This window comes from Solanum tuberosum, unplaced genomic scaffold (assembly GCF_000226075.1).
Source record: "Solanum tuberosum cultivar DM 1-3 516 R44 unplaced genomic scaffold, SolTub_3.0 scf00173, whole genome shotgun sequence".
NCBI lineage: Eukaryota > Viridiplantae > Streptophyta > Magnoliopsida > Solanales > Solanaceae > Solanum > Solanum tuberosum.
The window spans coordinates 960424-1025735 of NW_006239104.1; the positions used below are offsets into that span (position 1 = coordinate 960424).

At 32.3% G+C, this 65312-nt stretch overlaps 9 protein-coding genes across 9 annotated transcripts; 3 read left to right on the top strand and 6 right to left on the bottom strand.

Annotated features, from left to right (window-relative positions):
* Positions 1-2831: 2831 nt before the first annotated feature.
* On the bottom strand, positions 2832-6071 carry LOC102584861 (probable purine permease 11). The gene is made up of 2 exons (XM_006354572.2): positions 5950-6071; positions 2832-4125 (listed from the first exon to the last, which is right to left on the bottom strand). Exons 1-2 carry the CDS (start codon positions 5954-5956, stop codon positions 3038-3040), a joined length of 1095 nt encoding a protein of 364 aa, XP_006354634.1. The 5' UTR covers positions 5957-6071; the 3' UTR covers positions 2832-3037.
* A 1842-nt stretch (positions 6072-7913) lies between these two features.
* LOC102585175 (ras-related protein RABH1b) lies at positions 7914-13642 on the bottom strand. Its single transcript, XM_006354573.2, has 6 exons — positions 13236-13642; positions 11977-12047; positions 11257-11345; positions 10990-11101; positions 8595-8685; positions 7914-8399 (listed from the first exon to the last, which is right to left on the bottom strand). Exons 1-6 carry the CDS (start codon positions 13350-13352, stop codon positions 8253-8255), a joined length of 627 nt encoding a protein of 208 aa, XP_006354635.1. The 5' UTR covers positions 13353-13642; the 3' UTR covers positions 7914-8252.
* Positions 13643-16511: 2869 nt separating this feature from the next.
* On the top strand, positions 16512-20120 carry LOC102585513 (acyl carrier protein 1, mitochondrial). The gene is made up of 2 exons (XM_006354574.2): positions 16512-16801; positions 19657-20120. The coding sequence occupies exons 1-2, from the start codon at positions 16610-16612 to the stop codon at positions 19831-19833; spliced, it is 369 nt and encodes a 122-aa protein (XP_006354636.1). The 5' UTR covers positions 16512-16609; the 3' UTR covers positions 19834-20120.
* Positions 20121-23424: 3304 nt separating this feature from the next.
* LOC102585845 (putative invertase inhibitor) lies at positions 23425-24016 on the bottom strand. Its single transcript, XM_006354575.2, has one exon. The coding sequence runs from the start codon at positions 23990-23992 to the stop codon at positions 23441-23443; it is 552 nt and encodes a 183-aa protein (XP_006354637.1). The 5' UTR covers positions 23993-24016; the 3' UTR covers positions 23425-23440.
* Positions 24017-26053: 2037 nt separating this feature from the next.
* LOC102600942 (putative invertase inhibitor) lies at positions 26054-26718 on the bottom strand. Its single transcript, XM_006354618.2, has one exon. The coding sequence runs from the start codon at positions 26687-26689 to the stop codon at positions 26123-26125; it is 567 nt and encodes a 188-aa protein (XP_006354680.1). The 5' UTR covers positions 26690-26718; the 3' UTR covers positions 26054-26122.
* A 6692-nt stretch (positions 26719-33410) lies between these two features.
* LOC102586180 (protein TRIGALACTOSYLDIACYLGLYCEROL 4, chloroplastic) lies at positions 33411-39884 on the top strand. Its single transcript, XM_006354576.2, has 5 exons — positions 33411-33802; positions 35739-35988; positions 37494-37875; positions 38617-38900; positions 39557-39884. Exons 1-5 carry the CDS (start codon positions 33531-33533, stop codon positions 39743-39745), a joined length of 1377 nt encoding a protein of 458 aa, XP_006354638.1. The 5' UTR covers positions 33411-33530; the 3' UTR covers positions 39746-39884.
* Positions 39885-40091: 207 nt separating this feature from the next.
* LOC102586513 (10 kDa chaperonin) lies at positions 40092-44177 on the bottom strand. Its single transcript, XM_006354577.2, has 7 exons — positions 44030-44177; positions 43886-43944; positions 43761-43811; positions 42912-42977; positions 42764-42811; positions 41540-41569; positions 40092-40383 (listed from the first exon to the last, which is right to left on the bottom strand). The coding sequence occupies exons 1-7, from the start codon at positions 44112-44114 to the stop codon at positions 40315-40317; spliced, it is 408 nt and encodes a 135-aa protein (XP_006354639.1). The 5' UTR covers positions 44115-44177; the 3' UTR covers positions 40092-40314.
* Positions 44178-45027: 850 nt separating this feature from the next.
* LOC102586844 (uncharacterized) lies at positions 45028-48268 on the top strand. Its single transcript, XM_006354578.2, has 2 exons — positions 45028-45395; positions 47575-48268. Exons 1-2 carry the CDS (start codon positions 45311-45313, stop codon positions 48180-48182), a joined length of 693 nt encoding a protein of 230 aa, XP_006354640.1. The 5' UTR covers positions 45028-45310; the 3' UTR covers positions 48183-48268.
* A 5640-nt stretch (positions 48269-53908) lies between these two features.
* LOC102587185 (E3 ubiquitin-protein ligase ATL4) lies at positions 53909-55517 on the bottom strand. The gene has a single exon (XM_006354579.2). It carries the CDS (start codon positions 55380-55382, stop codon positions 54282-54284), a length of 1101 nt encoding a protein of 366 aa, XP_006354641.1. The 5' UTR covers positions 55383-55517; the 3' UTR covers positions 53909-54281.
* Positions 55518-65312: the final 9795 nt, after the last annotated feature.

Below are 65312 nucleotides of genomic sequence, written 5' to 3' on the forward strand. Positions count from 1 at the left end.
TTTTACTAAATTTTAGTTTCTTTATTTATTCTTTTATAATTTTTTAAAATTTATTAAGATTATACTGCCTCATTCTTATATATATGTAACCATTTTAGATTTTACGTCCCTTAAGAAATTAGGTAAATTTACCATTACATCCTTATTTAGTGTTCTCTTAAAGTCAAGTTTTTAATCAATGAACATGAATTAATTTATTTTGAAATATTTAGGTAAATATTTAACTAATAAACATGAATTATTTACTTAGTTTTTCTATTTTGGTCAAATATATATTTTCAAGGCTAATAACTCTCAAGGATGAAATAGGAAGAATAATGTCATTTATGCATTGATTTTGTGAAATAACAAATATTAAAGACCACTTGAAAGATTTCTCAATATATTGGGTTTGAATAAAAGTTATTGATTCTCGTGAACCTGTGTGTTGGTGCTTCTAGAATATCCACCCCTGTGACAACAACTGGGGTGCACGTTTGATGATATTGTAAGCAAATAACAATCTCACATGATGAATCTTATTATTTTCCTAAAATAATTGAGCTACTGCTTGTCTGTACCAATTTCGATATGACAAATGAAGAGAAGCCACTAATTAATACAAAGATAATGATGATGAAACCACAAACAAATTACACTAATTTTACATGATTAAAAAATGCACTAACTAATTATGCCTCTATTTTTCTCCTTATTTAAAAAGCTACACTAACCTATAAATTTCAAGTCCTCATGAACATAGTACGTTTTACATACTCCTAAGGAACTTGGTAATTTTGAATTTGAAACTTTTCTAGTAGATTTTTTTTTTATATGTCAATTCATGTAGAATAATATAATACTATATATTATACTAGTCATGAAGTCTTGTATAGTGCTTAATGTGTTAATTTTGAGGCATTTTGACATGAATTTATACAAACTTGTAAGTTCAACTCAATGTAACAGCACATAGGGTGGTTGAAAAAGAATTAGCTTCCCAGACTTTAATTTTCCAAGAACAAGATGTAACGCTTTGTGTATATATGTATATTTATACATATCTAAGTTAATTTATCTTGCCTATATATACTGCAATACCCCTCTTATAAAAAAAATGTAATGAAGTGAAAAAAAAAATGTCTGAGAGATTACCCCTTCCATGGCTTCTTCAAATGAGCATTTACAATGTGAAAATTGGTGGTGAAAATGTCATTACTAGAGTTGCTGATCGCGAAACGACGATGAGCCATGGTATTTCTGAACTAAGGCATGATATGAAGGCTGATCCAAATCCAATTGTTGGAATTGACGTTGTCAATTCTGGTGATTTATTACTCTTCTATGTGAAAAAACGTTGTTTAATCATTCAATACAATCGTATTTTAGGTTTGAATGATAAATATCAAGTTCCAAGTTTTCTAGCCTCTTTTTTGCAAGACAAAAACATAACATTTGTTGGTCCTAGACATATTAACAACAAGTCTTTTACATGGAGTGGTGTTTATCAAAAATTCGATTTTAAAACAGTGGTGGATGTTGGGTATTTGGCTGCTCAGATACGTAAGAAGCCTAGGCTTCTTACTAGTACACTAGAAGAGTTGATGCTTGAAGTTGACGTTGAAATTATGAGACCAATTATTGGTAATGGTTCACTACGTCACAAGTGGGAATCCTCCGCTGTTTTGTCTGAGGAAGAAGTCAAAGTTGCAATGTATGAAGTTTACTCATGCTATCAAATTGCAACAAAGGTTATTGAGGTGATGCAGACTGGGGCTACTACGCGTGGATAACGGTTTCATTGAATTTGAACGAGTCAAAACGAACTCTTATTAATAAATGGGTTGATCATATAACTCAACTTGTCCAATTTTTACTAAATTTCATTTTTCTTTGTTTGTTTGAGTATGTAATAAACTTTTTTGTTGACTACATGACGTCATATGTTAAACAAAAAAGTGTCTTTTAAAAAAATATTTTTGGTATCCTATGTTATCCAGAACTTTTCTTAAATCGTAGTTCTATACAAAGTAATAATTAGACTGTCTTTGCAATAATATTCTTCTAGATATAGTAAAATAAAGCCGACACGATACTGTAGCGTCAATACGTCTTGGTCTATTTATTGTTAGGTTAAAATAGCTTATATCTACTCCCATCTAAAATAAATGGTGTTTTAAGTTTTAACTTTTTCATTTTGTTTCGGAATAAATTGTTAAGTAATAAATTGAGTTTCACATTTAATTAGGGATAAGTTAATAAAAACACTCTTTATTTTTTAAAAATAAATCATTTCTTAGAAGATATGTCCAAAATAAAAATACCGCTTATTTTGAAATCATCAAATTATCATTTACATGATGTGAAAGCTTTGGGTCAAGCTCTGACGACTTTTTGTCCGTACCAAACACGCTTTTTTTATGTTGACTATAATTATTTATTTACTATATATATACTCCCTCCGTCCCTATTTACTTGTCCATATTTCCTTTTTTGGTTGTCCCTATTTAGTTGTCCATTTTGACAAATCAAGAAAGGACAACAAATTTTTTCCTATTTATACCCTTATTTACACTTCTTGAAAATTGTAAAAGTGTATGTTGTTTCCCTCCAATTTATTTCACTTGAATTCAAATAAGTGGTTGTAATTTTGAAGTGAAAAGTTGTCATAAGGGTAAAATTGTAACTTCACTGTGCTAATCATTGTTGCCTTAATCTGTGTGCCATTTCTAAAGTGGACAACTAAAAAGGGACGGAGGGAGTAGTTGTTAACAACAATCATACAAGAATATTTATTTACCATCTGTTGAACCCTTAACCTCACATTTAAGTAATGGTAATAAAACCTCTTCTGCCACTGGAACTGATCACTGTTATCAATTAATGACATAAAATCAAGATTTTGCCACTAAATTGTCATTGTTATTAACACTTAACAGGCGTTTGTAAAATGAAAATTCTTCATATAACAAAATTTCTAACTACAAACAAGTATGAAAAGAATTTTAGTTGTATGTTCCAGAACTATAGCCTATATAATTACCAGGCAACAAAGCCTTCAGCAAGATCTTGACTCGTTTGGAGTAGCATCAACTGCGCTTGGTGCTTTCTTTGCCTTAAGATCATCGACGTAATTCTGGTATATGTAAGTACAGAATCCCCAAATCGCCATCAGCATGGCGATTGCCTTCACACCGTTCATCTTGTCATGGAGGATCATGACTGAAGCAATAGGAGTGATCGCCAAGGAAAGTGTACTAATGACATTAGAGAACAATGAGGACACCACGAAAACCAAACCAACAACCCCAACTGAGCAAATCTGCCAAGCTATAGCTGTCCAAACCAGAGTCATCACATATGCATGTTTTCCAGCAGTAAAACTACCCATTTCCCCATGCAAAGTCTTCCATTCTCCGCTAGCAAATAGCCCCACTGTAGAGACAGCGGTCGCTACAATTGCTGTGTAAATTTGCATCTCCAGAACCACGGAAAACGTTTCTTTCTTTAGAACCTTTTGGAATGAAAGCTGCATAAGGGAAAGCAATAGAGCATACATAGCAGAAGCGGCAAGAGTAACTAGAAATCCAATGACATACTTAGACTTAGTTACGCCTGAAGGCTTATCAGAATCTTCATTAACAGCAAGAAGAGAGGCAGATAACGAGAGCACAACAACAGAATTCATGATCAGTGCTGTGAATTTTTGATGGTTTAGGAAGTAAGAAAGAACTGCACTGAAAACCAATTGTGTTGCACAAATAAGGGAATACGTAGAAGCGGAGAGATACAATAGACCGATTGAATAGAGCATGTTATCTCCTGCAACCAGTACACCAATAACGAAATAGACCACACTAACTGTGATGATTGAAGGTCGATTGGAGGCTTCTGAATGAGTTTGAGGAGAAGAAATGAATAGGTAAGGAATGAAAAGAAGAGGAAAAGCAGCTGTCTGGACAACAGTGGCCATCCATTTACTATTTCCACCCTTCTCATAGTAAAATCTTCCCAAAATTACAGCAGCAGCTTGACCAACGAGAAGGAAAACAATGTTGAGCGCCACCAGAAGCCAAAAGTGCAGACGGTTTAGCTTTGCCAGCGGATGCTGTGCATCATCTTTTTGCAAAATAGGTTGCTGATTATCTGATGTTATAACAACAACCATGGACATAATGAGTATGGTATCAACACATAAAGAACACAACCAATCAAATTATCAACGACATAACACAACAGAGGTTATAGATAGATTGATTACAAGTGATCACTTGTCCTGCCTCCTCTAAATTATCTCTAGGGATGGCAAAAGGGGTGGGGCGGGGAGGGTGCAGGGAAAATCGCATAAACCCGCAAAGACTTTCCCCACCCCTTCCCCCATAGCATAATTGTTTTGTTTTTTCCCTGCCCCATCCCGCTCCGCCCCGCATGAACCCGCCCCACATGAACCTCCAATATTTTTGCTGCTTCTAATCGTATCAATTCTTCATTAGAATAAAGAATAACTTTGGCCTATATAAGTTTCAAATCATCTTGTCATTCATTATTATAAACAACAATTTAGTTTGAGGTTAATTTCTTAATTAACATATGCAACAAACGTCTGAAACTCTTCTGGACATTTTCTTGTCTCCAGTGATCTTGACTATCATAGGGTGGGTAATAAATCATTCAGTTTGTTGAATATCAGCGAGGCTGGATCACCTCCTTTTCAGGGAGATCTAATGCTTGTTGGGTATTTTGGTTTGACATTGCTTCACACCCAAAAAAAAAAAACAGTAGCTACGTCTGAGAGTTAAACTTGGAGATGGAAGTCTTCTTTCCTTTCTCGACAGTGAAGTAAGACCAAGCTCATGAGCTTATTATCCTAGGTCGGAACAAGTTGATTGGACCCCCTTTTTTACATCCCTATGTACCCGTGTGGCGACATGGGGGGGGGGGAAGGAAAGAGAGTAATGGGGTTTCTCCCGCTTTGTATTTGAAGAACCATTCCATTAGTGAATAATCAATATCAAACCCTAACTTGCTAACCCGCCCCGCCCCCGCTTTATCTCCTGCCCCGCAAATACTATAACCCGCCCCGCCCCATTACCATCCCTATATATCTCATTATCTACATGCCTCAAATTTATACTTACTTTGTGTAAAAAGATTCTTTTAACAAGCACAAACAGTTATTGATGGAAACTATTGGGAAGTAATCCAAGAACAACAACAACTACTACTACTATGCGTCGTTACCAAACAGAAACAATCCAACCTTTTCTTAATACTTCTTACAACAACAACAACCCAATATATAGTTCCAAAAGCGGGACTTGGGGAGGGTAGAGTGTATGCAGAACTTACCAATGCCTCGAGGAGGTAGAAAGTTTGTTTCTTAAAATTCCTTAGGTGTACTAAAGATGTGAGGGAGGACTCTATGGCCTAATATGGATCAATTTCATTGGCGTTAAAACACCCTAGAGCAAACTGCAATACACTCACAAAAAAAATGACTTTTACTTCAGATAAATTATGATTCTTTAAGTATATGATTCAGCAATAGCTTAGAGCTGAAAATATTTCAACTTTTAAACACATACTAAACAAAAGGTAAACAAAAAGACCTTTCCACTTTATCATTCTTCCTTCTAAATTTATTGTTTGACCAAGAAAAAATCACATTTTTTCCTCAAATTATGGAGAGCTTCACTGGAAATCAATTCTTTATTCATAATTAGAGAAACAAAAATCAAATCAAATCCAAAATGAATACAATCGATCCCCTTATCATATAACAAAACCCACAATGCGTAATAACTCAAGAACAAAGTGATCAGACAGAAAACAGAAAATGATGTCATAGAAACCCCAAGAATCCATTTTTCGAATTGAAATAACCCATTGACCATAAATAAACGAAAACCCACAAAAGAATGAATAAGAATATCACATCTAGTTATGTAAAAAGGGGGAGAAAGAGAGGACCTGCCATGGTGGAAAAGGGGAAAAGTTGGTCAAGCGGCTACAGAAGCCTCAAGTTAGAGAGAAGAACGGAACTTCAATGAAATTATTAATATAATAAACTGAATCCAAATTTAAAGGAGAGAGCTTTAGACGAAAGCAGGGAAAAAAACATACATATTAAATTAACGGAGTCTCAATATAGATATCGAACATAAAAATAAAAAATAAATAAAGGAACGTTGCAAATTGAAGGCATATTTCGAAAGGTCATGAGATGATGAGCATGAATGATAAAGAAAGTAGTAAGAGACAGTGAAATTGAGGGTGGCTGGGTATGGACCAATGGGGAGGGGACACGTGGGGGAATTATTAGAGAGACCCGTGAGGAATATAAATGAAAAGATGATAGATTTTGTACATCTACATGACATCATTTAATTAAGCATAAATTTTTAAAAAAGAAATAAAGTAAAACTTGTTTAAGTTTATGATTTAGAACAAACTTCAAATATTTGTTCGTGAAATAATCACAAAGAGAGACTCAGAAGCGTATTCAAAGGGGATATCGCGTGAACTCATGCTTCCCTCTCGAAATCATATATAGTAGTGTTATAATTTTAAAAAATTATTGAAATTAACGTGTGAATCCACACTCGAAGTATCATATAAAGCGATGATGACGTGATGCACCTCTCTCTACGTGAGATTAGAAATTTGAATTTTTTATTTATCTTGTTTTATTTTTCTTTCTAAAATTAGGTAACACCTCTCTAAGTAGTTATTGATAGCACTTTTGGCATTTTAATTTATTCATCCTGAATACGCCCCAAACTTCGAACAACCAAAAAATTTCAAGAAGATCCATGAGGTCATATCACCCTAGTTCAAGAAATATGTTACTAAAATTTGTAAACCCACAATCTTAATAAATAAAATTATATTTTTTTATTTGTTTTATGGTTGCAGTATATTTTGAGAAATTTTGTTGCACAAACACATTTGAAAGAAAAAAATTCATATAAATTGATATTTATGGAAAGTTATTAGTGGAGTACTTTTTGATGGGATTGAATAAATATGGTTTAGATTCACCATCTAAAGGGGAAAAGATCAAAAGTGCAAGAAAGTTTGTTAATTTTTTCTCTTCTTATACGAGAAGCCAAGGATTCGTTGAGTATATTTTGTGAAATTTCCCACCCAAAAGAGCCTTAATTGAGAGTGAAAAGCACGGTGCTTAAAAAATCATAAATAAGAAGATAATTTTATTAATTCACCTCTTGAAAAATATCTTGGTAATTTTACAAATAAATGCGAACACTTTCAAAAAGAATTAATTGCAAGGGTAATATAGAAAATGTTTAATTAATGCTTTCTTGAATTAGTAAAGTGGACAACTAATATGAGACTACTATTTTTAGTATAATGATCAACTAATATGAGACAGAAGGAGTAACTTATTAGAAATAGTTCAAAATTATTTGAATAAAGAATATTCTCTTTCCATCTATTTGATCAAATTTACCCTCAACTTTCACTTTTTTTCAAAAATATAAAATAATTATCAACTCTTAAACAACATGAATCAGGGAGAAACGAATTGGAATAAGGTATTGATACAAATATAGTGGTGAGAATATGAATGCTTAAAATAAACACAGACGAACAAAACAGTGACAGATTTGTAAAAAAATTCTCATGTTTATCGTTTCTGCTGTCATGATTTATTGGTCTGAGGTCTAGGTTTGAACTCCTGTGCTATATTGGTACACAAATTAATTGAAATCGGCAAGTGAAAAAATGGATTTTATCACCTAGTTGTATTAATTTTAAACGGGTTTTGTAATGGATTGGGTTATGAATGGGTCAGGTTAGAATTTTGTATGAACCAATAAATAATTTGGCAGAGCCAAACTTTGTGGAACCAGAAGTGTAAAATTTGGCTCTACTAATTTGTGGAAGAGGAAAAATTGCATATAAGGCACAAATAAAGTTTCAATGCGATCAACCATTACTCACTCAAGAACGTCCAACCAAAAATTTCTGATTACAAAACTGCAATGAATCAGCTGATAACATAGACTTGTTCCATAAGGGGGCTGCTAAATTGCATAGGTCTAGAGACTGATACAAATAAGTGAAAACATACTAAGTCTTACTCAACTAGGATGACAACCTCTGTGTCCAACTTTAACAAACACCAAAAACAAAAACAAAAAATTCAAATTTTACGAAAGTCAACAAAGAACTTTACAGATAATACTTTGTTGTCAAAAACAAAATATAAAACTGAGTCGAAAACTATAGAGTTGCAGCAAACCATAAAATTAACAAGCACATCCTCCTGATTGTGCCTGTGATTGGGATGCACTTGAGTTGCTTGACTTGAGATTGACATCAACCATGTCTTCTTGCTTAGCTGAAGATAGTGTCTCCATTCCTGGCAATGCTGCTGCAATTTTCCTAAAAAGAGGCTGCAAAAGTTGAATATGCACTATCAGCAACAAAACAGCAAGTGGATGAAAGAACAAGCAGTTGAGAAAAATAACATCAATGCACTGATTTTCTTAGCATAAATGCACAAATGATGCATATTGTTATCTTCCATACGAAAAGATAACACATTTTCACATTTTATTTAAGCAAAGTAAGAAGCTAATATTACTTACTTTAATATTGAAGCCAGCTTTTGCACTGGTTTCAATAAACATCACATTTAGTTCGCGAGCTTTCGCTTCTCCTTCCTCAATTGAAACTTGCCTGCAATTCGCCACAGGATAAAAGAGTGCATGAGAATCCTGTTCTACATATAGCAATAATAAGACTACTCATAAGAACACAATACTCCAGTTGTAGACAGCAAAACATCAAGCTCACTAATATGTAATCATTCCTGGGGCTCAAAGCCACAGACTACTCTTTGCTCGCAGCAAAAAAAAAAGGTGTACCCCACACAATTCCCTAAGCTTTTTATGTAAATCCAGATGCAGCTTCAACATAATGGACCATCAGAAATTCTCAAAATCTGTCTACTTTTTCTTCCACAAATAATGGAATTTGAAGAACATAAAAAAAGTGACAATTACTTTCACTCCATGAGAAAATGCAGATTTCCTCTTTTACAGAACAAGATAAGTGAGAAAGGTCAAGAATCCTTGCACTTGGGCCCCAGTGATTTACTTAGGCTCTGCTAAGGAAGTTTCTATTTAGATCAGATAATGCTAAAACTATTCCTACCCAACAATTATAAGGTGAAATATAGTACGTATATACTGAATGATCATTAACTAACAATTATTAAACAAACTCATTAAGGACGGATCCAAAAGCACCTATACAGGTAGCTAGTCACATAACCACACAACTGTCAGCTCACATCTGCGGTCAATGGTAAAAACCAGGACCTTTTAACACTTTCTTGTAAATCCGCATATGGTTGCACAAAGACATCTACTTCAACCAGACCAACAGGCAACCCAATTACTAATCCCTGAATAAGATCCAGAGCTAGTGGAAAATAAGAACCTCACCTGCCCTAACAATTTCCCACTCCAGCTTAGTCAAAAGATTCCTAGTTCCCGATATAGCTCAATAAACTAAATCTATATTACTATTAAAGGATAAGTGTTGATAGAACTCATACAACAACATATAGACAAGTACAACAAAAACTAGCAAGTCAGTTCAGTCGCTATATTACACAAGTTTCAAGTATTTACAAATTAACTGAGAACAAAAACATTTATAAAAGGAAATCATAGCTCATTTCTGGATATTTACTTTGCTAGTTCTCTGACCAAAGAAATATCAAGACCCTAAGTTTTCCTGTTCCACAATGTCAATTCCTATATAGATAGCTGTAGTTTTAAGGGGGAAAAAATGAATATCCAACCAAAATGAACACGCGATTGTTGCATTCAACTACGCTATGGGTTATGCAATAATAAGATATCTTCAAGTTTCCTGCAGATATAAGAGGGGTTTTCTTCCCTTGGCTTGATGACCAAGAACTTCAAGCGCACGTGTTACTGTACAAGAATTACAACCTTAAGACGCTACAATTTGAAGCTGGCCATGACATTATCTAACTTAGATGCTTGCATTACATCCTAAATATCTAGAATAGACAAACTGCTTCAAACCTCTTGATACCTAGAATCTACAACCAAAAACTAGTCATTTAAACCCTTTAAATTCCTCCCCTCACACATTTATCAAACTTCTTATACAAATTGTCAAAGCTTGCTTGAGGTACCTTCAAACTTTAAAGCTATGGACAAACAGGCTGAGCGAGTCGCGTCGCTCGGCTGACACTTCAATTCAAGCATCAAAGAGCTAAGGAGTCCGTCTCATCACCTATAGGCTCTACCTTGAAGAGGGCACCACAAACAAAAAAGAACTACATCACTTAATATGTATTTATTTTTATTACTTTGTCATATATCACAAGGGTGGAGCTACACTCTTGTCAAGGTGTCCAATTCTACGTCGGAAAATTATACCATATATACAAGTAAAATTATAAACGAAGTGGTTAAATAACGTATTCTGGACACTCCTAACACAACAAATGTTGTAGCCTAGTGGTTTCAGGCGCCTTGAAAGAGCCAAGACACGCGAATTTTAAGTGTTCATGTGTTCAAATTTCGATAGCAACAATTCTTTTTTTCACATTTTAAAAATTTTAGTACACTCATTTGTCCAAAAAAATCCTGGACACTCTTCCTGAAATTTCTGGCTCCGCCACTAATATATCAGCATTTTGTGCCTACAGGTATTATCCTAAATAAGATATGTATTTATAGTTTTTTCTTCATTTGCATCCTTCTTCGTTAAAGCCTCGTTTTATTTGCACTTAAGCTCCAACAGATATAACTTTTTTCATGATTTGCTTTTGATGACATTGCTCTAATATTTGTTGTGTTTTTAGCCCCTTCAGGAGTAAATGTTCTGGTATTTAGCCGAAAAGTTGCTAAAGCCTAAAACATCAAAAAAGAAAGCCTCTCTCACCCTCACGCCCTCCAAAAAGGAGAAGGAAAACGAGAATGAACAAGTTACAGCTACCTTTTCTCAACAAGATCAGTTTTGTTACCAACAAGGACAATAATAACATCACTGCCCCTCTCAGTTCGAACCTCCTCAATCCACTTTGAAGTGTTTAAAAAGGACTGCCTGCCTGGAACCATCAAGAAAAAAAAAACAGTGTGTCACTTCAGCAAGGGATATCTCGTCCAAGTAATTCATTTCCAAGCAACTATAGCCAGAAGCAAGGATAAACGGGAAATCAAGTATGAACAGAAAAAAACTGCACAAAATTGAAATGTGACATACTTGCAACATCATACACAATGACAGCAACAGAGGAGTCCCTAATGTAGCTGGGAATGAGACTCCTAAATCTCTCTTGACCTGCAGTATCCCTGAAAGTGTATCACGAAAAGGAAAATTTTAGCGCACATGAAAATGCGAAATGAATACTAAATCCAGCATCAAATGAGCAAACAAGAAGCCAGGCAACAGTGAAATGTTTTCCTAATAAGTGAAAACAAAAGAAAATCTTATTACTATGAACTGGTTTGAGAAGAATGTTTTTGTCAGGCCAGGGCATTTTCATAGTATGGCTAGAAGTTCGATAGTTACTATAAATCCAATTGGGAGGCATAAGGGAGAAACAGAACCTATCATTATAAGGCTATATAAGAAAAGAAAAAAAATCTATCCCCTTATTTTTCCTACAGAACACTGAAGCAAGAGCAATTATATCTGAAGCATCCACTAAGAAATCTATTTTAGCAAGAAACTTTAACTGACCAATTGCCATCCTGATATATGTTAACACCCATAATCAAGGATAGCTGCATCACTTTTTCATTTTCATGAAATAGAGTAACACAAGACATCACATTGTACTGTTACTTGTGTTACTCAAATAGATTGATGTTGTTACTCCTTAACAACATGGCACAAATGTAACGTGTTAAGAATGTTAAAACAGTCTTTATGATCAGAGATCAATGAGAAGGCATTGTCTCATCAACAAGTACATCTTACCATAGCTGCAATCTTACTGTACGATCTTCCAGGTACATAGTCTTCGACAGGAAGTCAATACCAATTGTGGCCTGAACAAGAAATTAAATAAAATGAGGATGCTTGATAGTGTGTCTTCTATTTGAATAAATGAAAAAGTAAAACGGCTAAAATTTGAACAAGAAGAGAGAGTTGTTAGTTGAAATGGAAATACTTTACTAGAAGAGGGGAAGCAAGGGCTAGAAAGTCTAGATTACATGCAGTTTCACAATAAAAAAGACACATAAGAACCCTATTCCATCAAGGAATGGGAACTGAGGCTTGATGAAATGATTGTCTAAAAGTCAGCAAATCACAAAAAAAGATAAAGCAAGTCATTTATTTACTGCCAAGGTTAAGAGTGTGATAGGATTCCAGGAAATATTTGAAAGAAGAAGAATGTTACTGTCAGACCAAACAAAACACTCAGTCATAGTAAAAGAAGGAAAGACCCCGTTCAACCACAAAAAAAAGGAGAAAAAAAGTTGAGAATCTATAAGAAAAAATCTGGATCAATGTAGGCACAACTTAAAGCATTAAGTTCAGATATATAGTTTGTCGAGAGAAGAGGAGAAACGATAAGTTGGAAGGTTTAAGGATCCACAAGATGGATAAGAGAATATATTCTAACAGTATTTTCGTGAGACTAATCCCTATGGAGAGGGAAATTTTCAAGCATTATTTGATGTAACTCATTTTACATACATAACACTCCCCATAAGGTCCTGTGGATTCTCGTCAATAATGCGCAAGGAAGAGGACAAGCAGCATTTCGGGTTATTAGAGAGTGAGGAAATACAGGATGATAAGCTACAACGTATGCCCATTTCTCTATCCCTCTGCTGAATTGTATAATAAAAGCGTCATTACATCACATTAGATGTGTTAACACTTATCGGTTATTAAGGCAACCAACTTCCAGAGAGCAATCTAAATCAAAATTCCGCAAACAGAAAACTGACCTATGATGACTTAAAATCTGTATTACACTATAAGCAAATAATATGAGCAACAATGCATTGCTGCAAACACCTTCCCTCAGTACGAGCAAATTATACATACAAGTGCCAATAACTGTGCTTTACAGATAAAAGATCTTGAAAAATGAGTAATAAGTCCTTATGTAGCAAAATTAAATATGCTTACAACAAGAAGACGACAAATGTTAATTGAGAAACAGATCCGCAGAAACAAAAGGTTAACGAATCACATGAATAATGAATTAGCAAAAGTGTGTATACCTGATAGGTGTTATCGAATTTATCATACATGAATCGCGTGATAATACTGGTCTTGCCGACGGATTGATCTCCTAAGAAAACGAGCTTGTACTTTGCGAGAGCCGAAACCGGAGCCATCTAATTGGATCTTTTGGTATGAGAAAGTGAATCCAGTAAAAAAAAGTGATGGTGGATCCGATCAGGATTTTCCGACGGAGTACCAGGGATCTCGCCGGAAAATGATCACGGAGAAAGCAAAGGGGAGTGTGGATTCGTGGGCTTTTAGCGAGAAACGGAGAGGGGAGAGTGTGTGTATTGGGCGGGTGCGGTGCGCGTGAGTAGTGTTTTTGAAGAGGTTTGGCGAAACACGGAGTCTGTCTTCAGTAACATGGTTGCATTGTGGTGATTTGCTGGCTCTCATAAATTTTTTAAAAAATTCCTTTTTGGTGTATTCATGTTCTTCTTTTATAAATTTTGTACTTTTTTTTTCTTTAAAAAAAAAATCATATTTACCCTATAGTTATTTTTTATTTTTTCTGGCATATATATTTATTTTAGATGATAACTTTTATATTCTCACTCTTATTATCTTAAATGACTTTTACTTGAATATATTTTCATCCCAATTAATATTTCCCTTGACTATAATTTTTTCTATACAATTCAATTATCCTATTATACACATCCATACTATCCTTTTTCTAGCGACTCATTTTTTCTTGACTTATTTTCGTTTAATTTATATTTTATTTATTAACTCCATTTTTCTTGACTTATTTTCGCTTAATTTATATTTTTTTTATGGGAAAAGGGTCTGGTATACCCCTCAACTTTGTCATTTAGAGCTGATATACCCCTCGTTATGAAAGTGGCTCATATATACCCCTACTTATATATAAATGGCTCACATATACCCTTTTCCCCTAACGAAAATGAAAAAAAATTAATTTCAGGTTAGTTTTTTATTATTTAAAAAAATAAATATAATTCCATATGAGTATATTTAATCCTCCTCAAACATTTTTTTTTTTTTAACATTTTTTTTTCAATGACTAATTTAGATTTATTATTTTGATGGTCAAATTTATTTATGTTTCACTAATATTCTTGTAAAACTTATTATAGATGACCAAATTTTTTTCTTCAAATACAAAAATTAAATTACAGTATAGACAAAAAAAAACAATAGTTTTAAATTATAATATAGCCACAAAAAAATAGTTTTAAATTTTTTTCTTTACACTAAGGAATGAAAGAAAAAAATAAAATAAGAATAAGAAACTCAAATAATTATAATAAAAGAAGTCAAAAAATAATCTATGTATTAAAAAGATTAAAATATACCTTGAACTTTGCTAGAAGAATCATATATACCCCTAAATAATTTTTAAGAAAATTAAAAGTCAAAAATATAAATTTAAAAACTAACTTTTTCACTTCCGTTAAATGAAGGGTATATGTGAGCTCATTTTGTAACGGTAGAGGTATATGTGAGCCGTTTGTATAACGGTAAGGGTATATATGAGTCACTTTCATAACGAGGGGCATATCAGCTCCAAATGACAAAGTTGAGGGGTATATCAAGCCCTTTTCCCTTTTTTTTTATTTATGGGCAATTTATGTTTTATTTATTTTCGTTCAATATACTCCTGTAGACATCACATAAGATGCAGTGTCAATCTCTATTGATTTTTCTGATATAATGACCGTTGGAATTCCCTGAATTAGCTTGCTAGCCTACAGATTTGGTCATCCCTCGTCATCGTTTGAAACTATCTATCTCCTTTGTAGTGCTTCTCCTTCAAGTTATCCTTGCCCCTTGCCTTTAGCTACCGAATTAAATCCTCATAGTTTCAACTCAACTTGTAGTGTCTTAGTGATGTTCTTCTCAACCTCCACTTCCTATAGCTAGAGAATTCCTAGGTTAAACAATACTTAACTTGTGCCGAGAGAGAGATGAGAGTTTTTTTTATCACTTATATTATAAATTTTTAAAATCTATGTTTTTCTTAAATTTGTGTTTAGTTAATGTATGAATAAAAACAGAGCTAATATACTTTAAAACGCTAATTACATGAAAACAAACACAAATATTAATAAAAAAGCTAAATATCTAAAATATATATAGAGAGATAAAATATGCATTCAAATATCTATGTGATCAAAGATTTAGTTCCACCAAGACTTATACTTTAGTGATATCGTTGGAACTTGAAAATCTCCAGTAGATTTGGCTTCGATTTTCATGGTCACCCTTTCTTACCCTTTACAATGGAATATTTTTTTATAAAAGAGATTGCATTTCAAAACTATTTAAGTGAGCATGTGAAACATAATGTAGAAAACATATAATATAAAAAATCAGATTTATTTTTTTATTTTTTTCAAAATACAAGTGTATTTTTTAAAAGATTGTCCCCAGTTTTTCTAACTCTTTAGAAATAAATAGCTTTTGTGCAACTTTTCTATGATAAATATTTAGCTAGATCGAAAGAAAAATATTAGAAGTGTTAAAAAAATAACACATATTATCAACAATAGGAACAAATCCAAAAAGTACAATTATTCTAAACCATAAAATGAATTTCATTTTTCGATAAATTACAAGCATATTATTACCTTTCAGAAAAAACAAAAATATCATTTATATATAAAAATATAATTTTGAAGATTGAAACAAAAAAAATCACAAAGAGAGAAGTTGAAAACTCTAATCCTCTTAAAATGTAAATTGGAGAAATAAATAGCTTTTGTGCAACTTTTCTATGATAAATATTCAATTAGATCGAAAGAAAAATAATAGAAGTGTTAAAAAAATAACACATATTATCAACAATAAAGGAACAATCCAAAAAGTACAATTATTCAAAACTGTAAAATGAATTTCATTTTTCGATAAATTACAAACATATTATTACCTTTCAGAAAAATAAAAATATCATTTATATATAAAAATATAATTTTGAAGATTGAAACAAAAAAAAAAATCACAAAGAGAGAAGTTGAAATCTTTAATCCTCTTAAAATGTAAATTGGTAAAATATTAATTCTTCTATTCTGTGACATATTTTCTTATTAATTTATTTTAAAAGAAATTATTTTTCTATAATTAATAATATTTTAACTTTAAAATTCTTTCTTGATCAACTACACAAATATGTAGAGCTTAGTTTAAATCACTAAAATAAAGTTCTTTTTTTTTACCAAGTCAAACATAGGCAAAACCAAATCTTTTCAGTAAGTACTTGTGAACCGGGGCTCACTGTTCCGGTCCAAGGGATCACGATGTAAAATACTACCAAATTAATCCCAAAACCTCAGTCTAATTCAACACTTTTTTTCCAGTCGCAACAAAGCTAAACAGAAGAGGGACAACAAAGAATACGAGAACAACAATGGCGTCGGCGTTGAGATCTGCTATACTCCGACACATCCGGATTCCGGCAACCCATGCTTTATCGGCAAATGGATCGAGGCTAACCGCTGTCAGATTGATGTCGTCGCACGATGACCATATCACCAAAGATGAAGTCATCAAGAGAGTCCTTGATGTCGTCAAGTGTTTCCCTAAAGTCGACCCTTCCAAGGTCTTTTTTTCTCTCTTTTATTTTGATTTGTTTTATATACACATTTGACGAATCGAATTAGATCTGAAAAATCCGTCTGCAAGTTCAATCAATGGTCTATTTGCATCGTAGATAGCTGCTTATTGGTCTAGTTACTTGGCCGATAGGTTCTCAGCCCTGGTTGGACATATATGATTTTCACTGGTAAATTTATTGGTATTTAGGGTTTCGTTTAGTTATAGGCTTCTTTTTGAGCTTCGAGAATCCGTGAGAATATGTATATGTTTTTCAAAATGATATGGGTATCTATTTCCTGAACATGAAACAAGTGATATATATTTCGTGTTATCAAATGGTATGGTTATCTATTTAACGCCAAAAAAGGAAGATTATATAGGTATTGGCTTATGATTATAACAACAACATCAATACAAAGGTAATCGGGTTACCTATATGATTCAACACTGTCATATTTATCAAATTATATAGCTATTGTCTTCTAACACAGCACAAGAGTAAAAGGAGAATATTAAAAGAAAATATTGGTGTCCATTGCAATTATAGTGTTACATTGTCGCTCAAAAAGATTAATTGTGTGATCTTTGTCTGAGCAGATTGAGAATGGAACTAGAAGTTGATCCTTTATCTTATTTTTCCAGTTTCTTGTAAGGATGGATGTCAAATGTTAGTCGTAGCTCTAGGCGACTTTAAGACTGGAAAACAAGTAACCGAGAAATTTCTCACTTACTGAATGCTCTGTTCTGAACTTAAACTTAATGATTATTTACTTTTCATGAATTCCAATCGAACTTAGTGTAATTTGATTCTGTAGAAGAGAACTCATCTACCTATTAGATGGTCCTTGCTTTGAAGTGTTAGGTTATGAGACCTTTCGCTGCCCATTCATTTTTAAGATACGTCAATTAATTGGTTTAATGAACGAAAACAAGGGGAATTTAGGTTTATAACTTAAAAAAGGTAGAATTTAGAATAGAGGATGCACATAAATTTCATAGTATCACCAACCAGGAAAGCTTCCACACAGAAGCTTTTGTTTAGTATGTTTAAGATTAAATTTGGGAACAAGCTGTAGAGAACAGGAAATATTTTGGGTCACAATGGACTATAATTTTGTTCATTGAAGTTTGTTTCCATTAGGAAATATTAATCTGAAAAATGAATAAGATGCTTTTAGAGTTCTATTGCAAGATGTATTGGGTGGTAAGTGTATGTCAAGGACTCCAAATAAGGTCCAGGAATGTTTCAGCAGGCACTTATGCCTCAATGGCATGATATCAAAATTTATTCTACTGCTTTCTTTGCGGGTTTGTTGAGCTTGCTACTTACTGGAAAATGCTGTTGCTGGCCATCATTTCGCCCTCACATGATGAACAATGTCAAGTTGGTTCTGTAGAATTGCACCCTGGGTTTGGCAGCTATTTTTGTAGTCCTGTTGAGTGTTTGTCAGTGATAATGCATATATCTTGTTCAGCTGTTCTAAAGGGAGGCTATGCAGATGCCGTTGTATGGTTCTTGAACTTAACAGAATACGACTTACCTTTTGATGACTTTTTGCTTTTGCATCTCTGATCTCCATAACCGTTTCGAAGTCCCCTTAAAAGAATTCAAGATTTAGTATCTTTAGAGCTACATGACTGGGATAAAGAGTTTGCTAATGTGATCTATGTGGTGAGAAGCTATAAACCTTTTTCATCATCAATTCATCATCGTGTGACTGATCTTTGGTGAGATAAAAGAAATGAGAGGGAGTCATGGGAGTGCAAGGGATGGGTTTGGCAGATTGGTAATGTAGGGGTGAGAGTGGAGAAGTGCGGCAAATGTGCAGCTTCAATACAAATGACTTCTCTCTCTATCTCTCTCTCTCTCTCTCGGTAGAAGGGTCTTCTTTTTGTAAGACAAAAGTAGAAAAACCAAACTATTACCATATATTTTCTTCATATTCTAAGCTAAAAAGAATAGATAAGGTTTTTTTTCCTGTTACCAAAACTCCAAAAGAACATCAACTTTGACACATTAATATCCTAATCACTGTTATAAGTTACTTGGTCTGCATAAGAATCCAGCTAGTATTGGGCATAGTGTCTTACCCTAGAGGTGCTAGATCCTAAATATTAGTATGACATTTTTTGTATATATTTTGGATTTCATAGGTCTGGGAACTTTAACGAGTATTCATGAAATAATTGCTTAAGATTGATGGAGTATAGCCTGTAGAAAAGAGAGAACAAATAGCAATTTACTAAGGGAATGCATCCTTTCTGGAAAGAACTTGCTTCTACGACACAAATTTGACATGTTTACTACAGTATGAATTGCCGTGGACTTCTTAAGTATGTGCCAACAGGTGTTTCACTTAGGTGTTTGCAGTTCTTCTTGTACCATCCTTTCAGTGTGATGATGGATTACACAAAATAGTTAGGTTTACCTGCAGGCTTTTGGAGTAGATAAAGAGAGTAGGATGATGTAATTTCTTCTTCTTGTTAAAAAAGAGAAAGTGATGTGCCAGAAGACAACTGAGTCAATCAGAATGTAGTTTGAGAATTTGATTATAGTGAAATCCACCCCCATCTCTCCCAAAAACAAAACTGCATCTCTTTCTCTATCGCTAGTTGGTGTTGTCACAGAAACAGTTATCAGAAGAGATAACATTGTTGATATATTATGTTGGTGGCGATTGTTTGACTCAATTGATTTGATGATATGTCAAATGCAATTATGTTTTTCCATCTTTCCTTTGTTTGGACAGTACATAAGCCTGAGGTAAAGCAATTTAAGCTTGAAAAAGTAAGTGGATAGCCATTCATTATGCAGGCAGTCATTATGTGCTTTATGGTTAACGGTAATCTTTCATACAGGTGACCCCTGAAGTCCACTTTGAGAAGGATTTGGGCTTAGACAGCTTAGATACGGTAGAGATTGTAATGGCTCTGGAGGAAGAGTTCAAACTGGAGATTCCAGACAAGGAAGCTGTCAGGATAGAGTCGTGCGAACAGGCTATTGAGTATGTTTATAATCATCCAATGTCAAGTTAAACTCGGTACACCATTGTTAGTTTGAATTTGTTCATCAAAATCGAAGGTACACTTGCCCCTTGTCATTTGACTAGTTCAAGGTTGTAGAATTCTGTGATCCTCTTTGGGTTTTGGAGAGGCAATAATCAGACTCTTATAAAGACAAGTCGCGGAAGCTTTTCAGTTAAAGAACATATCATCCTTTGTTGCTTTTCTTGAAAACATGAACTTAAGTGTTCATCTCGTTGCTGTCTTTCCTCTTTAAAATATTTTATTTTTTACATGCCACAAAATGACAAGCTTGCTTCCATTGCACTGATTCAAAGAATCTATCCAGGTAAAGATGATGCTCAATGTTGTTAACTCTGAAATTTCTCCAGCTTATTATGAGTGTAAGTCATCCCTTGCAATAATACTTGAAGAATTGGAGTGGATTAGACCTCTGTCACTATCTCTATATGGTTAGAGATGATTGTGTTTTCTTTCAAAGATCATCTCCCAAAGGTGCTAAATAAAATGGATTATCTACTGTCGTAGAATGATTAATCACTTGCTCTTGCTTCACTATAATTATTTAGGGCCGTTTGGTTACTGGTTAGAGTTATGCAAGTATTAGTTATGTAAAGATTACATTACATGAAAATCTATTGAATATTGAATTTGATACAAATTAATATATATTATTTACAAATAAAATAAGTAAGCAAATAGTATAAATTCTCCCTTGAAAAAATAAAGAAAGGAGTTTTCTCTATACTTGAATTCTGTGTTTTTTTTTAATGTTTAAACTGACACCATTGTTAGTTTGAAGCTGTCAGGATAGAGTCGTGCGAACATGCCCTCTTATACCATAACCAAACGGCCCCTTAGGGTTTAAAGGTGGTACAAATCCCAGCATTTCCAACTTCGAAATCTCACAAGAAGGATAAATAGTCTCTTTGAGCTAGTTTGGAGTAGTTTTATGCTGGCTTTTCAATGGCGAAGGAAATAGGACAATGAATTGTGATACCATTATATTTGTAGATTGTATTTTAAAGTGTCTACAGGTAAAAGTCGGTTTTTTTTTATGACAAGGGAAATCTGCAACTGCTATCATTTGGGTGCGCACAGGGTAAAACCCTCGCTCCTATGTAATAGCTCGCAAACCACATAGGAGAGGTAACTCACACTAGGCAAGCCCGGTGCGACGAGCTCGACGCAGAAGACAAACCTCTTGCTTTCGCTGGCAAGGAATTTCGAACTTGAGACCTCCAACATGGAAGTCCCAAGCCCAAACCACTGGGCCACCCCAAAGGGTCTCAGATAAAAGCCGTTGAGAGCTAAGCTAAGGTCTACACAAGTTTATTGAAGGCACACATGTTATGCGAGATGGGGTTGAAATACACAATAAAAAAGTATGCAGGATGAGGAGGGATGAATTAAATTTTTTTCATCCATCTCACCACCTCCTTACATATGATTATTGTTGAATGGGTTGCAACAAACTTGAATATATGTAATTTTGACGTAAACATACTCCAACACGAAATCGATAAAAGGAAAAAAACAAGCTGAGAAGAAAAAGTATTGAGGAGAGACTAATTAAAGGGAACAGGCCAGCTGACAATTAGGTTGTGCCATAAATAAATTTAGGCCTCTTTTGACTCTTTGTCAATACCAGTTTTTCTTTTGTCATTAAAAAGTATATTTTTGTACATACTTATCCATAGTATATTAGATTATCTGTTTCAATTTTTATGTTACTTTTTTTTCTGTTATTTAATATGTAGAATTTTAAAAAAAATTATACCTTTACCTTTATAAATCCATATTCTGACTAATCAAGGGGACCTGCTGCTCATTTTCTATTTAAAGTAGAGATCATGATTCATGTGATATTTGATAAATTATCAAGCCATTTATCCTCGTGACAAAATTGAATATTTTTATTCTATTAATTAACCAAAAGTATTACAACCAATGAACTTGACGTTTTCTCTATGGTTTATACCTTGACATCTTATTTATTTTTCTTTCTGTCTTAATTCTTATGAATATAAGATGATTGGGTGGGGGTGGGAGATTGTCATTTCAAATAAAAGCAAAAGCACTAAAGAATAAGAACATTGAAATAGGAATAACACTAAATAAAGATTCGTATATAATTTTAAATTTTGCACAAAAAATGATCAATGTGAAAAAGTTGTTCGTACTATGAATTATATTAAAGAATAGTTAATTAACATTATATTGATTTTCTTGAATTAATAAATCTTAATAAAATTGTGTATTTGAAAATTTATAGTAACATGTAATCACAAGAATTTAAATATAAAGGAAATCTGGAAATTGCAAATTTTAAGTAGTACCTTAGGATATTCTAATCTTTTATTTATGAACTATGTGCTATGATTTGCTCATTTGATAAGAATTGAAAAACTTTTATAGTTTTCAAAATTGTGAGATTTTGATGTTTATAAAAATAAATATAAAATAATTTTGAAAATTAAATTGCGTATTTGAATAAAATTTTAACTTCAGAGGGACCAATAGTATTCAGGAATTCACTTTTGATAGCAACATTTACTTTTTTTGTTTTTCAACCACCCAACATGGTTCGTTCTCCCCACTCGGGAAGAACTTTTTTTCTAAGACTTGTAAATTTAGACTAGGGCATCAATCCTTCTCATAATTCAGTTTTTTTTTTTTTTTTTTTTTGAGAAAAACGTTAAGAAGGAATCTTAAAATATTACTTAAGTAAAGTGGCGTAATAATTTTTCTTTCAAGCTCAAAATAAGCCGTGTAATATTATATCTCGTTTGTAATCCTCCCATCGCTAGTTGATCTAGTTATGACACGTTCAAAAAGTATGATCAAATGCTAAGAGAAACAGTTTTTCTTCACTTAGGCAAGCCAGAGAGAAGCAGAGCATGGTCCTTTTGCTCCAAAAGGGTTCAAATTTTCGGTACAAAGTTGAACGACATAAATGTGAAATAAAGTCAAGTTAAATGACACATTTATGTATTATGTCATTGAAAAGTGTTAAAACTTGTTTGAGGTGTAAAAAATGGTTTTGCAAAACCGAAGTTTAAGAAAATGGCATGGATGAGCGTTTTCTTTAACAACGATAATATAGATGAGCCAAACTTTTCACGGACAACATAAATAAGTCTTTTCTAAAAATTCGATGACATATTTGAGGCTTTTTTTATTAATTAAATCCATAATACAAATAGTACGTATAGTTTGGTATAACAAAAATTTGAAAATGAATCCGAAAATAATGGGCAAATTTACTGTTGCGGAAGAAAAGGTCAATAAGCTAGGAAGTAGGAAGTAGAAGTAGAAAGTCTCCACTACTTTATCTAACTAACAAAGATTTTGTTTTTGTTTCTTATCAGCTCGAACCCAAACCTGAACCTCATTCACTGCACCACATCCAACTTTAATTGGTAACTAACAAAGGTTTCAGTTCCCATCAGATCTAACTCAATCAAAATATATGAAGTGTTGTAATTCCAAGATCATATTACACATATGACATTAACGTCTTAATTAATTCCATTAATTTATAACAAAATTCCCTTTAATCTATTGAAAAACATAAATAAATGCACGAACAAGTACTTGATCATCAATATCGACCAATTTATCCATTATTATTCATAACAAGATTCATAACAGAAAGTGCAATTGCAGATAATTGAAAAGTATTATCATTTCTCTTAGTTAACGGTGACACAGCACCTTCTTTCTCCTTAAATCCATCTTCACATGTCGTAGCGGTAGCTATAATTGCACTTATTTGTATATTCGCATCATAATATTTCTTCATATTGTAACTCTTCATAGCAAGCTTGATAGTTGGGATCGCGTCAGAATAAAGATCTAAACAAACTTTCAAGCGACTCCTATTATAAAAATCCAAATTCTTATCCTTCAATAACATCTTAACGTGACACCTCGTATCAGTAACATTGTATCGAATTAATCTAATAGAAATCATTCCAAGGCCACGGAGAGTAGCACATTGACTCGCCGGAGCAGCTTGTAGAGATGAAGTGCAAAAGCCATACGTAATACTTGATTCATTTTTGGAACATGATTTGCAAGTTGTTTGGATTAAATTTTGGGCTGTTGAGCCATAGAATGTTAGGTTAAATAAAGAGAGAAATAGGAAGAAAGAGGAAAGATGCTTCATGTTTTTGGTATGACAATTGACATGACCTTTAATTTGTTGTTAGAGGGTATATATATATTTATAGTTTTGAAGGGGAAGAAATAGAGTATGGGAAAGTATAAGGGTGATATTGTTAGCTTATGAAAATATGATTAACTTAATTTGTTCAAGTTTGAACGAGTTAATGATCTGCTCATTTATTATCATCTAAAATTGGTTAATGCTTTAATTTTGCATCGACCAGTGAATTTGCAGTCAGATCCGCTTGTCTTGAAGGATTTCTTTTTCTTTTCTTTTTTTAACTATTTGTTAGTAAAAAAAATCAAGGAGATGTCCATTTTGGGTAAAATAAAGATCAGAGAATTATAAAATGGTAATTGAAAATGTAAGATTTAAGGAAAATATTGTTTGGAAACAGATATTTTAGCATTTTCAGTATTAAATGGTGTAAAAACTTTGTTATATATTTATTCGATTCTTTACTAGTTTATCTGTCTCAATTTATGTAACTTCTTTTTCTTTTTAGTTAGTTTAAAAAAGAATGACATGTTTCTATATTTAGTACTATCAATTAACTTTAAAATGTTATATAATTTTATTCTTACTGAAATGATTATAGTCAGGTAAATATATATATAACTTATTTTAGACCACAAGTTTCAAAAGTCTATTTTTTTTCATAAACTCAATATCAAATCAAACTAACTCATATAAACTGAAATCGACGGAATATGATTTATTCCTTCCACGTGCATTCGAATATATACTGTATGCTTGTCTTGATACCTTACGTTCAAAATCTTATATATATGTGTAAAAGTTCGATTCTTTCCCAATGATTGATTTTATTGGAAGAAAAGTTAGTTGAGAAACTCTAAGGAAGTAGACATAAGCAAATAAACAAATTAAATGTCAAGAAGATATGGTGAGCCTTTAATTTGTTAGGAAAATTACTACACACATATCATCATCATGACTTGCTAATAGTTACATTTAATATTTAATATTTAATTTTGTGCCCATTCTTTTTGAAGTTGTGAAGCTAATATATACTCCTTTTAATTAATTAAGACGGAATATGGTTCAGATTTGGTGTGTTGTGAAAAGATTTTCTACAAACTTTGTCCACCTATAATTATTATTTCAATTTGACTAGCTGGTATATATTATTAAATAATTAGAAGTGAAAACATCTACCTAATTGTCTTTACATTTAACGTTTTTTTCTAAGAGCTATTATCGAGGGTTACAAATATTTCTATTAAGTAGCTACGTACCAAAGCTATAATTAAGCATTTTTAGAATGTGCCGATTTTTGGCAAATGTGTGATAGGTACAAACGAGCGATTATTTTCGAGCGGCCTAAATTAAGCCTCATGAGTCTAAGTTTGTATTTCTCCGTTTCAATTTGTTTTTTTAGTTATTTAAAAGAGGATATTTTTTTTTCCTTTTTAACAATCTTTTAATTTCAATTTTGACATATTTAAGACTACAAAATTAAAATACATTTCTGTATATTTGAGATATCTTTAAAAAAATTTACTACAAGATTCAAAAGTATTATTTATAACTTTCTTAAATTTTGTGTCAAATCAAAACAGGATAAACAAATTGAAATACAACCGTATGATGCCCAGAAATTAGTGATCAGTCAATCACTGTCTATACTTTTAAAAAAATAAATTATATCTACTTTTAAATTTGACACTCTACTATTGATTGAAATTCATATCACCAAAATTGAAACATGCCTAAAGAAATGCTTTCAGTAGCAAACATAATACCATTGACAAATAGGAATTAACATCTAAGCGCTCGTTTGGTACAAAAGATAAAAGAAATAACTAATTCCGAAATTAATTCTAACATGAACTTATCTCAGGTATAGTTGGGAGATCAATTGCATTTTATATCATAGTGTAACGTGTAATATCTAATTCTTGGGTGGGTGTGAGGAGCAATACTTTAAAACAAAGGAAAATAAATAAATAAATAAATTTACCAAGGGTTAGCTGATTGCATTTTCCAAATTAAACTAAGGTAAAAATCCATATATATTCAATTAGTACAGAAGTTTAAGCAAAGATTTTTATAAAAAAAAACACTACAAATTAAAATGAAGTAATAACAATTAACATCATACATTCAAATTTACCCATTAGTAGTATTATTATTATTCTTAATAAGATTCATAAGAGAAAGTGCCATTGCAGATAATTGAAAAGTATTTTCATTTAACTTTGTTAATGGTGACACAACACCATCTTTGTCCTTAAATCCATCTTCACATGTCGTAGCGGCATCCATAACTGAACTTATTTGTATATTCGCATCATAATATTTCTTCAAATTATAACTCTTCATAGCAAGCTTGATAGATGGAATCGCGTCTGAATAAAGTTCCAAACAATCACTCAAACAACTCTTAACATAAGGATCCAATATTTTGTCCTTCAATAATATCTTAACGTGACACCTCGTGTCAGTAACATTGTATCGAATTAATCTAATCGAAATCATTCCAAGGCCACGGAGAGTAGCACATTGACTCGCAGGAGCAGCTTGTATAGATGAAGTGCAAAACTCATACTTAATATTTGGATCATCTTTTGAACATGATTTACAAGTGTTTTGGATTAAATTTTGGCCTTTTGAGCCATGGAAAAATAAGGAGAGAAATAGGGAAAGAGGAAGGATGAGAGAGGAAAGAGGCTTCATTTTTGTTCTTGTTTGGTTATGACATGTATTTTCTTGTTAAGGGGTATATATTATAGTTTTGAAAGGGAACAAATAGAGTATATAGCAAAGTATAAGGGTGTCAAAATAGCTTATATGAAACATGACTTGTAAAGTTTGGATTAGCTAGGTTAATAACCCCTAATTTTATAACCTCAACATATTTTGATTCGTCTAATTCAGACTTCAGTTCAAGTTTGGGCTAAATATGTAGTCCAAATTAACATATGAAAAACTTCGTCAAAATATATGTAAGAAAAAAATGTTAATAAAAAGTTAGACAAATTGATCTATGACTTATTGTTTATCCTATTTGAGTTATCAACTCATCTCAACTCAAGTAACGTTTGAATAAATTAATGATTCTAATATTTATTAATTCAACTCATTTTTTTAATTCAAATTTAATTTAATTCGTTCATTTGATACCATTAATTACAAAGTTTTTTATTCTGTTTATAGAGTAAATGGAGAAGGGTGTGATTTATTTATGGAATGGAATAACCGGCTCATCATTATTTTGTTCTTAATTCACGTTTAATTTTATGACTTAGTCATAAGATATTGTGCTATAAAATTGTTGCAATCTTGAGCTGTTGAGAAGTCATTTTCTCTGGATTAATATTGTCCTATTTTCTTCTTAGAAACTCTTAATAAAGCCCAAAACTTATTTTATTTGTCACATTCTTTTCATTACTATAACTTTAATGGAAATGTTAATTCCACACGTCATTTATATATTAGTATACTAGTTTAATTTTAGCCAATAAAGAAGAAGAAGAAGAGTACTAGTAACTTGGCTTTGTGGTCATTGGTCGAAGGATGGTCCTTCGAATTGAGGCGTAATTGATTGTGTCCATCACCATACTTTATCTTTATCTGTTATTATTTTCATTCAATATCATCAGATCACTTAGGTCGACGAGTGAACGTTTCTTTCACTTATACTTAAAGGCACTTGAAGAATTTCTTTTCATTTTGTTTTAACTTTGTTAGTAAAATGTTGATTAATTAATATTGTGAATAAAATAAATATGGAGAATTAAAAAGTAGTAACTAAAAATGTAAAATTAAGAAAAATCTTGTATGAAAAGAGACTTTTTATCGTTTAATTCGATGGTGGAAATATACTTGTGATATATGTATGCTTGCCTTGAAATCAACACATGGGTAAATCTAGAGACTAGAGTATTGAGGGAAGGTTATCGAAAATTTAATTTTTTTTATCAAATATATAAGAAACACGTTAAAGATTCAGTAACAAAACAATCACTTGATACAATAGTGAAAAAAATTGCTTAAACTTAGTGGGGCTTTTAAATGAGAGTTCAATTCACCATAGACACATAAAAAAGTAATACATTAATAATCTTCTTTAATAAATTTAGAATTATTAGGAACTCATAAAACATTAAATTCTCGAACGTTAAAGGGTCGATTCTCTCCTAATATAATTGAGGAACAGTGATTGATTACATTGGAACCTCACCTTGAATATAATTTGCATTTGTAAAAAGTTTGTTGAGAAACAAGCTCTATATAAGCAAATTGTCAAGAATATATGGTGTCTTTTTTTATTAGGATAAACTACTACACATCATCATGACTTGCTAGTTGCATTGAAATTCTGTGCCCCATACATTTGTAGTTGTCACCTTATTATCTCAATTCAATCAATATATCATCACTTTGAAACTTTAGTATATGGGTGATGGGAGGGGGGCTACGAGGGTAGGGTGATCAAAGATGAAACGTTAGAGGGTTGAGAGGTGACAGTCAATGTAGAATGCGCAATTTTCCAACTTTTACAGGAGGAAGTCATTGTCCTTATTTTCCTACAGAACATATTTTTCAATTTTCTTGATATCAAACATATAAATAAGTCAAATTATTCTTATAAACTATTTTGATCAATTTATAAACTTAGCCAAACATCTCCTAATTTTTTCTATACCATTTATTAGAAAAGATGTAAAAGTAAATGGCCAATCCTATCTAGGTTAAAAAGGATCTAATTCCTAATAGCATCCACACACATATAGGACATATCTTTACTTTTTCAAAAGCCTCTTCTTTTTGAATCATACATGTGCTTTTATTGAGTATTGTATTCTATCATGATTTAAGGAATCGATGAGTAATTTTTCTCCATCTTATGATTAATTTATATGTTTAGTGTGTATATAGTCTTAGTTCTCGAAAATAGAAACGTTACTTTCGATAAATTTTAGGCTCGAGTAATTTATTTATTAATAATAATTAAGATACATTTTATTTGAATATACAAAAGTGAAACATAGAAACCTTTCATAAACATTATTGGAAATGATGAATTTATATTCCGGAAAAAGGTACTTGGAATTGTTTATTAACTTAAATAACTTCCTAGTTGGGTTGAAAATTCTATTCAACAAGTTATACTCAAAAGTAACTTTATTTCACATTTAGAATTGTCTAGAATTTAATTAATAATTATCTATTCACCATAAACTGATGAACAAATTAGGGCCCCTAATTTTTTCAATTGCTTATACGCATCATATATCTACGTGTCAAGTTTGGTGCCTAATTAAGATGCACTTTTGCTAAGGAAACATTTCATTTTCACACATGAAATTCAAGCACATGTCACTAATGGTTACCTTTAATTTAATTCCAACCACAAAAATAATAATAATTTAAGAGAGATGAATTCAAACATTAACCATTGTAAGTCAAGGCAAATGATATTTGTTGTTGCTTTAAGCATAATGTATACGTCCACTTGCCTAAGTTTAACTAGGGTTACAATTAGGGATAGGCATGGTGGTATGGTACGGTATTTAAAAAATTTGATATCGTACCTTCGGTATTTGGTATCTAGAATACTATATCATTACCATATCAAATTAGCTCGATATGGTTCGGTATATTTAATTTCGGTAAGTTACGGTATGGTATTCAGTAACCATAATTTGTTTGACTTCAACTTACATATATTTATAACTCTCCATACAATTTATTTAGCAAATAAGTTAGAACCATTCTCTTTGTCCTTTAGCAAGTATTCTTGCAAAATTCGGTATTTATTTTATAAATACCAAATATCGTTCCAAATATCAAAAAAATTTAAAAGTCATTCCAAATACCATAATATTCATACTGTGGTATAAAAAATTTCGAGTTCGGTGTGGTATTCGGTATATACCATACCATCCCCACCCCTAGTTACAACTTACAAAGCAAATCAAGGATTGCTGGAGAAATCCTTAATTTTTATTACTTATTCGATATTTGGTATTCATATTAAGGGCCAATTAAATCTGAATCCGAACATTGCATGTCTCATATTAGGTGACAGAGTTCCCAACATGTTTTTTCACTCCTAGGGATTCGAAGCCTCGAAAGCGAGACTTTAGATCAAGGATCAAAGAAAAATCTCAATCATCTTAGCATAGTTCATATTAATGCTCGATCAACACTTATTATATGAGGCTAATTATATATGAAAGGAATGTGGATAAGATTCAATAGACTTTTGGTCATGCTTCAAATATTATTATACTTGAGATTGACCTTTTTGAAAATAAGAATGTATCACTTTAACAACACTACAACATATTAGGACTTTTATCACATAAAAAAAGTATTTGCCTTATGTATAATTATGTATACACCATTCACAAAAAGTGTGGCCTTTTCATTAATCAAAAGTCATCCTTGTATAATAATATTTAGGCCGTGTGATAACACTTTTTATGTCCTAGCTAGCTATAGCCTATAGCTATACTTTTAATATGTGACCATTATTATCTTATGATGCAACTCGAATTTTATAAAAATCTTGTACGTGCATGAAGTTAATTTAAGAAGTTCGTACACTTTTCATTGAGCCGCTACTTAGACAGTTTGGAAGATGCATTGGAATGAAGAGTTAAAGCCCAAAAATGTGTTAAATTGAAGGGAAAATTACGCGGTTAAGCAAATTTATACTATTTAATTACTCATCATAGCTATAGTTTGCTATAATTACCACTCACGACTAATATTATACATTAATTACGTGGGCTGACTTCAAGTTTGTATAATTAGTCATGTTTGTATATGTATAATTCACAAGAATATACAAATACATATGTATAATATACAATTATCTAACCGATATACATATATAATTCACCTCTCTCCTCCCTCTCTCAATCTCGCTTGCCATATATACAAATGCATATGTATAATATACAATTATCTAACTGATTGATATACATATACAATTCACCTCTCTCCCACGCTTTGCCCTCTCTCGCTCGCCTCTCTCCTTCCTCTCCCAATCTCGCTTGCCTCTCTCCTCCCTCTCCCAATCTCGCTTGCCTTTCTCCGCTCTCTACCAATCTCGCTTGCCATATATACAAATACATATGTATAAAATACAATTATCTAACCGATATACATATACAATTCACCTCTCTCCCACTCTTTGCCCTCCCTCGCCTCTCTCCTCTCTCTCTCTCAGTCTCGCTAGCCTCTCTCCTCCCTATGACATGTAGCTACGAATTATAATTATCAAACTATAGCTATGGAGAGTAATTAGGCTATTTTGAAGGGCCATATATGAAAGTTCCTCTAAATTGAAAGTAGAAGGCTCCAATTAAAAGACTACTTGGAGAAAGAAGAAAGAGGCTATGTATACGAAATGATTATTTCTAAAATGTAAGTGTCTAAAAAGACTTTTATTTCATTAAGTGTATTTTGTAACAATTAGCTTGGGCTATAAATAGTGGAAAGTAGCTCCTTTAGACTTGGATCATGTTAGATGATATAAATATTCACTTGAATAGTTAACTCTGGAGTGAGCTAAGGCTCAAGGCCATTATTCCTAGGTGTTATCTGATAGATTGTTTTTCAAGAAGAAAACATTTATCTTGAGCGTTCATTGATAGGTATGTATATATATATATATATATATATGTTTATTTTGCTTCAATTAATTGAAAGATTTTAGCTTTTTAAAATCATTATCGTTAATTAATTATTTTACTTTGTCTTGCTTTTTATCCTTTTATCTTAATTCTTATTTCGGAAAAGGGCCTGAAATACCCTCGAAGTATTGGAAATGGTACACAATTACCCCCATCCACCTATTGGCCCCCAAATACCCTTCCCATCCATCTTTGGGTCCAAATTTACCCCCTTCATTATCAGATTACAATTTAAAATAATTAAATAGTACTTTTAATTACGTGGCACTCAACCATTGGTTGTAATTTTAAACTCACCCATTACCCACCCATTTTAACTTAACCCGCCCCAAATGTTATTAAACCTGCCCCAACTGACCCAATACAAAAAAACCCATCTAATGAAGAGAACCCTAAAACCCAAATAAACGTAACACTACACTTCTTCCAATTTATTTCACTATCTCCAGAGGGTTTAGTAGCTTCCATCCTGATAACTACACTCATCAGTGAAGATCTCAGATTGTAAGGGTATTTTCGTTCACAATCTCGACTTCAACTCAAGTAAGAACTTTTGTGCACTTCGGAATTTCAGTGAAATATATAACATATACATGACATATATAATCTAAACATAACACCTGCATATTACTATCTGAAATTCCGAAGTGTAGTTATCAGGATGGAAGCTACTAAACCCTCTGGAGATAGTGAAATAAATTGGAAGAAGTGTAGTGTTACGTTTATTTGGGTTTTAGGGTTCTCTTCATTAGATGGGTTTTTTTGTATTGGGTCAGTTGAGGCGGGTTTAATAACATTTGGGGCGGGTTAAGTTAAAATGGGTGGGTAATGGGTGAGTTTAAAATTACAACCAATGGTTGAGTGCCACGTAATTAAAAGTATTATTTAATTATTTTAAATTGTAATCTGATAATGAAGGGGGTAAATTTGGACCCAAAGGTGGATGGAAAGGGTATTTAGGGGCCAATAGGTGGATGGGGGTAATTGTGTACCATTTCCAATACTTCGAGGGTATTTTAAGCCCTTTTTCTTTGATTAAAAGATTAGATAGTTCAATGATTAATAAAAATTCGATTGATGTTTACTTAGATCACAAAAAAATTGACCACTTCCTCTCCACCACAATTGATTAATAATAATAATAAAAAAGGACTTCATAGTTCATATAAAGATATAGAAACTAACAAATCTTTATAAATACTCCGAACAAATTTGAAGATGGATAACTTTTGGAGCTAAAATTTTTGGAAGATGTGGCCATTTAAATAAACATGAGTTGCTCAGATGGTAAGCACTCCAATAAAGAGAAAGAGAAAAAAAGTTTTTTTAGTAATAAAGAAATAAAAAAGAAAATAATACTTACTCAATTAATAAAATGCTTACAAACATAAAGCATGTTATTGAAAATCCATTTATATATTTCAACTTTTTTTAAAAAAAAATGTATTTTTTCCAAATATATATATATTAAACTTAAGTATTAAGATGTCCAATTTCCCCTAATTTTAGGGTAAGCTCTATGGGTGTGTACCTCATATCAATATATACATAATGCTTTCAAAATAATAAATATTATTAAATCACATATAATTTTGAGGTGTAATTGCATGACGTGCAATTTTGAATTTTGAAAAATTTAATAATAAATATATAACTTAAAAAATTAAAATCAAATATTTAACAATGTAAAATCAAATTCCGATAAATGTCATTTCATTTTTTAAGTAAAATCCAGCTAAACCCCAAAATTCAAAACCCCTCTCTTTACAAAATAGAGTCACAGTCACAGATAAGGAAGGTATCCACATTTCCCCTTCCCTTCACACTCTCCAACTTCGTTTTCTCCGGCCGGCTGGCGGGAGAGAAAAATGGCGAACATGAGGACGGCGATGGATGCAGCATTCTGGGACCTCAACATTTCTACACCGAGAACCCTAGACGGGACGGCTAGGTCCATTCCAGGGGAGCCCATACCACTTGATAGAAGCACAGCCAGTAAAGCTCTCAGAATCCAACAACTTTCTCTTCTCGGAAATGGATTTCCTCTCGGAATCATTCCCTCTTACTCTCCAACTTCCCGGAAGGAATTGGGCTCTTTTGCTCTTCAGTCCCTTTTGTTTAAAGCTGCTACTTCTAACTGGTAACTTACTACTCCAATTTTAACACATTTTCATGTATAGAGAGATGTTCTATACCAATAGACTGCCATCATATTGTTTTCATTGTGCAATAGGAATCCTTTTCGCTTATTAACGTTTTCGGCAATGTTAAGTCTAGTGTAGGGATAAATGTGATATTTAGAAAACCTCTAATTGCAGAAACATATTATTTTGATCCTGGAATGATATGAACCTGAATTGAGCTTGTTGATTGCTATTATTGTTCATCTACTGAGGACCTGTGAGGGAATTGTGAGTTTTTTGGTATCCCTGCTTTTTAAGGAAAAAAGTGTTTTTTTTTTTTTTGATAACTGAGAAATCTGTTTGTGACCAGCCCTTTGGACCAATCACAGCCTTCTAAACTTGGTGGATAATGGGCCCGCCCCTCTACCCTTCTCCACTTAAATACTGGGCTTCGCTTTGCATGGTGTGGGGCTTGAACCTGCGACCTAAGCCACAAATCCTCCACCTTTTGCCACTTGAGCTAGGCCTTGGGGGCGGAAAAAAGTGTTTTATAATGACAGCATACCTAACATAATCCCATAGTTGGGGTCTGTGGTTGGTAGAGCGTACATAGACCTATCTCTTACTTCGTGGGCTCAAGAAGAACATTTTATAGTGACATAGCAGGATGTAAAATATTCTTATCAAAGGTAAAAAAAATAAAAAGCTAAGAATATATGGATAAGATTACTTTTGTTTTCCAAATTACTCTGAAGATAGGAAAAGAATGTGTTCTCTTTCTAATAGCATAATATTGGTTCTTGACCTTACTGGTAAGTGACAATACAAGTTTGTAGAATTGGAATTGTCACACCGTGACATAACACGTCGAAATGCAAATTTTCCAGTGTATTAACTAACTTAACTTGGTAAGGTGACCTTGTACTATACTGGAGATTCAAATCTCTATATCCTCTATTTCTTTGTTTAAGTCTATAACTAAAATATAAATCACTTGTCATTTTTTCTTCAGTCTAGAAGTAGCACCTGAAAGCTTATAAGATTGTCCTATATATATTAGTTATTGATTGGTACACTATAATTATAAATCACCCTACAATGTCTCAAGATGTTGTAGTGAATATCAATTAGATTCAAAATGTTGTCTGCAATAACTGTGAATTATTCAGGTTATAATGTGTAAAAGATAATGTTTACTACTATAAATGTTTCATGTATAAGTAAAAGTTGAATTGAACATGCACAAAATAGTTGTTGAATACTATTTGTGTAGGTGGCAAAACATTGCTGATCTTGAACTTGAACTACTCATTCTTTTGTATAGTATAATTTTGCAACTGCACATATTTCTTCAGGAACACCAAACTGTCTAAAATACTAAACAAAAGTATATTGACAGAAAAAAGTACCCTTGTTGTTTAAAAATACACAAAGTTCTTATGTCTTTCTTTTGATTGGTCACAAAGTTCATATACTTGAAATGGATGACTTTTTTATCAAAAGACTGAGTGGAAAAATGAATGCATAGTGCAATGTGCTTGGTGTGGGGAGGCAAAAGACTTTATTTCTGAAGTAGAAAGATTTTCAACTTATTTTCAAACCAAGTAAGATGATGTGCACATTTTGGAAAAAAAGCAGAGAAATAATATGCTTTTTGCCAAAGTTCTTTATCCATCAGATGCTTTGCTTCAAACCTTTCATGCTTTCGACTATGTTTAGAATATATTGTTATGATCTTCATTTCTTTTATAGCTGAAAGCTGATTGCTTACCTGTGCTTGGATAACCATACTGGTCAAAGAGCCATTAATGACTATTTTGCTCATTCTCCAACCTGCTCTATCCAATTTGTTGCCTTCTCCCTTTATATTTCAAATTGGTGTTGATACTCTCAGAAGCCCCCTATTTATATACAAGATAGATGAATTGTTTGTTTATGAATTCATCTTCATAGGTGGCTTGGATTCACAGGTCAGTTTCGACCAAAGAAACTGGTATCTGACATCAAAGCTGAGTTGTCTAGTGTGGATGAATGGGAGCTGCCGATACTAAAGGACATTGGCAAGCATTTCTTGGAGAAGTCACTTTATGCCTTTGGTCTGTGCTCACAGCTATCTCTGACACCCTCTTCTTCTCTGTTATTGAGCACGGAAAAGCATGGCGAGAAGAAAGGACGCCGCTTGAGGGCCATGCTCTTTCATAAGGCAAGGATCTGAGGTCCTTTAACAGTTGGTGCACTGCTATTGGAATGTTAAATTTGTTTCTTTAGATGCTTTATTTATTATCTTTCATTTTCTCTAAGTTAATTAGCTTTTTAGTGCTATCTTCACTTTGATTAGGAGTAGTCTTATATATTCTTAGTAGGATAGTAATTATAGGCTTAAGATTGTAGTATATGTTTAAGGTGTTCAAGTTTTCCAGAGAAGATCTAAAGAAATTTAACCTTTATTTTCTCATATTACTATTGATGCACCATATGGCAAGATGTGCTTTAATTATAAGGATGCATTTTGCTCATTAAATGTGCTTCTACTACTAAAGTTGGGATGGCGGTGCTGCATCCACCGTCTTCATCCTATTAACTCATAATTTCATAATACCACACTTCAAAAACTTATTATGATGTGTGTAAAGTGCCAAAGTTTTAAATTCATGCCATTTGCCAAATATTCAGTTTTTTGGGCAAGCTTGATGGATTTTCAGCGTAGACATTATATTTGATGCTTTTAGATTTCGTAAATGATGCAGACTGATTCTGGCTTGCAGATTTTGGTCTTTTTATTTGATCCTTTAAGCCTGTTTGCGGACCCAGAGTAGGTATATAATATATGTTGGTTGTCTATTTTGTTGATACAGTTTTTCTGTTTTCTTCCTTAGATTTGTGCCCCCTTTAGGACATGCATTATCGTCCCTTTGCACTCTTAGGCTTTGTCGCATTCTTCGAGTTTTGGACCTAGAAGGCTACTTTACTTCTTATTTACTTTGATGGTGCATATTTTTTTTTTTTTGAGAAAAGTAACAGTTAGTCTATATATATCCACAGGTATACTTTGGTGGTGCATTTCAGCAATAACAAACATGGTTTTTCCTTGTATAACTAACCTAAAGGATATTTTGCTTAGTTTTCTCACTTTTGTTTAAATGAAATTTTGGAGTCTGTTGCCACTTTGTTGATATTGGAATACTTCAGTAGAGAAATAAATCTGAAATTGCTTCAGCTGGAGGACGATAAGATGGGATCTCAACTCTAAACCACTCTCTTAAAGCTAGATGTTTACTTATGCTGTTTAGTTGGGTTATAATTTAAACCCTGTATTTAGCACTGAACAATTTCTTGACTTTGTTAGCTCTCTAGCACTATGAAGCTAACACCTTTTGCTTATGCCTCTGTGAGCCCTTTTGCTTATTCAGTAATTCTGCATCTGCTTGCTACTTATTTAATGAAATACCTTAATTCATCAAAAAAAACAAAAAAAAAGGTCCCCTTTTTATTTATCCTAGCTCACTTTGGAAAAGATGAAGAATGTTGCTAAGTAAATTTTGGGGATTCCTGACTTATTAAAGAAATTAAATATGGGACACTATAACATACATGTAAATATACATGCGTTTGTCATAGCGTGCTCCTTTGTGGTTTAAGCTATGTTCCCAACTTATGAGCATTTACCATTGTGATGTTTGATTCACTATTCTTCTAAATTCATTGCAGCTTCCTGAGCACGACGTTACTTTGGAAGCAGCATGGCCTGAGCTATTCTTAGACCATAAAGGTAGATATTGGGAGGTCCCAGAGTCAATATCGTTGGACTGTTCATCGCTGGTTTCCGAGGATGGATTGCGATACCGTTTTGGTTTACATAAGAATGGTGGCCATCCTCGGGCTGTTGATAACATTACTGATGAGCCACCACTCAGTCTGATGCAAGGAATATGTGGAAAAGCAGCCGCTTCTTATGAGAAGAGCAAAGATTTCTGGAGAATCAAGGAAAAAAAAGAGGACATCATTATTGAAACAGATAAGGGACGGTTTTATCGCCCTTCTTATGATATTCGTCTTAGAGAGCCTCATGCAGCAGTATCTGGAATTATTGGTAACTTCACTGGCTTACAGAAAATTATAGTGTACTTATATGAATATAACTTGGTAGCTTCCAGATTCTTTTATGACATGGTTTGCTAAACTACACCAATCTTGTATGAATACGGGATCTGGATCTCAACTTCTAACTGAATGCGAATCATCAGAATCAACTCTCCAGCACTAAGATAAATACCTAGATTATTTCATATAGATAAACTGTTTGAGCTTATTCTTTCCTCAACATGAACTTTGTTGTGGTGCTTCTGCTAATTTCAATTATTTATGTGGAGGTATTTTGTAATCAATGTGGAACACTTTAAGATCATTGTTACACACCCTTCAAAAATATTATTTTCTAACTTCGATAAATTTAAATGACTTAATGGGTATGGTTAATTCTTCAGCATGTTCCTGGGATATTGAAGAAGTGAACAGTATTTTCCTTTAAAAGCTGACCAACTTTATAATCTTTGGGGACCTGAACTCGTTGGAGTTTCATAGTGCGATTGGTTCTAATGAAATTGGCGGTGTGACAATTTCATGCATATATGATGCTATCCAATGGTGCTACCCCTAAGTCGCAGCACTCACAAAGTAGCTTTACTTACCTACTCCCTTGTATTGGTTCTTCTGGAATTAGTGGTGTGACAATTTTATGCATATATGATGCTACGTTAAAGTCGCAGCACTCACAAAGTAGCTTTACTTGCCTATTCTCTTGTCTAATCATGTACTTCAACTTGTTGCTTAGGGGGAACTCTTGAGGCATGGCTCAACAATGGTAGCAGCAGTTCCTCTGCTTCGAGGCATAGAAGTCCTTTTGGTGTTGATCTATTTGGTTCACTTTGCTATACTTTTCAACATGGTAAATTCAAAGAGTCCTTTGGAGACCTCACAAGGGTAGATGCTCGTTTAGATGTCTCATCTGCTTTAGGGTTAGCCAAACAGGTTTCAAAAGTCATCAGAAAAGCATCATCTAATAATACAAGAGACGTGCTCTCTTCACCCAGACTCGAATTGATACTTCAGCAGCAGGTAACTTCCAAATATTTCTTCTGTCACATTGTCTACAGAGGTAACTTGAATGTATCAGCATAGTTATTAGAATATCGTACAAGTTATCGTATAAGCTCCTTAGTTTCTGTAACAAGTAAATGCATTTTGGGGAAAAACAAGTAGGACTGAGGGTTTGTTTGGTAAATTTTTTCCGATTTTTTCATGTTTGGTTGGTCCGAGATGTTTTGAACAACATTTTCTGTAAGAAAACAAGCTCCTTAAAACTCAGGAAATGACTTCTCTAGAGAAACAACGATATACCCAGGGTAATGCTACAGGTGGGATTTGAGAAGGGTAGAGTGTACCCTACCTCATGGAGGCAGAAAGGCTGTTTCTGAAATGACTTCTTTAGTGCGAGTAGATAAAACAAGTTCTATTAGTGGCATTCCAAACTCATTGTCCCCCTCCTTCCCCAGCCCTCACACCTGGACTACCCCACTCACCCACCTCGTCCCATAGTGTTTTGTTGGATTAGATATAAATGTTCTTAGAAACATCGACTTGCCTACTTTAACAAGAACCAAAAATAAGAGAAACCCACTTATTTTCCAAGAAAACATTATCCTTTTTTTTTTATTAGGTAATTGATGTATTTGACAATGATTTATAAATTTATGTTTGCCTTTCAAATGCAGGTTGCTGGACCAATGGTGTTCAGAGTCGATTCAAAGTTTTCACTGAATTCACCTACTGGCGTACAATTGGAAGATTTTGTATGCAGTTTAAATTATTCCTTAAAGCTTCTACAGTCTGGGAAAGTGGTAGCATGGTATTCTCCCAAAAGGAAAGAGGGAATGATTGAGTTGCGCCTATTTGAGTTTTAGAACTGTTTACTTTTGTATTGAATGCGTTGTAGTTACTGTTCTTCTCACTAAATACGATATGTTATTTCTTGGCAAATGACCCTTGCACCTGATTCACAGGCAATTTTGTTCATTTTTCAATACTTTTGTTACTTTTTTATTTCTCGTGTTTAGAATTCCCGTTCTTTAGAGGACCTAAAGATTCAAAGCAACAGTATACGTTTGTTAGAAATGTTTTGGATGATCAAATGTTCCTATTTGTCAATGGTATTATACTACTTTAAGTCATTCAATATTCCTTAGACATGCTTCAGTTTGGTGATATGAAGTACCAACAGATAAGTTCAATCAATAGCATAGGCACAAATTAATAGATAAAAAGAGGTGGCATAGATAGTGTAATTGACAATTTTAACTTAAATCTCAATATTTCTGCCTGTAAATCAGGAAAATGATCCACAAAATATAAATTTCAACATTTTTGTTCTACAAAAGATGAGATTGTACGACACATCCCAGAGTCTTACTGTCTTTTCACTAAGAACCTGACAAAACTTAGCGTCCTAACGTAAATGCAAATGTGAGACACTTCATTCAACCAAAGCCAGCAATTCGCTCTCCTTACAGAAACAATGCCTTGCATCAGTACCCAAATCCACCTGATACCAACATATGTACGTTAGGTTCACAGATATCATATAATCTGTCAAACAAGACACTTGTAAAACTAAAGTTACATCCTTTTTGCTGACATACCGTCCAAAATCAACTATAAGCTAATCTAGATGGAAAAAAACATAACGTAACAGGCATGCTTTTTTCTTTTCAGCTGCTCCAAATAATTACTTGCTCTAGCAAATTCAAGCAATTTAGAACCAATCACAGCATAAAATAGGTAGATCTAGAACCTTTTTCATTTTTTGTTGTTCCTGTAATAACTAATTAAACTCCTCACCTAGCATGAGCAATTACTTTAATCGTTTCCAATGTTTGAAAAAAATACATATACCAAGGGTTTTGAAAACTCTAACCAAACATCAACTGCTTAAGCAACCAACATTTCATCATTCTAAAGGCCATCACTGAGAGCATCCTGACACGAATAACCTAATCTCAAGCTCGACATCACGATATATCCCTTTGCTCAAAAATACAGAACACATGAACAGGACAGAAGTTTGACATACTCCTCAAGGATCCACCCCATGCTCCATCAAGTTTGTCATGCAAAACAATAGTTACACATTCTACTTAGATTAACCTAGCAATAACTAGGTAATAAGCAGGTTTTAGGTGACCAGCGAATTGATCTTTCAAAAACCAGGTAAAGTGGACTATTGATCTTGAGTAGTCTTCTTCACTGTAATCCTGTACTACATCAAAACCTCAATTTACAAAGAAGACTAGATCAACATCAATTGTCGGAACTCCTTTTCTTTTAGGCTTCTACATTGTCCAGTGAATCACTCAGGTAGGAACCAGTTGTACTGTAATTCTGTAAAGTTCATTAGATAAGACAAATTTAACAGTCTCCTTCTTAATATATTCAATGGTCCCTACAATTAATCAAGACATTAGATTATACTAGCAAGGGAAATAAAAGGAGTCAAACAAGTCCAAACCATTTTGCAAACACCGTCCTATCAAACTAGAAGAGAACATAAATAAATGATGCTTCTAGAAGCATTAATTTGTAAAGAAGATAATTTAGGTCCAATCCACAAAGCCAAAATATGATAAAAGTATGTATTTGAGCAGTGTGCTTAGGAGTGTCAATAAGCACAACTATAATGAGCCTACTAGTAAAACACGTACCTCGTAAGCATTAATGTCAGAGAAAAGAACCTGCAAAAGTGCCATATCATCCATTCAGAAGAAAGTACAAACACACAAAAAAAAAAAAAAAAAAAAGGGGAAATGAATAATCCAAATCATCAAAAAAAAACTCAATTTTCATATGATAAGAACAACACTAATATTGAATTTTGCAAGGTAAACCTGGTTAAGATCGAACGAGAGTCTCGATTGAACGCAAAATTTGGGGAAAATTTAGCGGATTTGAAGAGGAAAAGACGGAAATTCTTCGGGAAGCACAAGGTCGACGTCGTTTACAAAGAAAAAATCTATAGATGCCTCTGAATAGGCTTCACTTTCGGTTAACGCTATTTGGCTCTCACCAGCATATGACAGTGATACTATTTAATTGTTGTAGTAATTTTCAAAGCATATAATAACTGTTTTTTTCTTACAAATAATAAAATATGACTTCACATTTGAATAATAGCACGTTTATTTGAAAAAAAATACTTTTTTTTTATTTGGTCCACCAATATAAATATCTCAAAGTTAGCACAAACTATTAATTTAGTTTTCGAACTATTGACAGTTTTAAAAATACTTATTTTCTCGATTAATTAAATTTAGATACACTTTTGATTTGTCATATTATGCAGTAAGTGGTCTCAAACTTTCGTATGAGCATTGAGATCTTGATAAAAGATCGAGATCACCTCCAATCCCCAACAGAGAGATTAGAAGCACAAGTGTGAAACACTATAATTTGACAATTCTTTGCAAAGAAACTAGTACAATGAAAGATAAAAATGAACCAGGTGTGTTTGGGATGGAGGAAATGATTTTCCCATGTTTGGCTGGACAAAATTTTTGGAGAACATTTTCTCTAGGTACACAAGTTCCTTAAAATGAGGAAACTGACTTCCTTAATGGAAGTAAGGAAAACAAGTTCTATAAGCGACATTCTATGTTTATTGTATTCTCCCACCCACCTAACGCTCCCAACTCCTATGCGTTGACCATCCCACCCGACCACCCTGAGGCCCCACACCCCATTACTAAAGCCTTTTTGCTAGATTACATATAAATACTCTTGAGAAAGCATTTTTTTGCTTACTTATCAAACATTAAAAAATATGTAAGAAACCAACTTGTTTTCCAAGAAAACATTATTCTCCTTCATAACAAACACACAATTAAAGAAAACCTTGACAGACATCCACTTAAAACCATCAAAAGGCTTACCTTCTTTCCAGTTTCTACTTGTGCAACCTCAGCACCAACGGAGAGAACCTAGAATTAACAAATTGGGTCAGTTATGAAAAGGATATCTACTATCATCATACACATCTCTTATCTGTCCAAATGAACAAATAATGTGCATAAAACTTACTTCTCCCATAAGATACCGCTCAAACTTCACTGCCGATTTTGGGAGCAAAACTCCACCAGCAGATTTCTGCAGACAAACTCTTTCTTTTAGTAAATATATTACAGAAAGGTAATATAACACTAGAGAAACCAAAATTATCCTATTCTACTGCACATATGTGCCAAAAAATCAGTAGGTTGAATAGCTTGCATCAACCAAAATGTCCATTGTCCAGACTATTTTAATAGCAGACATAAGCTGTTTATCTTAGATAAGAGAATAAAATTGCCAGGTGCATTACAAAGAACAAATCTAATAAGAAGCAATCATTAAGGGAGATACGAGGTGGGGAGAACAAATAAAGAGATGTGCTCGTTGAACTCTAGAAGACCTAGTAGCACTATATTCGTGTAATCAGATAGTAGGACAAATTAGTCATGTCCCAAGATGTGACAGAAGTTTCATTTGAGAAAGTTGAATAAAGATTAAGTTACTCAATCTTGCCAATACCAAAGCATGAAGGATTTTATACATACCTATAACATATTGCATTAGCATGCCATTTCTTTTTTGTCACAAATGAAGTGTCAAATACATTAATCCATATGATGTAAACTAGTTTAATCCTTTCTGAAAAACAACCTTCCCCTGTCATACAGTATAAATCTTTGAAACCAAGCATAAATGTTCCCAACACTCTGTTAACAGTACTTCTAGAACATTAATTTTGGTTCAGTGGTTTCAACAGCATAAACTTGATAGCACCTCCATTAAACACATAAATCCAGTTTGCACAATACATACAACAGTACAGTTCAATTAGGTAAATTGGAAAAAAGAGAAACCATTAAGAGACATGTGTGAAAGTACCTCAGGCAACTCCTCTAACCGAATCAAAACTCTATCAGCTTGCGGCACAACCTATATTCATAACAAACAAAATCAATAACAATTATGTAATTCACTTTGACTTAAAATAAGCATAAAGGTGTCACCTTTGTGGGTTCCCATTTCTTGGAAATGGCATTAATTCTCAAAGAATTTCTTTTCAGACCTGTCCAAAACCCAAAAGGGTAAAAGTAAAAAACAAGAAAACATAAAATATCATAAAGAAGGAGATGGGGTTGTGAGATATGTACCAATGGGTCTTTGAGGAGAGAAAGAAGGAAGATTTGTGGAGTGAGAAGTGAACGGTTTAGCCAATGTAAGGAAGGTAGACGCCATGGATAAGGAGAGAGGAGCAGCAGTGAATAGTGTGTGTAGGTGTTTTGGTGACACAGTCCAAAAAGGGCATATAAAAGGGTGGTGAAGGGTACAATTGTAAATACACATACAAAAGATTATTGGTTTCTTTTTCTTTCTTCTAGATTGTTCCATACTTGCACAAATTTGGAGCAGTGAAGGGGTACCATTGGGTAGGGTAAAGTTATTTTCGTGTAATTTATAAGTTACATATTTGAATTGAGGAAATGAAATGAAGTGCAAGTGAATTACTTTACCACATCTTCTCCAAACCCTATTAATGAATAAGTAGTAGTAGTAGTATTTTTTCAAATCTATAACAATTGGTGTAATGCTTAATTTGAAAGAAATGAGTTTTGAATTGTGAATATAGAAAATTAATTTAAAATTAAATAAGCATTGTCGAAAAATTTGAGAACAATAGAAATGACATCATTACAAATTTGAAGAAACACCTGAAAATTTATATATACATATTTGAATTTTTGTCTTGACAACTCAATTTTTTAATGAGATTGTTGAAACTTTCTTTGATAAACCAAGTTTTGTCAAACTATAGATACAAATTAACAAAAATTAATCAACTTCTAATATGGTGATCCTACATTCGATTAAACGTGTACTTACATTAGGCTTTTTTTCCTCTCAAATCAACTCATAATTGCTCTAGATTTCTCTCTCCCTCTCAAATTAACTTATCAAGTCACTAACATTAACATTGCTTTAGGCCTGGTTGAGCTTAATGTATTTTCATTTACATCTGATTCACTATAGTAAATTACATTAAAAATTAACTTACTAGAATAATAAGGTGTCTATTAACTACTTTGTAATCAAGCATGTTAGTCATCACTATTAACAAACATTCTTATGGATGAAGTGGTGGGTGGGGACAATGAATTTTCTCATAATTTTGCTCTAATACAGAAATCAAACAACAGCTACTTGGGACCACCACTGTCTTCCTTTCTCCTTAATCTCTGCAACAAACTCAATCATTTCTACACTTTCTTGCTAATCATCCCTTTTTTATGTTTCCACCAAGAAAGAACCCTTTTTTCACTCTCCATACTACACTAACCCTGTCTACATTGTAATAGGCCAACACCCATCTCAGAAAGTTTCCTACTTTTTCCTTTTTATCCCCTTTTTTCTCAAGCTCACATTTTTGGGTTGTAATGATGGTGAAGAAGCTTTGCTGCTTTCAGTATTTTGCTCTTTGGAGTCTCCTCATGGCTGTTCTTGTTTCCTCCAAGCACCATGGTAAACTCCCATTCCTTTTATTTTCTTGGTTATTTTTGGCATTTGGCAATTTTACTTGGAGTGTATTCTGTTTCCAACTATCTGGTGGTCTAAAAAGTTTATGCTCTAAAAAACTCATCTTTGGATGAGTTATCTTCATAGTCTAAAATGGCTAATTAGTCAGTCCTTGTGAGAACTGTTTTTTTGTTTTTACAGTGAAGGGATTTGATGAAAAATGTTATATTGCTGAAAAAGGGACTATATGTTGAGGGAGGAAGGGGTGTGGCATTGTTAGGCTCTAGATTCAAGGTTTTGCTTTTGTTGATTTTAGTTGATGTTTTAGCATTACTACACTTATTTCCAGTTGGGTTTTGACTAGTTGATCTCAGTTAATGTTTTAGCGCTTTACTAGACAAATTTCCATATTTATAATACTTGCATTCTTGTAGTAAGAAAGGTCTTTGGTGTTGTAAGAATCCATGTCCATAGAAAGAAGATGAAGCTTAAACTGGTACTCTAGTTTCCTAGTGTTGATATAGTAATATATGAAGCCAAGCCTATAATTGGCTTTATGGACTGGATGTAATGGGTACCAATATCCACTTGTTCCCATTGAACCCATATAGATCTTAACTTGTAACCACAGGTGGAACCAGATTCTTTAAAATTTGGAGCTGATTCAAATTGCTCATGAATTAAACATATTAAGAAGAAGAAAGTTGGAGGGACATGCTAAGTGTAATTTTCTTTAGAAAAATAAAAAATTTTAACTATGAAATTAGTAGCAAGAAGTTGCCCTTGCCCTCCCTCAGAACAGAATTGTGTCACAGTCCTGGCTTCATTTAGCACTTGCTACAGTTTGCTTACTATATATGATTTTTGGATTACTTTAGTGTTCTTCAAGAAACTTTTACTTGGTAGGCACTGGCTCACTCACTCAGACAATACGGTTTTGTCCCCTTCTCCCATATGGAGTCACAGGCTGCCTGATGCTTATCGAGCTTCCTTTTTGTGAATCGACCACGTTCATTTGATTAAATCAAGGACACAATCCGCCTGGCTTTGATGCACTATGTCTTTGTTCCTTCCACAATCTTATTTATTATATTCAGCATTCTCAAGTTTTCTGACTGTGAATACCTGGCTTTAATCTTTTTTTTTTTATGGCTTGTCTAACATACTCTGAGATCCTTAAGAACACTCGAGGAGGAATGTTGAGTAAATGAAATGGATTTGAATAATAGAGGGTCTACTTAGTTTTTTAGTACCCGTGTCCTAAAAGCCACTCAATATGTCTAATTCTTTACCTTGTAACAATTTGAAATAACTGATGAAAATGTAAGCTGGTAGAAGAGCTAGTTAGATAGATTGTTAGTCCACTCTTACATTCATGCTGGAGAGTCCTTTGTTTACTTCCTGAGTCCTCCATCATTTAGACGTTTCATCCTCTTATGTCCTTTTGTTTGTCTTCCCTCATGTTCTTAGCTGGAATTTTAAGTGATCCTAGTAATATGAAGCTGAAATACCCATTTATCTAAAAAGTGGAGAAGAAAAGAAGCTAAAGGAAGAATTTAGTTCAGTTTTAGACCGAGATCACTAATGCAATACCCAAGTTTACGAGTAAGGAGCCAAAATTGCAATTCCTCTAAGGAATGAACAAGATACATAAGGGATATGAAATCGATATTTAGAGAAGTCGTATTCCAAAGGAAGAGTTGTAAAGAGGAAAATGAAGAAGAATAGACTTGGCCAGTGTCTGAAGTTTAAGCTTGGAGGGTATTGGTGGCTGTAAGAACTTATCATCTGATATTAGTTAAAAACAAGGGCTACTACAACCACATTGCCTCTTTGGATAGATGAAGGAATACAACATGAATATTTTTAGAAACAAATGACATAAAAAGGGTCAAGTGTCAACCTGTAGATCTGACACCTCCCGATGGGTCTTGAGAGCTGGGGGTGATTAATTACTATATATAGCATTGAGTGATCAGGTTCTAGAAACATAAGTTTCGGAGGAACATCTATAACCTACAGAACTAAATTAGCAGGGAGTTGAGCAAAGTTTTCTAGCTTAAGTATATTGTCTTCGAACTTCGAAATAGCATTGTTTTGCAATTGATGAATTTAAAGGAACAATTGAATTTAGTACCCTTTCTTTAAACCAGCACCTCATTGTTTGCTGTGCTGAGTGCTACAGGAAATTCTGCAAATGACCTTGTTGATATCATTAACAAGAACAGAACTGATCAAAAGCTTCCTCAACTTAGCAACAGTCCTGGACTTGGGTGCATAGCCTTGCAATATGCAGAGGAATGCATGGGGAACTGCAGTTCAAACAACAGTGTAAATTGTCACCCTTCTGAAGATGACTTCACCGAAATTTTTGCTCCAAACTGTGGCGTTGAGCTACCCACTTTTGGGACCATATCTGGTCACATTCTCGGCTGTCAACCAAAGTATCTCGAGCCATTGGAAGCCTTCTCAAATGTACTTGTTCATGACAAAAGAACTCTTTCTCTTTTGAGGAACAAAACTTATACTGAAGTTGGAGTGGGGATTATCAAAGCTCACAAGCACAAAGGACCTTACTTATGGTGCATTTTGTTTAGTAGTAGCCAGAGAAACACCACATTCGTACTTGATGATCTTGGTGAAGGGATTAAGCAGAAGAAAGGATGCTATAGTGGAACCAGCTTCCCTTGCAGCAGAGCACATAGAGACAAAGGTCTTTTATCGAACAAAATTGGGATTTTGGTTCTGCTCTGTGTTATCTTCTTTCAAGAATTCCTTCTCAAACTTCTCTGATATTACTATATATCTCTACTCAACTAAAATTTTGTCTCTCATTTTGCTGAATCAATCTTGAGCATCCATTCATGATTCATTTTAAATTTCTCATAACCAGGAATTTGCTTGTTATTGACATCAACCTAACCACAGCCAGCAAAGAGGGAACATGAATATGTGTAACAGTTTGTGCATGTGTTTTATACATCCATTACACTGCACGCAACACATATGACCTTAACATAATTTCTATTGCCATGTTGTGATAAAGATATAAATCCAAGCTTTGAACATTGAGCAAAGAAGTTCAAATCAATACCAGTTGAAGTCCCTACATATGTAGTAATTGCCTTTTCTCTTATGATCCCTATAGTCATGCTAGTGAATTTCAGAATATTATACATCTAAATGTTCTGTTTATCATCAATTAGAAAATCCTCTGGTGGGACTTGGACTTAATAAGTCCTAACATCTCTTGGCCTATATGCAAATTGTCATGTATGATGATAACAGTATACTTATGTGACCGAGTGACTTAGAGAAAATATACAATAACAATGACTATGCCTCAATCACAAGTCAGTTAACTGATAAGAGTATACTTATGTGACAGGTTGCTATATGAATTCACATTGTCCATATCGTTTACGTTTAAGCTATCTCAACCTCTTAAAATAAATATATATTTCTGTATGACCAAAAGTAATTACTATAGAGAAATATGGAGCCACCTGATCACAATGAAATGAAAGATTTGGTGAAGTACACATACATAGTTGGTCTTACCAAAACCAACAAAACAAAATCATTGGCCAGAAGGCACTCAAAGCGGAAACCATTTGGCAAATAATACATACTTTTCAGCATATTTCTTGAAAATATTTGGGGTCACTATTTTTTTTTTTCTTTTTTCCCCACCTAATATTGGTGTCACTGTGCATAGACAAGACGCAATATGTTGGATGACTATTTTACCTTAGGGAGATTAAGGTTGACTTAATCCAATACACGTACAATTTCTAGCTAATTTACCTCTACTAACCTCAAATTAACACTTGTCCTTTTAAAGAAACTTCTATAAACAACAAATTAACTAACAATATCATTATAATCCCACATAGCACCCTTGGGTGTGGGTTAGCAGTTGACAAAACCAGATTCAAAATTTGAACTTTGAGTTTCAAATTCTAGAACGTCTTTAATGTTAATAATTGACTTATGAATTTAACATATATACAAGTTTGCGCCAAAGTAACAAATCAACGCACAGTATAATCATTAGTCATGACACACACAAAGAGACCAACATGAGACGTTGCATGATTCTTTGCACTTGACTAGGTGAACAAATCAATAGGAAGATAATTTCGATTCACCTGATCAACAGGAAGATGACATGTTTAACTTGTGTATCAACACTAAAAAAACGAGTTTTTCTTCTATTCTATCTATCTAGCCCCTAAATAAAAATTTAGAAAAGAGGAAAAAAATACATAAAATTCAAAAGAACAGATTTTTAATTAATTATTTTTTGACAAAGAAAAAGTTGGTGGACGAATGTTTGCTTTAGATTTGGCTGCATTTTTGAGTCCTTTAATTTATCCACGCATTAATTTTTATTTTGAAAGAGATTCTTTGACTGCGTGCATGACAAGTAAATATATTTAGTAGAATTAGTACTAAAGACAATATCGGGAAAAGTTGCTACTTTTTATTTTGTTGGATTAGATCAACTATATTTATGTTTTTTATTTCTCTAAATCATGAAACAAGTGACCTCAAAATTTAACTGAAAAAATATTCTTCTTCTACTACTACAAGTATTAATCATTCTTAAAGCATCTTCTTGTTGCCCCCTTGCTTTATTTTTGTTTGATCAACTGTTTTTATCTTTTGTTCTCGTCTCTTTTTGCCCTTTTTCATCACACAAGTATATGAGCTAATGTACCAACTAAAAAAGCAATATTCATGTTAGGAAATATTCCAATATGTTTTCTTGGAACCATGACTTGTCTTATAATTTTAATCGGGAGATCACGAATTCGAGTTGTGAAAATAATTTTCCGTAAATTTTTTAGGATAAGGCTGCATACAATAGACCCTTGTGATCCGATTTTTTCCTAAATTCTAGGCATAGCAGGAGCTTAGTGTATCAGACTGCTAACTTTTTTTTTTTACTTGTATGCAATTATGCATTTGTTAAAAATAGGATAGAAACTTCAAGCATTTACCATGAATTCTATATTATTTTAATTTTAATAAAGACGACTCACAACAACAATTAATAATAGCTATAATTATGTCTCAATTAGAAGCAAGTTGTGTTTGTTGTATGACGAATTATCAATATTCATGTCGCTCCATTTGAGATGTTGATCATATTATAATAACTCCACTTAGGGTGTGTTTGGTATGAAGGAAAATGTTTTCCATGGAAAATGTTTTCCTAGAAAATGTTTTCTTGGAAAACAAGTTGATTTTTGACTTATTTTCTCATGTTTGGTTGGTGATTAGAAAATATTTTCCGGAAAAGATTTTTAGTGTTTGATTTATGAATGAAAAATATTTTTGAGAAATATCTTTTATTTTTACTAGAGTAGAAAATACTTTTTAAAAACAAACTTAAATTTTTTTCCATAAAAGAAATAAAACAATTAATTGTTCTCTTGTTAGCGTACGTTTTCTGCATATTTACCTAAAGTAACAACTATTTTTTGGGGGGTTGACCGTTTAGTTGTGGGTAGAGAAAGATCTATAATTTTAAATTAGTGGATACAAAGTAGCATTACCACATAATATTTCTTCATTTCAACAATGATATTCAATTAGCGTCTAAAATATATTTACATAATCAAATTATTTAAACGGTAATAGCAAGAACTGATCTAACATATTATAACATATCAAATTACACATTAAATAAGTTAGCAGATTTTTTTGAATCAGATTTATTTTCAAATACTCCTATCTGTTTAATCAAAGTCTCTAAATATTTTACGTTTCCTAAAACAGCTCAAACTAGATTTTGAGTTTTTGAGACTATCACTTCCGAAACTTCATATTATTTTCAAGTAAAATACATATTTAAATATAACTTTTTTAACTCAAATTTTCTAATTACAATTTTTAACTATAAAATCTATGATCAAACGAGAGCAAAGTTTAAGTTGGGGGAAGGACTTGACTTGAGACGCCCAAGGGTATGAAAACTATTCTTATATGGCAGCAAGTTGTTTATAGTTTTGACATTCTTTTGTCAACGTATGTATGTACAAAATAGTTGTGCAAACATGGAGGTGAATTCTCCAATATTAGGTTATAGATCAATTATTTTTGTCCCAAAGTCCTTATCATTAATTAATTAAGATTTCAAACTAGGATTCTTTGACGTGCCCTGTCATGCACACATATTTTATCCTATCTTACTAGGTAATGACATGTACGTGTTTTAAGATTTTACTCTTCCTATTATTTATATTTATACAAGGAAATTCATTGACCACCAAGCTTCTTCAAGATATTATGTCATCCCATATGTGTAATATAATTTCTCATGTTTGATGTTCGTAGTCTATTTATTAGAGTCTCTATTAAATTCGAATCACACATTGTAGGGTTCATTATAGGATGATGCTCCTAACATGATTTTCTTTTTCATACCCTAGACTCGAACTCGAGACATCTAGTTAAAGATGAAGCAATCCGGCGGTGGTACCACAACCATGTTGGTTGATATATACTTCTTTGACTATTCACCTTAATTACGAGAACAATTTAAACACTTGTACCTACGCCGTTTGCCTCAATTGCTCTCTTCAACTATTTTACCAAAGACAAGAAAACTTGCAAATATTTTATCTAAAATTATATTCTATAAAAATTAAATTTGATACTCAAATCTTTCTCTAGTCTCATGTTACTCCTATTGAACTTTTAGATTAAGGGTGTGTTTGGTACGAAGGAAAACATTTTCCGGAAAATGTTTTCCTTCGTACCAAACACACCCTTAATCTAAAAGTTCAATAGGAGTAACATGAGACTAGAGAAAGATTTGAGTATCAAATTTAATTTTTATAGAATATAATTTTAGATAAAATATTTGCAAGTTTTCTTGTCTTTGGTAAAATAGTTGAAGAGAGCAATTGAGGCAAACGGCGTAGGTACAAGTGTTTAAATTGTTCTCGTAATTAAGGTGAATAGTCAAAGAAGTATATATCAACCAACATGGTTGTGGTACCACCGCCGGATTGCTTCATCTTTAACTAGATGTCTCGAGTTCGAGTCTAGGGTATGAAAAAGAAAATCATGTTAGGAGCATCATCCTATAATGAACCCTACAATGTGTGATTCGAATTTAATAGAGACTCTAATAAATAGACTACGAACATCAAACATGAGAAATTATATTACACATATGGGATGACATAATATCTTGAAGAAGCTTGGTGGTCAATGAATTTCCTTGTATAAATATAAATAATAGGAAGAGTAAAATCTTAAAACACGTACATGTCATTACCTAGTAAGATAGGATAAAATATGTGTGCATGACAGGGCACGTCAAAGAATCCTAGTTTGAAATCTTAATTAATTAATGATAAGGACTTTGGGACAAAAATAATTGATCTATAACCTAATATTGGAGAATTCACCTCCATGTTTGCACAACTATTTTGTACATACATACGTTGACAAAAGAATGTCAAAACTATAAACAACTTGCTGCCATATAAGAATAGTTTTCATACCCTTGGGCGTCTCAAGTCAAGTCCTTCCCCCAACTTAAACTTTGCTCTCGTTTGATCATAGATTTTATAGTTAAAAATTGTAATTAGAAAATTTGAGTTAAAAAAGTTATATTTAAATATGTATTTTACTTGAAAATAATATGAAGTTTCGGAAGTGATAGTCTCAAAAACTCAAAATCTAGTTTGAGCTGTTTTAGGAAACGTAAAATATTTAGAGACTTTGATTAAACAGATAGGAGTATTTGAAAATAAATCTGATTCAAAAAAATCTGCTAACTTATTTAATGTGTAATTTGATATGTTATAATATGTTAGATCAGTTCTTGCTATTACCGTTTAAATAATTTGATTATGTAAATATATTTTAGACGCTAATTGAATATCATTGTTGAAATGAAGAAATATTATGTGGTAATGCTACTTTGTATCCACTAATTTAAAATTATAGATCTTTCTCTACCCACAACTAAACGGTCAACCCCCCAAAAAATAGTTGTTACTTTAGGTAAATATGCAGAAAACGTACGCTAACAAGAGAACAATTAATTGTTTTATTTCTTTTATGGCCACGTTGGGTCCTTCTTGTTAGGGGTAGGAGAAGAGGCCAGGAGGGTCTATCAAAATATTAAAGTAGAAAAATTATAGGACCAACATTTTTTTTACAGCTAAATGGGGGCCATACTCTTATTACTCTCACCATTTATAGCCTGGGACTTGACCCCTTTTTGTCTCATACCTCCATCTATAAACACATAATAATCGACTCCAAGAGGATAATGGATTCGTCCCCCTATAGTTCGTTGACACAAGGTTAGCTTATTTGCTTGGATTTTTGGTTAACTAACCACCAATTCATATCCTTACATATGAAACTTTGACCATATCTTTACTAATGATGTATTATTATTAAGTAAGAATATAAAAGATCCAATACCAATTGAACAAGTTAAGTTCCAACCAAGTTGAGATATTAATGAGAACACTAGTTTTTTTATATGATTTCATTTAAAACCCCAACCAACTCATCGCTAGCTATTCAATCCCAATAATCACTCCAACAATAGTGCTATTTTGACTTGTGATTTTTTCAAATCCTCGTAAAGAATAGAATCATTACCATTCATGGACATGCTTTAACCTAGATTAAAAAAAGAAAAATGTAAAACAAAAAAAAAGTAAAAAATGGGTTAAATTGTTTCTACTATGTACACACTAATTTTTTTGGTTGCTAAAATCCACTCACAAAAATAATGGATATTGGAGTGGAAATAGCAAATCTTTGATGTTTTTTTTCCCACCTTTTTAGTGTATATCAAGAGAGTATACTAAAAGACAATTTTGCCCCTGTAATGCAAACGAATATACAAATTCATACCCCTGAGAGCCAGCGAAACAATTCGCTAATCTCCTCCCCAACCCGGCCAGCTTCCAAATCGTCAATGGGAACGACGGTGTCGCTCCGCCGGCTACTTCCGTTGAAAAACCTTCCGGAGCTCCGAAATGACACTGAGCGAGATGAGAGAGAAAGTGAAGCGATTCTATCAACATAGTCCCTAAGCCAACTCCGTCCACCACCGGAAACATCCGAAGCTATGCTTTCTCCAGGAGGCGCCGGTATCGGTACTCCTATCGATTCCTTGTCGGTGCATTCAGAAGCACCTCTTTGGTGAATAGAGCCAGCTGAAAGTTCGTAACCGTCATCCACAATATACTCGAACGAGCCAATCGAGTACGATCTCTGACCATCACCACTGAGTGAATCGGAACCGCCACGTCGGCGACTTACACTACCGAACTCAATCCGAAAACTACCACTATTCCGTAGCTCATTATTCCCGGCGCGAGCGTCGTTGTTTTCCGCCGCTAACACTTTACTTAGCACATCTGCGTCCGTAGGATACACAGGAGACCTGCAGAGAGGACAAGTTTGGTTTGTTACAAGCCACGCGTCTATACAACCGCTGTGGAACGCGTGTAAACACAGCGGAAGCAGACGTAACTGATCGTCCGGCTCAAATTTCGATAAACAAACAGCACAATCCACGCCAGTTAAATTTCCAGTAACAGAACGGAAACAAAAAAGCGGTAACGATTCAAGTAATTTCTCATCTTCCGAACTCCGTTGATTCTCCAAACAACGGTTTCTGGTAACCGCTGCCGCAGCAGCAGCAGAATGCGATACTACATCATCGGCGGTGGCGTATGTACGGAAGGAGCGGTGGAACCGCCGGGAGAGAAGGCGAAGGATGAGGTATATAGAAGCAGAAACGATAATAGCAGAGGCAATCACAATAACGACAATAATGAACGACGAAGAGGAAGACGATGATGATGATGAAGGAGTTTGATCATTGATAACGGCAGTGTTATCAATAGGTTGAGTCATGGCGGTGTTGGGAATAGCTCCGCCGTTGACGGTGGCGGTGAAAGGCATTGGGAGAGGCGGAGACTGAGGGAAAAAGGCGGACATTTTGTCTAGATTTGAGGAGGAAAATGGAGGTGGAATAAGGGAGGTAATAAATAAGGTGATCAGAAAGAGAGAGGAGATATTTAAGAGGAAACAGATAAAAGTAGAGAAGGCATGTTGTGTCTTGTGTTTGTGAATGGAGAGGTTTTAATGTGGGTTTGGTTCGAGGTTGGGGACTTAGATCTAACATTTTAATTTTTAAGATAAATAAAATGACTATTTTATTATTTTATTAATGTAACATCTTTTAAATTTTAAGATTTAAACAAATAATTTTTTATAGTAATTTTTTTATATATGTGCTTATAATATTTTTGGAAATATATTGAAAAATAATTATAGTTAATAATGAAGATAAATTATGAATCAAGTGATAAATTATCTTTTAATTTTCTAAACTAGCCAAGTAAAAATGAACATTTTCTTTTAATATAGTGGACGAATGAACTACTCCGTCTATTTTCATATTACTTGGCTCGTGTTGAATGTTGATATCTTACACATCCCTTGAGAAAATTTTAATATATAAATATAGTTGATATATGTAAAAATTATCTTTTATTAGTTGACCATCAAAGGATATGATGTAGTGAATACGTCTGTTTCTTAACTAGATATCTCAAATTCAAGCTTTGAGTATGAAAAAAATCTTAATAAAGAATGTTTCATCTCAAATAAGACTTTATGTAAAATGAATTCAAATTAATCGGACTCTAATATCAATATCGAACGTGAAGGGAGGTTGGAGGTGAGGTGAATGGGAGGAGGTTAGAGTGAGAACAAAACAACGTTAGTGGAAAGATGGTACGGAAATTCCAAATTTTAGTTAGTTGAAAGGAAAGAAGACTGGAGTTGAGTAGGTAAGCGAATTGAATATGGCGCCCACATAATAAACAGAGGTGGAGTAGGCCTGCCTCTTTAGCTTATGAGCCTTTTGGTACGTCGTCTTTCTCTTTTATATAAGTTGTTTTTTTGCTAATTTTATTGTCTAATACTATTTGATTAGATACTCATATGAAAACACAATTAGTATTATAGTTCAACTAATTCTCTTTTTCATTTTTCGTTTGACGTACAGTTGAACAGTTATTAGAAAGTAGGAGTAGTACTACATGCATATTGTTTACACTTAAATATTGGTACAACTTAATTTGTTTACGTGGCTTAAAAACACGCAGATTGATATGATCAAACAATAAATGGGTTTATATATATAAAAAAAAATCATATTAAACATGATGAAAATAATGAATGAAAACAAATAATAGTATAGAAGTAATGAAATTGATTAAGTCTATTCTCCATAATGTTAATGAAAATGCAAGAAATAACATGTTTGATAGTTCCAGAGTTCTTGGTTACAAAACTTAAAGAGTAATAAAAGTGCAATGGAATATATATACAAATGTGAGGGAGAGATGATTTTTAAGCTAAAATCCAGATAATGTCTTGCGTGATTTTCGCTCTCACTAATGACATTAATTTGTACGTTAATTTTGTTACGTGTTGGACTGTGTAACTGTTGGAGACAAGGGCGTAGCTATAGCCATTTAAGAGTGTCCAATTAGACACCCTTTATCAGAAAATTATATATATATATATATTTAAAGAATATATATTTAAAGCTGGACATTCTTGACAAAAGATATGTCTTTTGCGCAATGATAGTGGATGTTTATTTGAATGAAGGAGTTCTGACTTTAAACCCCAAATAGCACAATATTTTTTTATTTTATTTTGACAATTACAAATTATTATTCTTGGACACACTTAATAATGATTTTCGTCGTTAGAGAAGTGCTAAATATTTGGCAGTCAATTTAGGTGTTTGTAGAATGGAGTAACGACTAACGTGTTTACAACTCTACAATAAGGTGGTTATTATTCAATATATAATAATAAATACTCTATGAGATAATAAAATAAGGAGGAAATATGGCTAGCTAGGATAAGGACTTGATAGTCAATTATCCAAAATATTGGACTAGCACAATTAAGATTTTATGGAGTATGTAACACCAAAATATTGAAAGAAAATGAAAGCTTTATTGATGATTAATGCATGGGGGGTCGTGTATTTTAAATTTTTTTAATTGTTGTTTCGTAGCTTCTATGAAATTTTGATCGCCAGTCATAATTAAAAGGCAAAGGAACATACTAAGAAATTTTACCTACCATTAGTCCATTATAGTCTGGGCCAAGATTTTAAATTTTGTTTATTTTTAAGAAGTATTTCTTATTCTAAAAAATTCAAAAATGTATTTTTAAATATTACTACATTTTTTGTTTAACTAACCTGAAGTATTATTTTAGTTATTTAATGGTTTATTATTTATGTAAAAATTTCACTTATCCAAATAAGAGTAAAATTGAAAGAAGAAAAAATTAACGTCTTCTTGATTTTGTTAAATACCCTTTGTTTTTAAATCAAATAAAAAGATAAAAACACCGCATATAATTTGAAACAAAAAAAGTATATAATAATTAGTAAATTATATTTTAAAATGATTTACAATTTTACAATTCTATAATAGCTAATTTATGAAATATTATACTTTGTGATTCGTCTGATTAATTCTTGAAGTAGGTAGTGAATTTTACAATTTCATTAATCATTAGCAACACCTATAGGCTATAAGTGAGTTTACAAATTACAATTCTATAAAAGCTATTTCCTCCTTTTATTTCTACTTCTCTGTTATATTAAAAGTATTTTTTTACTTTTAATTATCTGATTTAATAAAATAAAAAAACATGTTAAGAGTAAAGAGAAGCCAATTGAATAAAAAAAAAACTAAAAAAAGCCAATCGAATCTGATCAAGCACCAAAGAACAAGCCAACAAAAAAATCAAATGTGAGAATCCTATAATATAAAAAATTGATACTAATAAGTCAACAGAGAAGATAAAAAAGAGACCAAAAGGGATATATGTAAGCTCATAAATTGTTGTTCTTTTTAATTCTTATTTGATCTCTATAGATTTATCAAAGTTCAATTAGTTTAAATTTTCTTTGTATAAAATTTGTTCGGATTAAATATTTTTTATATTCAAAACTCAAAATTAAGATTTCTGATTTAATAAAAATCTCATTTCGCTGCACCATGATCTCTGTGATGTGGTACCTTCTAAAACTGTTACTTGTCTGTAACTTCTTATTTATGCTTGTCGTCTTACAACTATATAATACTACAGCTTTATGTTCTATTCTTTCCTTTTGTTTTCTTTTCAACGCTCTTCTGTGCTTTTACAACTTTATATTCTAACTTTGATGTGCCATTCTAATATCAAATAATTATCCATTTGACTTCTATATTAAGTTTTCAGTGTTTTTTTTCTTACTTTATCATCTCTCTTCTCAGTATGGTCGGGTTAGTTCATCTGAATATCTTAGTAAAAAAATTATATTATATATATAAGGTAATTTTTAAATTTTTATTTTTATTTTTTGAAATTAAATTTTGATTAATATTTAGAATATACATTTGCGATAATAATAGTGACATAAAATAAATTATAATTTATAATACTTTTTGTATAATTTTTAATTTTTATTTAAAATATTAAGTTGATCTAATCCAATTTAACTTCAAATAAAATAAACTCTTGATTTTTTATTTTTTTCTTACATGTGTATTCCCTTCACTTTTACTTGGAAGATTTGATTTGAATTTTGCGCACCTATTAAGAAACACTGATTAACATAAGTAATTTATTACCATAGCTATATTAGGGATAAGGGTCTGAAAAATATTACAATTTTGGTCGAATTTGCTGTTGCAATACTAAACTTTCATAAGGACCTAATACCTTCCTAGATTAATTAATACCGTATTTTTTACCCCCTTAACTATTTAATAGTGTATTTTAAAGGTATATATGTGCTCATGTGGACACATTACTATTTATAATTTTTGTATTATTTTTTATGTCCACGTGGGCAAATATATATGTTTAAAATACGGTATTAAATAGTCTAGGGAGGTAATAGGTCCTCGTGAAAGTTTAGTATCGCAACAACAAATCTGACCAAAGTTGGGGTATTTTTCAGACTATTATCCCTATATTAATTGATGTTTACTTTTAATTTTTCTTGCAAATTTGTTTGAGTAATAAATAATTAACATTGAAAGTAAATATGATTTTTTTTTTAATATGCTAAAAGTAATATGTAAGGCAAAAATATATTTTTAATAAAATGGATAAGTAAAAATGAAAGAGAGAAAAATATATAAGAACGGAGGAAATATTAAATATTTCAAAAAAAAAAAGGGAGGAGAAAATAGAGAATATTGACTTGTTATTAGAGACTTTAACTTTTGGAAAGTAAATAAATGAACTATTAATTGTAGAATAAAAAGCGCCGACAGTAAATAAATAAGAAGCCTTTGATGCTTTGCCTAAAGTTGGAGAAATTGTATGCGGCTCTAGTTAATGCCCAGTAGGAGGCGGATGTAGCTTGTTGATGTATGTATCGGCTAGTTTGGTTCGATTTTAAAATTTATCGATTTTATTTAATAATTTTTAATTTGAAGATATGTTAAATTATTATATAATTATTAAAATATTAATTTATCGATTATTGATCTTTAGATTATTGATTTAATAGTTAAAAATTGACATAAAAAATTATTGAAATTACTTAGTAATAATGTGACAAAACATATGATTTATGTATGCGTTGACAGACTGCATCTTGCTCAAAAACAAATACTGACATACTATAGAATAACCAAGAGTTTGAGTTAGTCAAAACTAAAAGTATGAACATGGTTTTATATACTGAATGGTATAAAATTAATTTATTAATCTACTATTATCGATTAACCCATTAAGGAAAAACCTCAAATCATTAAGAACCGATAATTCGATAACAAAAAAAATAAAAATCGTTATCGAAACCACTAAATCAATTACTCATAACCAATTCGGTTCTAGTTATCGAGTTTGGCTCGATTTTTAAGCCACCCTAAATTTATGTATGAAAATTCACTAATACGTAGAATATAATAAATTTAATTTTAAGAACTTTAAATGTTAAATTAGTAAAATTAAAATTTTGAATTTGTTTTTCCAGTGTCGAGTTCTTAAATGTATATTGTCCTAATTTATTTGACACTATATTTTTTATAGCTCAAAAAATTAAAACACAATTTTATATTTGATAATAATTTAACTTTTAACTGTTTATTTTATTTTTAATGAGATGATTTATAATTCGACAAATATCTATAACTTGTTTTAAATCACAAGTTTCAAAAGTCTTTATTTCTTAATGTACATATCAAATCAAACAACATCACATGAAATGAAACTAAGGGGTATCATTATCATGAATATTATTGAAAGCTACTTCTATTTATTATGAATAATAATTCTATTAATTAATTAGGATTTTATGATCTTTAACATTTTTCTCTTTTTGTTCTATGCATGGTCCCTATAGTCTATAGTTCCCAAGAAAAGTTTGTCTACTAATAGAATATATTGGTGATCTGGATCATCAATCCTTTTGTATTTTAGGATATAGGACTCACTTTTCAAACCTATTTATCATCAAGTACTTCACTTCTACTCCACCTCAGTATTTTTTTTAATAATTATGGTGTTTCGATCAATTTATTTATAATTTAACTAATTTTATAATAATTTTTCTATCTTTTTTAAATATAAATATTGAATAATATGATTCATTAAAACTTAAATAAATAGGAATAATGCATTCATATTTTTGTATATCTTTCCTAATGTGACCATTTTCTTATTCTTACTGAGCGGAATTTGAAAATATTATGTGGATGCAACTGAATTCATTATTTAAGTTGGAGTTTTATATACATAAAATCTATTTACTTATCCAAATTTAGATATATTAATGAGATTCTCTTTACTTCTAGCTCTGGCATAAAATTTGAATAAAAAGAGAAGGGCAATTGTTTATACATGTAGATAGTTAGTTAGAAGATTAAATAGTACTAAGTCATCTTGTGATATTAATTGTACTTTATCCATGTACAAAGCAAACAGTTTATAAAAGGTGTAGACGATTAAAGGAGAGTTAATTAAAGATTACCTAACTTGGACGTTTATAAATGCTAATTAAACTACAGCTGTGGCCTTTATTATATTCCTAAGAAACCATTTTGTACTAAACTAGACGTAATACTCTTTAGTTGTTAATTAATTAAATGTAGGAGTAGTTAAAGCCCCTACAAAAGCAAATTAACAATGTTAAATTTTAGTAAAAAGATTACTAGATATTGTGGGAAAATCATTTTGATAGAATCATTAATTTATTTGAAGGTCATTTCAGTTAGTTCATACTAATTGCAAATTTACAATATCAAAATTAATTCATCAAATAATCCAAAAGTAATAAATTAACTTGAATTTCGTTGTCAAAAAGGAATATTAATTTGAATACTTTCTCGTGTATATATAACCACTTCACGACAATACTTTATCTGATAATTAATGAGATGGCAGACTCCTTACTGGGCTTGGCCAATCCTCCTTCTTTTGAGTTACCTTCTAAAGTGTGATCTAAGCCTAAAATCTAATTTAACAAAGTATTTCGAGAAGAGTTAATTTTCAATTACTGTTATAACATATTCACCTCATTATCCTATCTTGGGCAGAATTGTGCAGAATTACGTATATCTCACTTTGACACTATGCGTTATAACAAATTAAAATCAGAGGCGGAGTCACGATTTGGAGTTTGAGAGTTCTAAATTTTAAGACAGAAAGGGAAACAAATATTACAAAGCATGCTTCCTTTTTTAAAAAAAATAAAACAAAATTGTCGATATTGGGGATTCAGACCCACAACTCTAGCATGGAAAGCATTTCAATAGCCCATTTCTTCCTACTAAGCCGTCAATTAGTTATGTTAGAGGGTACACAAGTTAATATATATTTATTTAACTTTAGCTAATATAAATACAAAATCTACGAAAAAGTTACTGATTTCATCCAAACCCATAAATCCCACTTAGTTCCGCCCCCGATTAAAATACAACCTTGGCATATAGACAATCATAAATAGAATAATGGCATTGCTTTATAGACACTCTTGGCATGCTTTAAAACTGAAAAAGAAAATACTGTATAGCTAGGAGACAGCAGATATGATCCACTACATGTACATTTTGCAGGAGACAGTTTACTTATCATAATAGTTTATACACATTATTAATTAATTAGATACAATTTGCATTAGAAGAATTGGATTAATATATTCTACTCAACTTAATTATTACTACTATATATAATATGATAAACATGAGAGTTGCTTACATTCCCTTGTTTTCTGTGGTAACACGATTTTATTTTTGTATTATTGTTTTGACGTGGGAAAGTACGACATTTCTTTTTCTGCTCTCTGTTTTTTTTAATCAGAAACCACTGCCTCATGCTTCGAGCTTCATCATTACTATTAACATGACCATGAGTGGACGAGAGTTATCGGTTCAGTAGAATTCAGTATTTTTAATTTATATTTGTATTTGTATTAAAAGATATTTAATATGCATAGTTTAATTTATTCAAAATTCATAAATAAAAACAAAATAGAATAGGAAATTTGTAGAATATAAATCCAATACTAAAGAAAGGGGAAAAAAATGGAAAACTTAACAAATGGCAATTGATTCTTGTTCAATTCGTGGAAAAATAATTTAATGTTTAATCAACTGTACCATTTAAATTTATAAAATATGTAAATATAATACTAGAAGTAGGATTAATGTCGACCAACAAATAATAGTAGATCAATTCTAAAAAGTAAAATACTTTGGGTTGTGCATAAATTTAAAATCTTAACTATGCTTCTGATCATATGACCTTTTTTTCCTATGTATGGTAATCGCTAGGGTCCGATTAATCCCGATCTCACACTAGAAAATCTTACTTTGACAACCTACCAAAGGAGATTTTATATCTAGAGATCGAACGTAAAATTTGTATTTAAGAAATGAAAGAGTAATTTTATGATTTTAATTTGATTTTATATGAGACGCAACAACTTCCTGATGTTTTTGTTTCTGTTGTGAACACTCCTAAAGAAATTAGGGATTTCATTGCGAATCTGTCATTGTTTTGTTCGTAGCTATAATAGAAATCGATCGCTAAATAAAATCAACGATGAAATGTGTTGTTTATATACAAAATCTATCTGTCGCTAATTTTTAAATCAAATTGTTTTTCCCTTGGCAAGTACTTATTTTACACAAACTTTTATGGTCATGATAAAAGCACTGTCATGGACTTAGCTCAATTTTTTCCGACAAATATTAGTGTTTTGGCCAGCTGCTTCTGTGCATTTCCAAGAGTATTTCATTTCTGCCTATTTACTATTTTTATTCGAATAAATATCAGATAAGTTTATTCATTAAAATTCAGATAAATGTCAAAATGTTAACTCAGCTTGCTCTCCAATAATTTTAAGATTAAACTCTTTTTGTATTTAAAAATCTAATACGGAAATTAATCCTACACAAATATTGTGACTCAAATATTACGCATACGTTCTTATATAAAATCAAACACTTAAAAAGGATGATTTTTTCACTCAAAGATGTAAACTTGGTTTTCTTAATTCCTACAACACAAGAACTTTTAAAAAAAAAAAAAACTAAAAGGACCTCCAACATAAGAACACATTTAGAGGGAGTAATTTAAAATAACCAAAAGAAAGTAAGAAAAAAAAGAGTTAATACTAGGGAGGGCTACTTTCATGGTAGATAGCCCAATTAAAGGAAATTAATCAGCTATCATAAGACCAGAAATAATTCTTCAATGGTAGAAAAAAAAAAAAAAAAACACAATCTGACTACTCATCGTACGTATGTTTTTGCTGCAGGAATAATTTTAATTACAGTAATTTTTAGTATATGATAATTATAAAGTGTCACCACTTTCATATCTGCAATTGTGTGGAAGCATTTGTCAGGCCTGGACCATTTTGACTCTAGTCAAATGAAATTCTAACTTCCATATTTTCCTCCTTTCTTTTTTCTTTAAGAGCAATTTTCAGAAATGATTATTGTTTAATTAGCTCAAATTAACTACTCATAACTATAGTTTTGGAATTTATAATTGGGACAATGTTTTGATTTCAAGTTGTTGTTTTAACTTCTCTCCGAGAGTTTTACTCTTTTTTTCGTACTTAATAACTCGAACTCATAATCTAAAAGTGGAAGGTACTTACCATTTGAGCAATATCTTTGGTCTTCCACCTTGTTAAGATGGTTGTTAACGTTGTATATTGTTAGATAAAATACAATATGTATATATTTGTTTTGATTTTTATTTAAATTTTATTGTATTACATCGTTTAAATTCATCATTAGGTAACAACAAAAAGTCTCATTTTGTGTGATAACGACCGGTTTGATGTGATCACGTAGTTATTTTAATATTTTCTTCTCATTTTGTCTTTACTTATTACTAAATAATTTCATTTTATCCCTAACTCTACCTTCTCATAGTAGCTCTACTTCGTACCCTACTTTTTCGGTAGGTTTCATCATTCAAATTATTTATGTGTGGCATTATATAAAATTAGAGAACAATATAATATAACCAAATATTGTATTCATTAAAATACTATCGTTCGATATTTTAATACAATACAATAAGTAACAACCATCCAAATAGAACCAGTGGCGGAGCCACCTTATAGCTAGGGGGAACCCCCTCGACGGAAAATTATATTATTTATACATGGTTAAAATAATTTTTTTAGTTATATATAGTAGGTGTTGAAGCCCCTTCGACTACTTCATGTGTCTATTTCTTTGAATTTTGAACACCTTTATTGAATATCCTAGCTCCGCCACTGAACAAAACAGTGCATAATTGCAAAGCATTGGCTGATTTAGCGTTTAAACAAGACCTTTATATATATATATATATATATATATATATATA

Bases quoted from the DNA above. Each gene is read 5' to 3' on its own strand.
- LOC102585175 (XM_006354573.2), bottom strand. From the start codon at position 13,352: ATGGCTCCGGTTTCGGCTCTCGCAAAGTACAAGCTCGTTTTCTTAGGA. The intron at 12,048-13,235 runs GTATACACACTT...TTTCTTGTTCAG, and splicing joins AATTCGATAACACCTATCAG to GCCACAATTGGTATTGACTT. The intron at 11,102-11,256 runs GTATGTCACATT...TGATGGTTCCAG, and splicing joins CATTGTGTATGATGTTGCAA to GCAGGCAGTCCTTTTTAAAC.
- LOC102585513 (XM_006354574.2), top strand. From the start codon at position 16,610: ATGGCGTCGGCGTTGAGATCTGCTATACTCCGACACATCCGGATTCCG. The intron at 16,802-19,656 runs GTCTTTTTTTCT...TCTTTCATACAG, and splicing joins CTAAAGTCGACCCTTCCAAG to GTGACCCCTGAAGTCCACTT.
- LOC102585845 (XM_006354575.2), bottom strand. From the start codon at position 23,992: ATGAAGCATCTTTCCTCTTTCTTCCTATTTCTCTCTTTATTTAACCTA.
- LOC102600942 (XM_006354618.2), bottom strand. From the start codon at position 26,689: ATGAAGCCTCTTTCCTCTCTCATCCTTCCTCTTTCCCTATTTCTCTCC.
- LOC102586180 (XM_006354576.2), top strand. From the start codon at position 33,531: ATGGCGAACATGAGGACGGCGATGGATGCAGCATTCTGGGACCTCAAC. The intron at 35,989-37,493 runs GCAAGGATCTGA...AATTCATTGCAG, and splicing joins GGGCCATGCTCTTTCATAAG to CTTCCTGAGCACGACGTTAC. The intron at 37,876-38,616 runs GTAACTTCACTG...CTTGTTGCTTAG, and splicing joins AGCAGTATCTGGAATTATTG to GGGGAACTCTTGAGGCATGG.
- LOC102586513 (XM_006354577.2), bottom strand. From the start codon at position 44,114: ATGGCGTCTACCTTCCTTACATTGGCTAAACCGTTCACTTCTCACTCC. The intron at 43,812-43,885 runs GTGACACCTTTA...TTATGAATATAG, and splicing joins AGAAATGGGAACCCACAAAG to GTTGTGCCGCAAGCTGATAG. The intron at 42,978-43,760 runs GTACTTTCACAC...GTTTGTCTGCAG, and splicing joins GGTTAGAGGAGTTGCCTGAG to AAATCTGCTGGTGGAGTTTT.
- LOC102586844 (XM_006354578.2), top strand. From the start codon at position 45,311: ATGATGGTGAAGAAGCTTTGCTGCTTTCAGTATTTTGCTCTTTGGAGT. The intron at 45,396-47,574 runs GTAAACTCCCAT...TGAGTGCTACAG, and splicing joins TGTTTCCTCCAAGCACCATG to GAAATTCTGCAAATGACCTT.
- LOC102587185 (XM_006354579.2), bottom strand. From the start codon at position 55,382: ATGTCCGCCTTTTTCCCTCAGTCTCCGCCTCTCCCAATGCCTTTCACC.